The 72,089-nt window shown below is 30.9% G+C and overlaps 1 protein-coding gene and 1 long non-coding RNA gene across 2 annotated transcripts; both read right to left on the reverse strand.

Moving 5' to 3' along the window:
• Positions 1-27,135: 27,135 nt before the first annotated feature.
• On the reverse strand, positions 27,136-38,329 carry LOC143252708 (MFS-type transporter SLC18B1-like). The gene is made up of 12 exons (XM_076505268.1): positions 38,248-38,329; positions 35,842-35,915; positions 34,250-34,397; positions 32,241-32,309; positions 31,424-31,511; positions 31,001-31,140; positions 30,311-30,409; positions 29,958-30,049; positions 28,377-28,472; positions 27,880-27,954; positions 27,669-27,762; positions 27,136-27,396 (listed from the first exon to the last, which is right to left on the reverse strand). Exons 1-12 carry the CDS (start codon positions 38,248-38,250, stop codon positions 27,325-27,327), a joined length of 1,050 nt encoding a protein of 349 aa, XP_076361383.1. The 5' UTR covers positions 38,251-38,329; the 3' UTR covers positions 27,136-27,324.
• A 1,167-nt stretch (positions 38,330-39,496) lies between these two features.
• On the reverse strand, positions 39,497-40,376 carry LOC143254568 (uncharacterized). Its single transcript, XR_013030258.1, has 2 exons — positions 40,291-40,376; positions 39,497-39,955 (listed from the first exon to the last, which is right to left on the reverse strand). It is a non-coding gene; the product is annotated as an uncharacterized LOC143254568 (long non-coding RNA).
• Between the last annotated feature and the right edge of the window lie 31,713 nt (positions 40,377-72,089).

Raw genomic sequence — 72,089 nt, forward strand, 5'->3', positions numbered from 1 at the left:
AGTAATAAGAAAACTTTCATGTAAATGCCCTGCATCGGTTTCTCCAATTTTTCCGGTTTAGCCCCTTTAAAAAAAGGTTTCGTTCTAAAATACTGAAAATCTGTTGTAGCGGATGAAGATATAGTTATTGCTAAACAGCAGACAGATGTACATTATTTAAATCAAATTGTTTCAACATTTATTGAAATTTTATTTTTTGAACATTATTTAAATCAAATTGTTTCAACATTTATTGAAATTTTATTTTTTGAACATTATTTAAATCAAATTGTTTCAACATTTATTGAAATTTTATTTTTTGTACATTTAATTAATTATTGGTAACTGACTTAAACAAAGTCATGACACCGATAAACCCTCTCACCCAGTGAGTCATGATTCTTGCGTTTTTTTAACAACTCTGACAAGTTTTTTCACATTACATGTAGGACAGTTATCGTCATCTCAACAACAATAGATAATGACTGAGACTATTATAAACTTCTTACTTGTCATATATGCAAAATAAACAGTTATTTAATTCTGAAGAATTATTCTATCAATCGGTGTATTCAGAAACTCAAGAATGAAAATAGAATTCTATGAATTAAGTTTTTATATTATTCTTTGTGAAAGTATATAAATCATGTAGCGATTTGCTATATACGTCTTTAACAGTAACGGAAACAGGTAACCTTACTGCTGCCAATTCAAATACCAGCATAACCATTATTTCACTTTCATAACCCATTTGTTCAACAAGCGCTCCTCCTGGAGATGGTCCAATAAAACAGCCACGTGAAAGAAGTACGTATTACATTAAACATTAATAGATTGAATTCGAATAAAAATAGCTGCTGTGAATTAGAAAGTCTTCCATATATTTATTATTTATAAAAATTCTAACCTAAGAGAAACTGAAGTTTTAAAGAGACCATAAACAATCGGACAGGTAGAGACGTCTTCTGGGGACCCACGACGTCTGGAAAGAGGAGTAAAATAAGTATTTGTGATTAATATTTTTTCATCTTACTATCTGATTTGTTAAATACAATAGTATTAACATATTGAAGTTTATAAATTAGTTCTTTCCTCTCTCTCTCTTTTTTCATCAAAGTATAGTCTTAATAGAAATTATTTGACAATAGATGGCACTCATTCAGACTAGTACTCCCGTGAAGTGAATTGTATCATCAAATCAGCATGTTAGTTTGCTTGTCGTGCAAAGAATATAAAGAGTTTATATTTGAAGAATAGAAAAAGTTAAACATTTAGAGAGATCCAAAAATGTTATGTACTCGTAAATGAGCATTGCAGCCAGAATATTAGATCAGTGAATGTAATACACCTGAGACTTTGTTTTCTTATAATCTTATAAATTATAGAAACTCACATCATCTGTATCATTATTTTAATCCTACACCTAATGTTGTTTTTATTTAATTAGAAAAGGTAAATTAAATGTGAGTTTCTTGACTTAATTAAGTATTATTAGTTATATATTTACTTTACTTTGTTAGCCTAAGTACTAAGGTTTTATGTCATATACATTGCCAAATATTATTAGGGTACTTCTTACTTGTGCCAGTTACTAGTGACATTTACTTTCAAATGGAAGTTAATTTTTCGAGTTACCAAATTTCGTATCATTATAATACCTGATACACATGGTTTGATTGTTTCAATAGCAAATTCTCTTGTTAATACTTCAGACACAACTGCATTTCTTTCAACAATATCGATGTAAACTATAGACACTTATATTAAGCTAACATCTAAAGGATGTATGTAAAAATCATTTCTGGAGCTTATTGACACTGTTTAAATACTTTTATTGAACTTATCTTCCATACGTAGAAGAAATCCATTTTCTTTCAATATTTTCTTTCGTATCATAGTATATTTTACGTTAAGACTTAAATAACTATTTTCATCGGTTCAAAGCTTAACAACTTAAATGTACTTAGTTTTTAAAATTATTGTACTAAACTTTTATTGTCAAGAAAGTAACTCCATGTGATATTATAACGTCACTGTTATCGATAATAATAAAAGAGCGTCTCGGTGTATTTGACCACCATAGGTTTAAAAGGAAAAAGCCTACTGACCTGAATTTTTGCACTCATGGTAAAATAGAACAGACACATTCCGTTTATAATAAGATCACTTATTTATTTATAGATTCACGTACCAATCGTAAAAAATTTACCACAAATGTTCTATTGTAAAATGGACCTAAAACAGTCAGTTGATTTTAACTTACACAGCTGTTTTTAAATACATGTGTTTTCATATAAGATGTGGTTCCATTATCTTTGTTAACTTCCAGTTAGTTAGGGCGGACTAACAAGAATAATACCAGATAGTAACTTTTGTTAAATGATGCAAGAGGTAGAAAAAACCGAATGTAGCAATTTACAAGAAATAAATTACACATTCTTTCTACTGTAGCTCTCAAACGATATTTTAGAAAATATAAGTAACGAATCAATATGGTTTATTCAGTGATTTAGGCTAGAGGTACACGCTATGACTTTGTAGCATAATGTGTAATATCTCTGTAATCTTGGCGGCAGATGTTAAATATAGTCAAAATATCCTGTGTTAAGACGCAGTGTACACATCAACTTGTCATAAAAATAAAAGACAATTAGTACTTCAAAGCTGTATTAAATAGCTTACATTTATAAAGTAAATTTTGAAAGATTGGAAAGTATTCAATATCATCTTGACTTGAATTGTGCGTTTTTTGGAAACATTTTATTTACATTAGGTTTTAAGTTATATTAACGATGAATACAACAGCGGCGCCATCTCTTAACTACTGTGCTAGTTTAGAGCAAATCAAAAGTTTAGATTTGGTGCTGTTAAATATTTATAAATTGAGTGTAGTTAGGCAGAAGGACTAGCCTATCCGGTATTCATTATTTGTTATTAACGTATCATGTATAAATGTTTTCTTACATAAATAAACCTTGCAAAGTACGTTATTATAAAGACAGACGAATTACAAGTAATAATACAAGTAGAGATGGAGACGTGCTCGTTGAAGATGAAAAAAAGCTCAAATTGTACACAAACAACAGTTTAGATGACAGTGAAACACAAGTTGGAGATTAATAAATTTTCAAAGATATTCTCACCCAATGGTACCAGTGATACATGCAGATATCTGTGTCAGTTGTGGTGAAATGATACCTTTGCACGAAATATTCCTATGGAACAATCAGAACAATGGATAATATTCTGTTACGAATATCACTGATATTATATGAGTTGATAAAATAAACTGTAAGATTTCTTGATTAATTAAACAAGTAATGTGTAATAATATTTCTTAGTTGTTTCGTGATAAACTGTGTGGTTGCTAATTAATACCTATAAATACCGAAGAAGTCTTTGAAATTGATGACACCTTTTGTCTAGTTTTCTGATTGTTGCCAATCACAGACAGAGTTTGCTGTATTTAATATCAAATAAAGTTAGAATAAAAAATATGATTTAACATTTCTAGATGTTAGTTACCAGTTGATGAATAACTACACATTGCAAAGAAAGGTTGATTAAGAATAGTGTATTATAAATGATCTTACCTCCCGGTTCTACCAAAACGTCTGCGAAATTACAATGAAAGAAACCAGTTTTAGATACTCGTGGCTGGGAGAGAGCTCGTAGTGTAGCTTTGTGCTTAACTACAAACAAATTTCTATATTATTACTTTCTATTTTTTCATTTATGTGCTTTTTTAGCTGATTTCTTAATGATAAGTTCAGATGACGTTATATTAAATCTTTACATATATTTTCCGCTTTGAAACTGATGAATGTTTTACATAAATTGTAAAGAACATGTTTGAAGATCAGAAAATAAGTTAAGAGGACTTAGAACTAGAGAACTTATACTTTTCTTTTAATAGTTTGTAACAAATTTAATATTCAAATCTTACTCAGAAGTTGCAACTAGATTTAGGGTTAAAATTAAACAGAATTGTGCCCATTTTGTTTTTCATTCATATTTAAATAAGAAATAGTAACGAAACTTTCCAGGCTTATAACTCTTCGGTAAACATATCGCAACTAGTTCAATATGTAACTTTTCGCAAGAAATGAAAACAAGCAATTAGTATACTGTTATTTTCGACTTACAAAGCGAGTCGTTTGAAGAGTTAGTTCACTTGCTTTATCCATGGAAAATTAAGAATTACGAGAGTGAGAATAAAATCTAATTGATGGTAATGTAAACCTATTTTGTGTCACAACTTGACTGTTTAATATCATTAGTTGTGTCTCCACTTTGATTTTAAGCAGTTCATGGAACACTAATAAGCACTATAATTTATCGCACCTGTCTTCAAAGTAGCCTCATTAAAGCCCACGATAATGAAACCTATTGAGATATTTATCATAGCAACAATGAAAGAATTGTTCAGAATAATTTTCAAATCTTCACCTTTATATGTTGAATAGCAAACTCTGATTAAACATATGAAGCAAAAAGAAATCTAGTGTAACTGAGTGTGTTACAAATAAAATATAGTTAAAAACATATCGATAACTGATAATTTTAAATCTTATAAGTCATAATAAAGTGGTTCTAAGCTACCTATAAATATGATGAGATTTGTTTTGATAACCAATTTATGTATTAACTCAGTCAAACAACCACATATTAGAATCACATAACCCTGAAGTTTAACATAAATGAGTTAATTAGAATAAAATTTAAATGAATAGCGGAACATAACTTGTATCACCTCTTTATTTTAGCAAGAAGAACATAATTACAAATAAACACAAGATAATCCCTTCAATGGGGAAAAACGGCAGCATATACCTGAAAACCAGAAATTTTAATATTGTGAACATGTTAAGTAGTTGGTTTTTATGCATAAATTCAATGCTTTTCTTAGTTCTATAATAATGTTATCATAAGTTTTCAAGATTGTGAATGTGCTCATAAATATTTATGGCATGAAAGGAACTAGTAGGAAAAATTCCATTATTAATTCTTTAATTTTTAGAATAGAATACTGTAATTTTTTTTCTCAAAGAAATCTCTTTAGACATTTTTTACGCTTTATCATTTATATTATTGATAAATTTGTTAATTAACAGTAAATAATGATTTTCTATTACTGTTTGAAACTTGTATACATACAAGTATCTGTTGACAATGTGCACTTGAATGGCATAAAGTTTATTTAATGGAATGGACTAAGCCTCCTCGCTAGTACAGCGGTAAGTATATGGATTTACAACGCTAAAATAAGGGGTTCGATTTTCATCGATTGGCTCAGCAGATAGCCAAATGTCGCTTTGCTACTGGAAAACACTGTAATGGAATGGATTAAGTGTTTTATTTCAGTTCTTGGCTTGTGATAATTTAGACGAATGAGGGAAAAGGTCTGTGTTTAAGCGTAAAATCACATTTTATAACTCAAACAAAGACCTCGTGCGCGAAAATTATCTTACAAGTAGTAATATCCAAATTTACAATTTAAAAGAGTAACAAATGCTTGGTAATTTAACTTCTTTTACACATAATATTAGGTACTTATTTACCTCATAGAGGGCGATTCGAACATGTTGTCCAATACAGCTACCCAAACCGAAGAACATTTCACTGAACATTTAATACATAAAGAACATTATTGTAGTTGAAATTTTAGGACTTAGACATTATAATAAACTTTTTTTAACACTGTATTTCTTAATACACGTAAATATAATATATAATTTGGTTTCACTTGGCTACGAAATATCGCTTATCGGCAAATGTTATGTTTTCAAAATATTTGAAAATTCTATTAAGAAAAAATCTTACTTATGAATTTCATATTCCAAAGATGATTGCATTATCTCTAGCTACGTATTTCTTTTTAATTTCGGTGAAGGATTGTTGTACTATTACTCGTGTTCACTTGTAGGGATTCGAATATCTAATACCTTGAGTTTTCATGTGGGAGGAAGAAGTGAATATCCGTAGTAAACACAAATTTCATAATTCTGAATATTATATTCATGTTGTATCTAAACTTATGAGTTTCAAACGAGAAAGATGAAACAAATAGTTAATGTACGCTTTGTGACGTTTGTGATAAGAGATATAATAGGAGCCAGCTGCATGCGCCACGTAGCAAGTGTTTCTCTTAACGTTGGAAGGATGCTGCATCAGTGTGTTTCTTCAACTGGCTATAATATTTATTTGGTTTGTGAATTTTTCTTTTTTTTTGTTTCAAAAAGAGCAATAGAATTTCATGGCTTGAGTTGTGATTTGATTTAATGCGACACGTCACTCTTTACCCGAAGTCTAAACTTTGTTTGTAGCAAATAATGGATCTGGAGACGTGCTCTAAAGAAGCGATTCATCAGCTAATTGTAAAAGATGAGTGAATGCGAGTTGTTTTGAAATAAAGTCGTCCGATATCTGCTTGTAAACTGTCTCTATAACGTTTTGTTAATATTTTATATTATAGATTACAAAACTGAGTTAAATATGATATATATTTGTATGGAATATTTGCATTTATTAAGTTTGTTATTGAGTCTTTACTCGATGTTTTTGTTTATCATAATGAGATACGCATTGATATCTATGTCATGTCCGTGCCAGGCAAACGTATCATTCAATATATGTGTGGAGTTAAGCCATTGGTCTGATGATCAGGGCGTTGGGCTCGTAATCTACGTGTCGTGGGTTGAATTTTATTAACATGCTCTCTTTTTCAGCTTTTTCTCAATTTTTGATTGTAAATGAATATCTTTAGATTCGTGGGAACGGTTTTCATTAGTTTCCTTTCCTCTAATTTATCACTTAATGGAAGCTAGAGCAAATTATAAAAGAAACGAATTATAATTGTTTCAGAGACAATTACGGAATTCTTTTATGTTGTGTCACATTTGTAGGTTGTTGTCTTGTTGTAGCAGAAGAAATTAGGAAAATATTCTTTATTAAAAGAACTTCCAGAATCTTATGCAGCTCGGAAACGCATTTCAATAGAAGACATATAGCTGTTTTAACGTTACCACAACAGTAAAAGTTTTATTAGAACTTGTTGGTAATTTCATATGTGTAAAATACTTTAAAGAATAAATTCATATGATTGTTTTCAATTTTATTAATTTTTAAGATTTTTATTTTTCGTATTTTCTCTCATTCGTTTTGCGTATTTGTATAGTATATAACAAATATATGCTATAACAACAAGGGAAAACTTTTTGATATCCCTGTTTCGAAGATTTGTGTATGTCAATGCTGTTGTTTTTAAAGTTGAACACAAAACTACACAATAAATTATGTGTATATAAATATAAATGTCCATATAAATTTATATGGAAAAAACGGCCATATAAGTACACATAGTTACCGAAGTACCTCTAGGGGTCACGTCAAAGTTAATAGAAACATTAGTTTTACTAACCTTAAATGAGGTCTAAAATGTATTAAAATTACAAATTAACTCACTTTAGTTTGTGAACAGAAGTGTAATTTCAAAGCTATCACTTATCTTCAACCAACATTATGTTTATACTTTTCATAATAGTTTTCTCAAAAATGAATTTAATTTAAATTTAAATTTAAATTAATAAGAACTGAAATCACGAGATTTCATGATACTGTTGAGGCTATATTGTTGAAAATAAGTGTTAATCATAAATTATATAGTATTTAGAACAATATTTTAGTGTTTAGATTCGAAAAAGAAATTATTCTCACCAGAGCTATTGAGCGATATTCAGTAAATTCGTTAGTAATGAAGACATAACCCAGAGTTAACAGAGATGCTGATCCAATAGTCTGAACAATCCTTCCCACAAAGGATAATGAAATAAATGTGATTCCCGGTGAAGACTTTATCAGCGGGCTAAAATGTAGGACTACATTACAGATTAAGAAATACCTTTTACATGTAACCTTCACAAAAAACAGTACGAACTATCATCGCAGTACTAAAAACAAAACATCCAACTATCAGGAGTTATATAACCATCATATTGGTAATTACCTATGTGAATTATTTTAAAATTGTCCCAATTTACAAATTTCGAAAACCTTCTTGATATTTATTACTATATTAATATGAAATTTGTTTGGGTCTTAGTATCATCTGGTGGTCAGGGTCTTACCTCGCAGTCCACAGACAAGGATGGAACCACGTAACCAAATATGTTTGTTGTAACGCAATTCAACCATAACTTGGAGTATATTAAAGGATTGACAGTGAGTATTTTGACGAGTTACATTGTCTTTAATTTGTCACCTATAAACCTCGAGTAGTTTTGCGCAAAATTCAACGAATGATAAACTGTTTTTTTAATAAACGTCGTTCCTCTTTTTTCTATTTATGTTCATTATTCTGAGAAAAGTAAAAGTGAAAGATAAACTTCCCTGAGTAAGATCGTGGAATAACCGTCAAAACATACCCTAGATATAAATAATAATTTTGTTGAGATTTTTGGTACCTATAAATTAATAAAAAATACGTTTAGTTAAAAGACAATTAAATAGATGTCGCTAAACCATTTGTAGCCATTTATACACCTGTTATATGATAGAAAATTCCCAATGAAAAAAATATGTTTTAGATGAGACGTCAATAAGCCATTCAACTCATCAAATAATAAAGGTTATAAAGTAGTGATATAAAAAAATAATGTTAGAAAGGTACCGAATCGGCTAGATTAGATAATATAGAATAACAAATGTGAATCTTCTCAGCGAAAAAATTCATCTGGGTAAGCGCAATTGGCATGTGAGTGTAGAAAGTTTCGTAATTTGAAACACAAAGTGTTTTTTAGAAAATATCAGAAATAACTCAGAAAGGTAAACATTTATCATCAGAAAGTCTTTTGAAAAAGATTGATAAACACCACTTTACATACGTTTATCCTCGATAAACTGCTGGTTTGAGAGATACTAATTCTATTGGTACTGTTTCAAATTCGAGACACACAACTTCTTAGTATTTGTTTACTGAATGAAAACATATAGTTTAAATAACTAGATAATTTAAAATTCATAAATATAGAAGCAATTAATAGGAAGTATTTAATTTATTACAGAAGGTTAAATGCGTTGAACTGTAGAAAGAAGAATTTTGAGTTCCACCGTGTCTTTGTAATGCGAGTAAATGTATATTATTTTATAACAAAGTCACATCTAGTTATATGCTTAGTTTACCGAAGGGAATCGAACTCCTGATTTTAGCGTTACAAAACCGTAGACTCACCTTTAAAGTCCATGATGAAACGTACACCCATGCCGCTTTTATTGTAGTTACAGGTTAGAAAAACGAGATATTTATTTCAAAATTATGAAGCCATTTTAGGTGAATTCATTACATTAGTGATTAAAATTAAGTTATAATTTAAACGACACAAATTACAATGGTTTAATCGAAATAAAAAAAAATGCCTACTGTTATGCACGAATAAGAAAAAGACGATAAAAAATAACAGTAACAAATTAATTACATGACTTAAAAGTACGCAAAAATACTTCAATAAATGAAAAGAGCTATAATATAGTTTCCTTGTTTACACTTAAAAACCTAATTCTTAGTAAAAGAGGGAAATGAATCTAGATAACGTAGGGGTAGGTGCCAAGTTTTTGTCACAATAAGCACCTGTAAAAAAGTAAGAGAAGGATATAAACAAATATTTCTCGTTTAACTGCGGAGGGGAGACATTTTTTTTGCATTAGACTTCTGTGTTGTTTTCTCGTGAGAACAGACCTTAAGAAAACTAGTTATGGATTCATCGTCATACGTTTGTTTTAAGGCTTACGCTTGTTTCAGTTAATCTTACATTTTTGAAGGTGACGTTTCTTCCTGACTGTGAAATGAGCGAGTCCCAAATGTTCTTAAACTTGTAGAAGATTCTTGAGAGTAAGAATGAACAATATTTATTTTTCGACAACGCGCCAGAACATTGTTGAAATTTCTACAAAGTCGCATGATATATATAAAAGAACTCAGCCTGGGGTTAATGAAGATATTAGTAGTATTGGACAGCTACTGTCAGTACGCTATAGGCCTTGGAAGTTACCATTGTAATTAACGCGTGTTTATCGGTAAGCTACAGAAATTGCTAACAGACTCTCAGCTGAGTAGCTTTAGAGATGTGTGACAGTATGAACTCAGAATTAATTTGGTCAACGTGAACCAAGATCATCAATAAAATGTTCAGTTCTATCCTGGATATAAGAATTAATATTGTCTGTAAGTTTGTATAATTCTTGTATGTAAACAATCATTTGTAATAACTATTAGTAATAACCGTTGTTATAAATCATATTTTTATTTTGTTCGTGTAATAAAATATTTATACGGATTAAGAGTTCTAAATTTAAATTCATATTTTCGGGTTTTTTGAAATAATAACGTTCTGACAAAGGTTATATAATAAATTGGATACTTATCCGAAATAAATTATAATACGGAACACATCATAATGGTCTTAGCTATATTGTGATTTGCAATTTACGTGTTTGAAATCATTTTGTTAAGATCTACTAAACTTTGTAGAATTATAACTAATTGAATTTTTACTTTAATAATATTTGTTTTTCGTGTAAAAAAATGTTTGATACGTTGTTACTGAGAAATTTATATTTATTTATTGCATCTTCTATTACTAACCATCTGGAATTGGTATTTGTTAGAAATATAGAAATTAGTCTGCGATTAAACTCCTTGAAGTTTACACTAAAGAACAAATAATAATTGTAAACAATTAATCTACTTTTTAGAGCTTAATTGGTACTCACCATTTTTAAAATAATTGGAGAAAGGAAAAACGTGATGAAGGAAGACACTCTATAAAGAAATCCATGCTGTGTTGGTGTTATTTGATTTCTCACTGACTGTAAAATAAACGTTTTTTGGTTAACGTGAAAATTCTCGTTTTGGAAACTACTGCACTGATTATCAAAAATTACTACTGAGTAATACACTTATATACAGGAAATATTCTTATAGTTGAACAAAAGTAAAGCATTTAACATTTTCCAAAAATTATGTTTCAGATTTAACCAATAAAACTTACCAAAAATACCACACCAATCGCAACACTAGGTAGTATTTTTATTACTGGATTGTAGTTTTATAGCTTTACAATAAAAATTACAAAAAAGACAGAATAAGTTTAAAATATAAACAATCGTTTAAAAATATTATTTATATTACAGTATTAATTAATGAAAATGACGTTTTAGATTTTAATATTCTCTTTATACAATCACGTGACTGTTATAGTATTTAATGACATCGTACTATTCTATACATCGTAGCTGTAGTTATCTCGTTCTCTTGTATTGTTAAGTTACTTTTCTTTCATTTTGTTTCAGTTTCCTGATTAGACAAATTGATTAGTCATATCCATTTTTCGTTGGTAAAAGGGTAGCCCCAAAGTTGGTAGTGGGTTGTGATAATTAGACGCCTACCCTCTCTCATACATTGTTAAATTAGAGACGAATAGCTTAGACAATTCTCTTGCAGTTTTCGCGAAATTAAAAAAGAGCAACAAGCGGACTTATAACGCTAAAATGCAAGGTTTGTTATTTAAAACTATTCTCATTTGAATAAATCTTTTTATAATTTTACTCCACCCTTGAGGTGTACTGTTAGAGGATGAATATAATTGATAGCTGCTGTGTAGAATATATTTCTGTACATTTTTCCCTTTCTCTGTTACATTTCACCCTCTTTTTAGTTTGTATCCGAGCTTATGTTTTAAACATATGTGATTTTTTTTGGGTTTAATTATCCGAGACATTTACTTTACCTTTATCAGTTGAATTAGATATGAAAAAAGCACAAGTACTTCTGTAGAGAATGAGGATAAAATGAGGTGAAAGAGAAACTGATTTGAAATAAAATTACACCTTAACGTAAATCAGGGATCGTTTTTGTTTTAAAGATCATGACTTATTAAAGGATAAAATTGTGATTGATGAGGTAAAAATTTTTCAATTGAATTTTCATAATTGGTATAAGAGTATAGTTTCAATATGTCAGTTGTTTGAAGATTTTTTGTTCTGAAGTATTGAATTCCAACAGGTTAAGCTTGTTCTTAGGTGTTCCTTAAGGAATAGTTTCGTTTTTTCTTAATTGTTTTTGTTTTTTTGTCAAAAAGTGACTTGTATTGAAATTGATTGTGATCAATATCATATATATTTAAATATTAGTAACATAAAAATGAGAACAAAATGTGAATCACATTATATGGCTGAGAAGTGTTAAAGATAATGAAGAATATTTCAGAGAGACATGTTATACCAGTAACAAAAGATATCCACTTATATAACAGATAAACTAAAACATTACGATTCACTACCAGCGCAAATCTAAAACTGGCACTAAGAATAAATGTTGCATCTATAAAAAAATAAAATTTATGTGCAAATAATATTATTTTCAAATTAATACAGAAATGAAAAAAGCTCTTGCAAGAAACTTTAAATTTTATATTGTATCTAAAAATAAAACTTTCACAAACTTCACATGTTGTATTAAATACAAACTTTGTTTCCCGTATTTTGTCGGGATTATGATTTTCCAAAAATTTAAAGGTGGATGCTATGTTAAATAACACAAAAACTTAACTTTTACATATTTTATTTACAATAACCTACTACTTCAGTAATCATTATTGCTTCACCAAAAGGTTTATATTAGCTTTAAGTACTTATTATGCATATACTTAAGATATGGCATACACCGTGCGATGGCCAGGGTGACTGTATAGGAAAAAAGATAGTGGTTACAGGTGTGCTTTCTCTCACCCGTTTTCAACAGTCAGTGATCAATTAATTAATCGCATGAACCACTATGAACGAACATAGTTAAAGTTATGAAAGTTAAAGTTAAAACGTCAAGGACCAAAGCCAGAAGTTGGTATAACTAAATAAATGACACTTTATTTCAGCATTTTTCTTTACGTCAATTGAAATGCAAATGTCAGCTGAGTTTGTTTTTCCTGTTGTTATGTAAGAACATGGTGCCATTAGTGAATCTAGTTTAGACTAATGTAAAAAATAATAGCATGCTCTTTGTTTCAAACTTCCAACTAAAAAATTTAATAGAGACAGACCTTGCGATCTACGATTAGTTAGATAAGGGATAATAAGACAGACAAACTGATATTTGCGAGTTACATATCTGTGTGCACAGAAAAATAGATAGCTTAACACCGAAACTAACAATAAATGGGTCATACATGTTATTATTTATTGATATCTAGTCGGAGTTCTCCTTTTTCGGACATGAAAAGTTACTTAATTTTCATGTATCTATAAGAAAAGAAAAATTCCCATAAGAACAGCAAAACATAAAATGTGAAACCACAATTTACATGTATCTTGTTAAGGACCCAATTAATCTCCAAGCACACAAAATTTGAAGATCGATCAACATGTAGTAGTAAAAAATGCTATGAAAACATCCATAACATATTGAAAACACAAAAGTAAAAATTTGTCGAGTGTAGTAAATTTGGTGAAAGTTCTCCTGCACCTGCACGTGGCGCAGTTGTGGTAAAAAAAGTAGTGGAAGTCTCACGCACATGCTGAGAATTATTTACGTGAATATACAAAAAAGTTACATAGATAAACAGTATTCAGTCTAGAATCTGTATTTAGGTATTTGAACTTTTACCAGCTACACATGCAACGCTATAGATTTTGTGAAAACGTTTTGTGTTTTCGAAGTAATTTCATAACATGTAATATTAGTTTTCAAAGTTGATAATCGAAAGAGGTTAATACATTTCTAACTGTTGATATTACCTTTATATATTAAACTATTAAAATCATGTAGATATTTTAGAACGTTACAGTGGTTTAGTTTTTAATTGATTGGAATTAAGTACAAAGCTACAGAAAGACATGTTGTTGTTGTTTGGTGTGTTTGTTAATAAAAACTTATGTGAATCAGTTTTTCTGAATATAATTGAGTTTTTGAAATATTTTGTTTTAAATGTATTCCCGTTTTAATTATAACCGATTTAGTATTGTTCAGATTATATTTTATTTTTTTATTTAAATTTTCAGGTTTGGCTTTACATTTTTAGGTAACTGAAACTGTGTATCTTTTACTGTATCCCTCTAGTTCAGCGGTAAGTCTACGGTATTACAACGCTAAATTCAAGGATTCGATTCCCCTCGGTGGGCTCAGCAGATAGCTTGATGTGGATTTGCTGAAAGAAAAACACGCACAAACACTATATATATGTAAAAACGGCTCGTGAACCTGACGATGACCTAAGAAGTTCGAAATGTTATTCACTCCTCTACGTAAAAAATTTTTCTCAACCCAAACGAGCCGTTTTTACATATATAGTTCTCTACAAGTGGGTTTTCTCGACATCACACACAAACACTGTCTTTTACTGAAGAATTATTCGTACGTGTTCAAATGTAGAGGTCGTGTGAAAGTCAAAGTGAAAGGAGAAATGTCAGTTTATTTTCCAGTTGATAGAAAATCAAATGAGGATGAGACTTCCTCTCATAAATCAGAAGAACCTCCAGAACAATCAGATTCATCTGAAGGTGGAGAACAACAGAATGAAGACTCATCATCAGTAGATAGGTTTTCTCAGAAAAATAAACAAATTAGCAGCAGGGAAGGCATGTATAATGACAGTGAAAACACTACTCCCGAGACAATAAAACAAAAACAAATCATTAACTGAAACAACTGTACAAAAAAACATTCCCCATGTTCTTCAGATATTTTCACGTAACAACATTGGGATTTTTTCTTCAGCCTGAACTTAGTAAATATTCATTTGAAATCTGCAATTTATTTCATAATTGCATCTGTTAAGAATTCAGTATATATCATCTTTTCCGGAGGCAATAACTCAACCATTGTAGATCATGATTTAATAATACTAAGAAAATTATTGGGCTACAAAATTCCTTCACTTACTAGTGATTGTTTGTTTGTTTGTTTGGAAATTTCGCACAAAGCTACTCTAGGGCTATCTGTGCTAGCCGTCCCTAATTTAGCAGTGTAAGACTAGAGGGAAGGCAGCTAGTCATCACCACCCACCGCCAACTCTTGGGCTACTCTTTAACAACGAATAATGGGATTGACCGTCACATTATACACCCCCACGGCTGGGAGGGCGAGCATGTTTAGCGCGACGCGGGCGCGAACCCGCGACCCTCGGATTACGACACTTACTAGTGAAGTGCAGTGTTTTCAACTTATCGAAATGAAATATTTTCCCGTTATCTTCTCTGCTCATGTACAAAAATTATGTCTGTTTTTTAAGTGAAGATAAAAAAGGCTTAGCTTATACGTCACCAGATCAACAAGAACAAGATAAAGCAAACATCACAAGCTGCATGAAATATAAAATTATCTCGTCGAAACTCTTCTGCTAAATCAGATTTTAATCTTTTTATACAGGTTCAACGTTACTGATTCAGCAACAAGAAATTTTCAACAAAGGAATATTTAGTCTTTAAAAAGTGACGTAAACTTTGATGAAATTAACAAAATAGGTTTAACATGCAAGAATAACGTAGGTTCACACGAAAGAATTATAAAAATCTTTCCATAAACTTTAGAAAACTACTTTCAACATCACAGATAGAACGAATAAAGGACTGATTTTAAAGCAGTGAAACAAATGAACGAAGATATTACAATAAACCGAAGTAACAAATGTATTTTGTGTTTTCATTCACCAAAATATTTTTGAAATATCCAGACACAAAACTAATTTTACGATGCCTAACAAAGTAAACACTGTTTGAAGTAGAAAAAGAGGTCAGTTCTCTATGTCTGTCAAAAACAAACGATGCATTCAACAAAAATGAGACGCAGTTTAATTTACGGCTTAAAGTTATAAAACTAGCATTTTGAAGAACGTCACAGAGAAGAAGGTAAGTTGTTGATCAAGCAGACAGAATACTCCAGAATTTGATTAGCAGATTTAAACACATGACCAATTCACTGACAATCTGTTATGGCTCACGAAATTAATATATGGATAGATAAAATGCCGAGATTGTAAGTAACTGATATGGCTGTAAACTATATGTATACAAATGTTGTCTTTTACAAAAAAAAACACAACAAAAACATCATCCATATATCAATTTCCATCAGAATCAATCTTAACCAACTCATCATCCTTACATATGCTATTCTTGCTGTATTCACTGTTAAACACAGCAGCAAAAGAAGTATTGTAAACTGTTGTTTCTGAACACTGTTCATTAACTTGATATATTTCACTATGGCTTTACAAAAACATAAAACTTACATTACGTAACAATTATGGTTTACTTATGCTAAGAAGTGAATGACTGTTGGCAGTATTTGGATTTCGGAAACTATGTTTGCCTCTGATATTCTCCTTTCGGTAATTTTGTGGTCTTTGGAAAATTTAACTGAATTCTAAATTAAATTCATAGTGGGTTAAGAATACAATCTTACTGATATGTGGAAGGCAATGTGTATGATAAGACAACCTGTGTGTTGAATTTAGAACGAGGTCAATATATTGAATATAAGTAAAGATATGAACTGGACATATTTTCATCACACTGAAGGACGTAAAGTATACTGTACGTTTTGCAATAGTAAATAAAATAATAATGATAATAGTCAAGGTGGTGATCGCATAAGCGTAAGCACTGTCCACCTCCCAATATTCAACTATATGAAACTTCGATACGTAGGATTGAATATGTTCATATCTCTGTTAAACAAGTTTTTTCCAAGAGGTGATATTAATTTTATTCGTCAATGTAATTTCCTTATTTGTGATCGATAAGTCAAAGTGTAAACCTTAGAGATACCTTTACCGTGATCGTGTTAAGTCGTAATGTCAAAGAAGCACGAGGTTCCTTAGTTTTTATATTTAATGTTGCTAGTCCAGTATGTTAATATTGAAAATACTGATAATCAGAAAATTGGTAGAATGATACAATGGTGTGTAGTATTGTAGACTTTGTGTATTCGTTTCAAACACTATATGCTTTGGAGTATAAGTTTACGTTTTCCTTGTTACCCGTTGCAGTTGATAGGAAATAATTTACATTATTATTATAACAACTGGCATTACAATGCTGATTATATCTTCAGTGCTGCAAGAAAACTGTCATTATCTATATTTGTCCAAAGTTTCACATTAGTTATTTGTATTTTTGTTGCTAGCAAAACTTTAGTTATCTATGAATCTAAGAACGCTATTCATATAACGCTAAGATGATTCTTTTAAACAGGAAAATAATAATGTAATAATGTAACATACCTTAGAACGCCTATAATATTTAACTAATTTGACAGATTGTGGTTTACGTTTCTCAAACACGAATCTATACACAGAATAGAAGACGCACCTGAAATCTACTGGGCTACAATGTGTGATCATTAAGGAATCCAACTAGTACAAGATACGAGTTTGAACCTTGGTCTCCTTCACGGAACGTTGCGAAACCGAAAGGAAAAAGAATTATGAGGAATAACTCATATATAACCATATTTAAAAGTGTAAAATTGATGGAAACAGAATATAAATAACAGTGTTTTAAATTGCAGTATTGAAATGGTAGAAAAGAGCGAAACTTGTTAAAACATTACGCAGATTAATATAATTCAAACATATACACAGTTTATCTCTAAACGTTGTACCAAGACGAGTTTTATGAACCGAGCCATACTCGTGTAAACTTTCTGGACATGCTCAACATAGGGTAACTCTTCTGTCACAGGTCACTGACTTTCTAATAGACAGTTTTTTTATATTCTGCCTGATTTCATGGTTAAACAAGAACGTTCAATGGTAAATAATTTAGTTTTCCTCAGCAAAGGAATTTCCATTTGGGAAAACAGGATTTTCATTATTTATGTTTGGCATTACTATAAAATATGTAAAAACGATTTATAAATTTATTAAACACCGCCACCATATTTGACTCCAAAGATATTTTTCAACCCAGGTAACAGCGATGTGTATCAATATAAGATTTGGTGAAGTTTTACATCCTGTCAGAGATGAAGACATCGGCTTTAGGAAAAGATAGGAATCTGAAATTTTACAGTACTCGTTCTTTATGCACATCGCTGATATGGTTTACTGCATCAGGTTATACGATATTAAAAGACACTTCTCAATTGAAGTGTAAGCACTTGGCAACCAATACCACGTCCTTTTTTTTGACAAAAGTATAAAACCTCCAAAAGTTAATTAATACAGCAGAAAAAGTTTTTATTTTTTGAATCTGCAAATTAATAAATGTGTACTTATGTAGCATCTTCATAAGTAATTAATGATATTCACTTATCACAGCTTTAACCAATTTAAGTCTGTTAACTATCACTAAAGCCAAATATAAAAATTATTTTTTCATTTGTTCAAAAAAAAACATACACACACACAGTAAATATTGTAAAAACATCCAAAAGTTTCTGACAATAGTATGTACCAAACACCAACGATTCACTTGACACAACAGTTCGTAAACGGAAATGTTGTGTGTGTTGGAAAGACAAAAAACATTGAAGTAATTCCATTGTACAGGTTCGAATTCCCATCACACCAAACCTGCTCGCTAGGGGGGGTCATAATGTAACTGTAAATTTCAGTTTTCGTGGGTAGAAGAGTAGTCCGAAAGTTGGCCGTGGGTGATGATAACTAGCTGTCCTCCTGTAGTCTTACTTTGTTAAATTAAAGACGGTTAGCGCATATAATTCTCGTGTAGCTTTGTGCGAAAATTGAAAACAACCATTTCGATATTGCTGAAAACTACACTTTTCTTTCATCACAATTCTGAACTCGTATTTCAACCTCTGAGTTTAAAATTATCTTTTTATACTTCAGCAGGGGAATAAATTCGTGGTCTGAACAAAATTATAACATTTAACGTTGACAATCAAAAATATCAGTCAATTTTGATACAGGTAAAAGGTGTTTACTAAAAGAAGAATTGATCTGCTAATTGTTCTTCGAAGTTACAAACAAATACAATGAGAATTCTACTGATTCAATAATAAATATATCGATAGTTATATAAAATCTCCAAAGATCCTTTAAACGTTCCAAAAAACTAAAATATTATCCTCTGACTGTTTTTAGTGACCAGTCATCTGACATTTCAACAAAACTATTTACTTATACCCTAAAATTGCCCTGAGTTACAGTTAATCCTGACAGTTTTACTGAGCTAGGAGTTTATCATCTAAGAGTTCTATTTGTTTACGAACTCATCATGTCGCATTTTAGACCTAATGAACTAAAATTTAACCGCGTATCAGTGTAACTGAAAAACAAATTGATCTTTTAGTGACTATGTTAGTCTACGAACTTAAAACCTAACAATGAGGCCACAGTATAGAGAACTGGTTCTCTAAAAGGCTACTAACTACAAACTTCTCCTCAGTTCTAGACCGGATATAAGACACTGTATTTTTATTAAAACTGTTGAAGATAAATCATCATGGTTAATAAGTATTAGTAATAACCGTTATTATAAATTGAATTGTTTGCGGTGTTTATATTAGAATATAATTCAGGAAAAATATTGTGTATCAATCTTGTTGGCAAATACCATACATTTCATACATATTAATATTTAATTAATTTCTGGATTCAAATTATCTGTAATTGGAAACAGTAATAATCTCACTATTTGTTGGTCAAAGAGTAACCCAAGAGTTGGTGGTGGTGACTAGCTACCATTCCCGTTGTTTTACACTGCTAAATTAGAAAATGCTAGCGCAGATAGACCACGTGTAGCTTTGCGCAAAATACAAAAACATAAAAAACAAAAAATGATTTAATAATAAAAGGCACACTGTCGCATGCTTACTCGATCTGAAGAAAGATTTCGGTGAGGTCGTGGATGTTTCAGATGGAACTACTACGAGGGATTATTGCTGATTGTCCAACTGTTTAGACAATAAGAAAACGTTAAGTGAAGAGGTTACCTCCTCATTGTATTTACCACCTTAAGAAGGGATAGATAATCATATATTTCTTATCGTGTATGCAAGTGATACGCCACTAACTGTTAATATAGAGATGATGTAGCAAATAGAAAAAAAGTTCCCAAGTTTTTTTATAGCATCCACAGGTTTCTAGCCCATGATTAAAGATATAGCTAAATAATACGAAAAGAGATAATAAAATGTAATGTAATAAAAACACGAATATTCATAATCTCAAAATTAAAAAACAATCGAGATTTACCTACAAAGAACCCCAGACTGCTACGTATACAATATTTTCAGGCCTTCTTTCAAACGCGAAACTAACATGGAAAACGCATGTGAGGGAACTAAAAAAAAAAACAAGATCTGGAAGCGCGATAAGTACGTTAAGAATTTAATTGAAAATAACACAGGCCCGCACTTCACTGAAAAACGTATTGAAACTATACAAACAGTACGGATGGCCAAGGTTAATATTACCATACACATTATTAAATATAAATAACAAACTGTATAAAACTCATTCTACTGTACAACATATAACGTTTCATGCACAAGAAGTACAGTTTTCTTGCACAATTATACTAATATGTAGCGACACTAAGAGACAAACTTCTGAATACATTGGTCACTTACTTTAAAAAGGAAACAAACTAGTATGTTTCACATACTTGCTCACATACACTTGAAATAAACCTCAGTTCCTCTCCATTTTGATCTATCACTGCTAAATTAGGGACGGTTAACACAGATATCCTTCGTGTTGCTTTGTGCGAAATTACATACAAACAAATAAATAAACAGTCTATCTTTAATTTAGAATAGTTTATGTTAAAATGAGTGAAAAACTCCTAGATTCATTGTTGTTAGTAGCAACATTGGAAATTGTAAATCAAACAAAATATTGTTAGTGATGTCGAGAAACCCACTTGTTGAGAAATTTATATGCAAAACGGCTCGTTTGGGTTGAGAAAATATTTTACAGGTTCACATGACTATGACCGAAGAAGGTTGAAACGTTGTTCGCTCTTCTATGTAAAATATTTTCTCAACCCAAACGAGCCGTTTTTGCATATGAAAATATTGTTAGGAAAAAAGAAGGATTAAATGTGTTTGTTTGCTCCCTATTTTTTCTCAGAATATTGTGCCAATTTGAACTAAAATTTACAAGTAAACACTATGAACAAGGAAGAATGTCCTAAGGATGGAAAATTGAACTTAATCCTAATTGTATTTTGTAAAGTGTCTTGGTTAATTACTCCCAGTCTATGAAATAACCCTCAAACAATGTTGAAAGGTTTACACTTTAGACAATATTGAATATTCCTGAGGGATTAAAGGTTAAAGTTGTTTGTTTCTTTCTTAAAGAACCATGTTTTCCGTGTAGTGTATTTAAGCTTTGGACCGAACTCAAAATCTTTATTTGTTGGTAGATGGAAAGCAAACTGCAAAGGTGGTTTATAAACAAACATGGCAATTTTTTAATTTTTTTAGATTAAGTTTATGAACAAGTTATTTCTTTAATATATGTGATTGATGTTAAACTTGTGTTGTTTTAGTTAACTTTAAACATTCTCTCACAATTAACTGGTATTTGAGCTTGTTATAATTGTGTCTGCAGCATCATATTTCTTCAAGAATACCACATTATTAGCAGATACGATAAACTTGCGATATTTTATAATGTATTATTACAGGTTGTTAACTAGATGGTCTACAGTTTAATTTTATTTTTAAAATCAAGACAGAATTAGTTTACCTAAAGTTTAAACTATAAAGTCAAATAGAAATGCTATATCTATATAATCTCACTGTTCACGGTAACAGTACCTTCAACACTACAGGTTTTACTAGTGACACTGTTTTCACCAACACTAAAATTCTTTAAATCCTAATGACAGTTTATCTTTTATCTTGTTATATATTTTTGTTACTTTTGAAATTAAAAACGATATCATAAGACATTGTATTAAAATAATAAAATAAACAAAAGTAAATCCATGTCATCCGTTTATCTGTGACATTTAGGAATTTTTAGTATATTGTGTGTGTGTGTGTTTCTGACAGTAAAGTCACATCGCACTATTTGGTGAGCCCACCGAATGGAATCAAAATCTTATTTTATCGTTGTAAATCCGTAGACTTATCGCTGTACAAGCGTGGGACTTTGGTACATTATAATTAGTAAAAATTGTGCTTTTTGAGTTGGTTTGTTAAACTTGATGTTAAAACGTAAAATCAGTATTAATAAGTGATGAAGTGAACAGGATTTTGATAGAGCTCCAATTGACAACATAAATATACGTAAAACTTCGTTTCCAGCGTTAATTAACTTTAACAACGAATTGTTATATAAATCTCCAAAGAGAATAAAATATCTGATTTTGGGCTACAAACCAAAAATACATCGCCTTTGTTCATTTAGTTATTTCTATGTGTTTTGGCATAACTCATCGTTTTTTACACGTGAGGAAACTGACCTAGCAAGAACTCCATATGAAAACAACAACTTCACAATAAATGAAAACTTAAACGAGGAAGTGAACTAGTCTGAAAGAACCAAACAATATATACTTACTCGGACAGGCTCAGATATCTTAGAGTAAACTTGTAACTCTCGTCATCCATCCAGCGCATTTGCAAGTATGGGAGAGAAATTTTCTGAGGTATTTCACAATTTCTACTTGGCATATGCGTCGATAGAACCAATTAAAAGAAATCTAAAGAATTCTCCATCGACACCTCTTGTGAGAAAGTTCAGATATATAAAGGAGAGTAAGCCGATATAATACAGAATAGCATAACATAAGGTCAACGTAGACCAAATCAGATTGTTTGCATGCGACACTTTCAACGCGTGTAAGTGTGAAAACGATTGCAGATTTTGTGAACGACAAGGAGAGCTGTCTTCAGTGACACTGAATATGACATGTCTTCTGTCCATTAGTACCTAATGGGAACTTTGATAATTTCAGTTGTATTGAGTAAGCTTGTTTCATTTTAAACATATTTAATTTATATATTTTTATGATTAACAATTTTAATTAAATAAGTACAATGGAAATAAATCATCATTTTAATAATATTTACTTATAATAAAACATTTGGATACGAAATTTTTATTTTAGAAATACACATGTTTCATATATATTATGCGCAATAATGAGGTTAATATATTTAATGTGTTTTGAATAAACTCTTGATACACAGCTCAACACCATAACAGACATCAGAAGGAAAGAATTTAATTCTATAAACAGCTTAAGAAAAGACAACAACATCAAAATTTTAAAAGGAGAACAAGGTAATGTTTAAGTTATAAAGAACACAAATGAATACATTAAAAAATTGAACAACATCTTATCAGCTATAAATAAATTTAAACTTATAAACACAAATCCAACAAAAACACATGAAACCTAATGAAACAAACTACTACTTCAAATGAAAAACCAGTAGAACTTAGAAAACTTTTATTTTTACCTACGAAAGACAGACTCACGCACATCATAATTATACAAACTTGACAAACTCGATTGTCCATTACTACATTTAATGTCGACCAATGAATCATTTCACTAAAACCTCTTTAAATGTATAGCGTAGGCATTTTCTAAGTATATAGAATCAGATAGGTCATTTTTCAAAGACTCTTTGAATTTTAACTCTATTTTTAATCAAATAAACCATAAAGCTTTATTGGCAAGTTTTTGATATAATCTCACTCTTCTCAGATGTTCCAACCTCTGAAGACTGCTAGATAGCTTTAGAAATTTATATCAAAGATCTCAAGCTATTGATAGTCTTCCCCAGCAATCAATTAGCAACGTCGATCGAATTCACTTCCACCAAAACTAACTTTATGTTCAATAACCAAAACTACCTCCAAATAAATGGCCTAAATATAGGAAATCCCGTGTCACCAGTTCTTGCCAACATTTATATGACGCAGATTAAATCAGATTAAAGAGATCAATTTAGCCTTACACTCGCTACTATATCCGTAGAGAAATGCTGATGACACAATTGCTGAATTCATATCTACAGAACACAGACTTAGTTTTTCAACCACGTTAACTCTATACACACCAACATTAAGTTTACCCATGAATATGAAAAACTAATAACCAACCAGCCTTTTTTAATCTCAAGGTAACTAGAACATATACATTATTATAAACAGAAATGCTAGAAACATCACCCATACTGGATTATACATTCCGGTCAGAGAAACAAAAACTCAACATATTAAAAAAATCCAAACAAACACGGCAACAAAACCATGCTCACTCGATTCTTGTTTGAAACTGAATCTTCATTAGATGAACGAGAAGTTTACATATTCTTTAATTCTGTAGTAGTTTGAATCTGAATTAGTAGTAGGTGAACTAACGGCTCAATCCAACAGTTTTAATTTTTACATGCAATAAAACTGCACATATTACTTTCTAGCTGTTATGCAAGTTTTAGACGATTGTTTAATATAATGGTATCATTCTGAAGTACGTGGAGGAGGACTAGGGTTATAAAGATACTCACTCATTTCTCGTATAAGGAATCGAATGCCTGTTTTTGTAGTAAAAATAGAACACATAGAATACATTGTACGAATAGATTGTCTGGAGAATCTTATGAAAAGATTGTAGAAGCCTACACAACATAAATTGAAGCAGTTTAAAAAGGCATTTTCAAATGTAAGGAATGTACGTCTAACAATAAAATGGTGGTTTTATTGACTTTTGCAATTAAGAAAAGTGAATTTATTTAAAGAAGTGCAATTAGATTTAGAACAACAAGAAAAAACCTTCTTTCTAAATATAAGTAAATTAAATTGCATACAAGGAAACGAAAAGAGATACTGTAAGCAAAAGCGAAATTTTTCAAAACAATCAAACATCATTTGGATATACACATATTTAACGTGATTATATCCAACAGTTCAAAGACCAATAATACGGTGTCTGATTGACGTCACGTGTCGCCACAGTGATACTTTGCCAATGCGCAATCCAATTTAGTGTAAAATTAAATTATCCTGAAAACATAAGAATCCTGGTTTTTTTATTGCATTAAATATCACAAACTAAAATGATAATTTTTTTGATTAGTGCAGGAAATACTTTTAAAGTTATCAGAAAAAAGTATAAAAAAAGGAAAGGCAGTAAAGGACACTTTACATATTTTTATAGAAAAGAATTTCACCTGCAATCACTAAGAAAACAGAGAACATAGAGAAGAAATATCTCAACAAGTATGTGAAATAAAGAAAGTTATTGATGGTTTAACTGGTAAAATGAAGTGAAGTTCCCTGTTTTACTTTTTTAACACAATGTTTAAGGATAAAGTAAAACATCAGAAAAAACGATTAAGACATTTATGCCTTGTAACAAAATTGATATTATTTTTACACATTGTAGTTCCAGTGCTTTATAAACTAAATTCACTAAAAATATATACGTCATATATGCACCAAAGAGAAGCCAGAACATAAATAATGTTATATAATTCAACTAACTATGTTTTCCGATATATTATGTTATAAATTTAAAAGATTTTGAAGAGTTACATATTTTATTAATTTGCATTAGTTTTAAAAATTTTTGCAATCAAATTTTTAATATCTCAATTTAAGAAAATTTCCAAATTATTTTATGTGTTTTAAATTGTTCGTCTAAACTACAGTTATTAGATAAAATGTAATATACAGAAAGCCATGTCTGTAATATTTTACAGAAAATTAACAAGGTTGAAACTTATAAACATTAAAAACAAGAATTGTAAATTATCCAATATATTTTTGAAAATATTAGAGTATTATAAAATTATTAATGAATAAACAATAAAATTTTAGCCTCAGTTTGGTTTATTGGAATGTTGAGGTGATTTTTTAAGATAGTATTAGAACAATAAATAAACGAATATTCAAATATTATCAAATAATAACTAGCGCCTTTTTATTATCTCATATATATATATATATATATTATTCGTAATTTTAAAAAATATTCAAACCTTTCCTGATTAAAGCTTCGAACATACTAATTTTAGTTGAAGATTTGTACTAATTTCATTCTGTAGTTTTCTTTTCACACTAATATCACATAGGAACTTTTCTTTTATTGCATGGCTTTTTTTCTATAGAAGTAAAATTTGGTCTCAATGGGAAAATACTTGTAATCATTACTAAGTTGAATAATTCGCAATCTGACGGATTCTCAAGGTTAGTATTATGGTTTTTTTTTTAACATAGCACAATCTATTAAAGCCCTTTCCAGTAGTAGATCAACTTCTTTTTTTTCTTTTCTCCTCCTTCACATTTCATTCTAATACTATAATTTCTGCTACTTACACGATTATCTAATCTGTAATTGTTTGGGATTCGCGTAAATGTGTTATTCTCATGGTACAAAAGACTGTATGAAACGTTAATTGGTTTATATACTGTATGAACAAGTTAAAGTTGTTTTTACTACTCACCGATGTCGAGAACATAGCAAATTATATATAAATAGTATAAGATGAGCGCAAACCAGGACGCAGAAAAAGACATTAGCAGAGATAGTAAAATCAGGCCAAAGAAACGTTCGGTGTGAAGTAAACTACGATATAAGTGATGGATATAACGATTATTATAAGGTTAACGTTTAATATGTTAGAGTAATAGAAAGATTAGGAAAGAAAGAAACGTTTTTCCGTCAAAGTGTGGTTTCAATATGTTCGAATTATCGTAAGTACACTTTAGAAAAGAAAAAAAATGCTATTTTGAATAAAGGAAACGAAAAGGTTGTTAAATACCAGAGTATTACAATGGTAATTCTCATTGCAATTGTAACTGAGTTATAAAGTGAATACTAGTACAGCAGAAATGTAGAAAGGTTGTGAGGCTTATCAATTTTAAAGAAATTGAATAAACTTAAAAGGACTTGTGAAAAGAAGAGAATCATATACTGGTTGTAATATCTTTGTTATCTTCATAGTGTAATGAATTTGTTGTACATTCGTTAAGCTTGTTCCAAATATATGTATATTAATTAGTTAGCAGGTGGGGTGCATGTTTTTCATTTATCATTAAATTTATCGCAAAAGAGTCAGAGGCACCAGCGACAGAAGAATTTTAAACCCAACTAGAACACTGTGTATATTTATACTATGGAGAAGTGTAAGTAAAATGCATTTAATTAAAATGTCGTTACGACAGTGTACCTACATTAAAGCGTGAATGACTTTATTACAGAATATGAAAGAATTACCATCTCAATTCATCGTATACATAAAACTGAACGTTGGAGAAGACCTAATGTTACATTTTAGCAACAAACAGCATGGTAATACAAGCTAAACATTGGGATCTTATATACCGAGAGTCGTACCGCTGAAGAACCGTTTCAGGTAGAGAGTTACAATTCTTGCGTTTCTTTGACAACTTTGGCAAGGTTTTTCCACATCACATGTAGAACAGTTATCACCATCTAAACAATAATAGATAGTGATGGAAACTATTATAAACTTCTTATTTGTTACATATACAAAAGAAACAGTTATTTACTTCCTAACGAATTATTTTATGAATCAGAGTATTCAGAAATTCAGTAATGAATATATAATTCGAGGATCTAAGTCCTTTCACTATTCTTTGTGAAATTATATAAAGCATACAGTGATTTCTAAGTTTGCTATATTCGTCTTGACTGGTAACCTATAAATTGACTTATTTCTTGCTGAAAGAAACAGGTAATCTTACTGTAGCCAGTTCAACTCCGAGTAGAACCATTGTTCCATTTTCATAACCCAATCGCTCCACAAGCGCTCCCCCAAGAGATGGTCCAATAAAACAGCTAGATAAAGAAAAGTACAAAATACGTAAAACTTTCATACACTGAATTCGAATAGAAGAAACAGATGATTTAAATTGGAAAGACTTAGTTACATTTATTATTTGTAACAAAACTTACCCAAGACAAATTGCACTGTTAAAGAGACCAGAAACAATAGTTAAGGTCGAGATATCATCTGGGAATCCACGAGATCTGGAAAAACGAGAAATATAAATTATATATTTTCCATAAATTAATGGACAATACGTAGTAATCATTCAAGCCAAAATCCAATCTATAACTTTAGAGATTACAATAAAAGAGTAACTTTATTTTAACTAAAGAAATTTCACAAACATTTATAGGTTATATAAAATAAAAGGTTTCGCAATAAGAAAAGGAACACTCACTTTTGTAGTGAATGCTGTAAAATTATAAGTACAATCTACATGCACTATATTTTTCAATTGATCTGACAGACAGTAACCTGAGTACATACTGATGACTGTTCCAAAAATAAACAAGGAAGATCCTCACTCTCCTGTTACATATTTCACTTATATTATTCGTACTTATTCTTTAAGAGCATTAATTTTATTAATTGGTTTTTTACGTGTATTTAACATTTTGCGTACACAGTTGATCTCAAGGCATAGTTGAATCCTATGATTGTTTTTCCTCCAGCTCCGATTCCAATAAGAACTTGGGCAAATATTACCAACCAGAGGGTACTGCAAATATTAAATTATCATTGTTAGGATAAATATATTTGAAAAAAAAGTACTGTAAAGCAGGATACCAAATAATTTTTTTACTTTGTATTTGACCTTATTTTCGATGTACAACAGATTTACTATTAAAAACTGTCAATTCTCTAAATATGTAGAAGATTCTTCAGAGTAAAGATGAACATTATATGTTTTATGAAAACACCAGCGTATCTTCGAATATTGTTGAATATTAGTAATGTGAAACAAGCTGTATAGCATGTTAAGCGAACTTAAATTGCCACATACTTAAAGTGAATTTGCAAATGAAAAACAAACTGATAATTCTACTGATAGGTACCAAACATTTTTCTGATGTGTTTCAGAAGTTTTAGCGTTGCAGAATAATATCGATCATAGTTTTTAAATACGATTTCTTCAAGATCCCAAGGATGAATTACGGGCATTGAGAAATATAATCGGTGTACTGGTCACTTGTTCAAGTTCATTGTGATATTTTTGTTTGAACCGATATCGGCCCAGAATGGCCAAGTGGTTAAGGCACTTGCCTCGTAATTCGATAGTAGCGGGTCCGAATACCCGTCACACCAATTATGCTTGCCCTTTCAGCTGTGGGGACCTTGTTATGTGACGGACAATCAAACTATTCGTTGGTAAAAGATTAGCCCAAGAGTTGACGGTGTGTGGTGATAACTAGCTTCCTTCCCTTTAATGTTACACTATTAAATTACGGACGGCTAGCGCATATAACCCTCCAGTAAGAAAGAAACTAAACGGAAATTATTTTTTTCGAATTATCAAATTGGTTATCACTATGAAACTTGCTTCGCATGTTTTGATTGTTTGAAGAGCAAATTCCTTGGTTAATATCCCTCAGATTATGTAAGTCAATATAACAAACTAAAAGGTCAAAACAGTGCCAGAGAACTTGATGTTTTTTGGTGAGCAATTAAACATGATATTTATAACAATATTTCTCAGTTGGTTAATAATAAACTGTGTGACAGCATATCCATATCTAAAAATACCTGATAAATCTTTTAAATTAATGAAAACTTTTATCAAGTTTTGTGATTGTTCTCAATCACAGCCAACGTTTGTTCTATTTAATCTGTCAACCACAGTGAGAACAAGACACATGATTTAATATTTTTAAATGTTAGTTATTAGGTTTTGCATAATCAGTTTCTGAAAAGGAAGTTATCAAAAAGTGTATTTATGTTTTCAGATTTTAAAAGAGTTGATTAAGAAAAGTGTATTATTAGTGTTCCCCTCCCCCCACATACCCAGAAGAAGAATATAAATAATGAAGAAAGTGACTGAACGACAGAAAATGAGTTAGTGTAACTTAGAACTAGAGTTATATCTAAATCTCTAAATGCATTTCTTGGTCTACTTAGAGAAAGAATAAGTTTGAAATTACAAATAAACAATATGAGACATAAAAACACATTACCGAAATAATGTATAACATGAGATAAATCTTACATTTTCAGAGGAAGAAAAGGTGCAGGTCCAATTAGTAATAAACTTGTTATGCAAATATTGTTGTTTGTATAGAATGGAAAGCAAGAATGAAGCTGAAAAACAATAAAATAATCTCAGGGCATGTCTGTTTAATTCACCGGAGGTTTATTGTAAATTGCACTTTTATTTTGATCGAAGTGTCAGTTTGTAAATTTGTTTCATAAAAACTGAGTATAATCATTTATCGAAATTTAAATGTTCTTGACTTTTTATTTAAACATAGCGGTTACTTTACAATTTTAGTAAATAATCCATCTTTATAAAAGAGATTTATGAGTATAACTGTATTAATAAATTGAATCTGATATACTCACAGTTTTATCATAAATATATCCCCAGACGAGAGTTCCAACTGAATACATTCCACCAGAAACAATAAATATTAGTCCAACAACCGATGGTGCTAGACCAAACTGCACCAAGTAAACACACAATACTTCAGAAAATGATAAAACTCGTATTCAATAATATACTGTTTGATTTGAGTTTGATATTGCAATGGTGCGCGTTAATGGTATAAAGTCTTTTATAGATGTTTAAAATGTAATATATAAATATACATAACAATATAAATCTTTTAAAACATTTAGCATCAAAATATATTGTGAATAGTTAGATCCCCTTTTTTCTCAATTAATGTTCAAAACAAGCTTACAAATTGCAACTAGATAGAGAGTTGAAATTGAACTGTGCTTATTTCGTTTTTAACTTTATATTTAAATACAAAATAGTAAAGAAACTTTCCAGGCTCAAATATTTTCCGTAGACGTATTGGATGTAGCTTTTAGTAAGAGAAACAAACAAAGGAGCAGTCAGTATACAGTTAACTTACTTTCTACGTCATTGGAAAATTAAAAATTACGACGGAAAAAATAAAATCTAATTGACGTTAATGTAAACCGATTTTATAATACCACTTGACTGTTTGATGTTTTCAGTATGATGTCTCCACTACGATACTGAGGATTTTATGGAACACAAAGAAACAACTGAATTTAACGTACCTGTCTGATGTGAGGCTCCAATGTAGCGTCATTAAAACTCAGGATAACGAAGGCTGTTGAGACATTTATCATTGCCACAATAAAAGAAGGGTTCAGAAAAATCTTTAAAACTTCACCTTTGTTGTCTTGAGTAGAATATTCTGTTTCAACATAAGAAGAACATAAAATGTAGTGTAACTGACTACGTTGATAATAAAATACTGTGAAATAAAATATTGATAACAGAGAATTTTTTAAATCTTATCAATAAAATGAAAGTGGTTCTAAGCAACTTATAAATATGATTAAGTTTGTTTTACAAACCTGTTTATGTATTAACTCAGTCAAACTACCAGAATTTAGAATCTCATAAAGGAGAAGTGTGGCATAAATGAGTCAATTATAACAAAATTTAAGTTGACAGCGAAGCTTAATTTATATCACCTGTGTCTGGTAACAAGAAGAACATGATTGCAGATAAACACAAAAGAATCCCTCCAATGAGGAAAAACGGTAACATATAACCTCCAACCTGAAAACCAGAATAACTAATATTGAAAATAAATTAACTAGTTTATTTCTACACATACATACAATATTTTTTTTCTAATTTCTATTATTTTATCTAATATTGAAAATAAATTAACTAGTTTATTTGTACATATACGTACAATATTTTTTTCTAATTTCTATTATTTTATCTTTTATGCTATTATTAACCTTATTAATAACTTTTCTGCTACTCAAGAACATGATATTTCGTAAGTATATATTCGATTTCTTCTGTACTTGAGTTGTCAACAGTATATATTCTCAAAGCACGAACTGATATGAGATATCTGTAATGACTAAAAAAGATTGATATGAAAGTGTTGGAAGACTTGGACACTTTTCTCTACCATGTTTTGCCGGTTTATTATTTACAGTATTAATAACTTTATTAAGTACCATAAAGTATAATTTTATGTTTTTGTTTTAAACTTGTTAAATACAAGTATCGGTTGAATAAATGCATTTATAATGGTATAATGTTCAATTAATGGAATGACCTGAGCTTCGTTTCAATTCTTGACTAATAATAACTTAGATAGAAGGGAAAATGATCTGCGTTCAATTTTAAAACCACATTTCATAAATCGAAAAAAGACGTGATGTTCGAAAATTATCTTACAACTAGTGATATCCAAATTTACTGCTTACAAAAGTCGAAAATGCTAAGAAACTTAAATTCTTTTACAAGTATTATTAGGAACATATTTACCTCATAGAGAGCGCCTCCAATAGCAGGTCCAAGAGTGACACCCAAACCGAATAACATTTCACCGGTGGCCTTTAATAGTGATCCAATATTATTGCAGTTGTATTTTTATGTTATGACATTAAAATGGGCATGCCTTTTAACACTGTATATCTTAAGAAATACAAATATGACACATAATTTGGTTACGTTTCTTTGATTCTCGAGTGCCAGTAACAGTTTTTTTTTAATTTCGCACAAAGCTACTCGAAAGTTATCTGTGCTAGCCGTCCCTAATTTTGCAGTGTAAGACTGGAGGGAAGGTAGATAGTCATCGCTAACCACCGCCAACTCTTGGGCTACTCTTTTACCAACGAATATTGGGATTGACTGTCACATTATAACGACCCGCGGCGTTAGCATGTTTAGCCCGAGGGAGATGGGAACCTGCGACCATCAGATTTTATTGCATTAGTTCTAGCTACGTATTTATTTTAAACTTAAATTAAGATTTCTTTCACTCTTACATATGTGTTCATAGGTAGGGTTCTGTATACCCCATACAAAGAAATTTAATGTGGGAGAAAGACATAAATATCCCAAGTAAACCCCAATTTCATTAGTTAAACCCTGAATACTCTATTCAGGTAGTGTCTAAAGCTGTGAGTCTGAAACGAGAAAGAAGAAACATAGATGGTTAAAATACTAAATATTGATGATTACAAATGTAAAAAACTGAGCTAGGTGGGTGCGACATGAATCATGTGTTTTTGCTAACGTTGGAAGTTGCTGCATTAGTGTGTTTCTTCTACTGGGATAACATTTTTTCTTTACTGTTTCTTTTTTCAAACAATGATAGAATTTAATGACTTCAGTTTTTACTTGATTTATAAGAAAGATCTTACTTAGTCAATAGAAGTTTAAACTTTTTTTCGTATGCAACCAATGTGATGTGTTCCAAATAACCGTACATGAGTGTACGTGAGTTGCTTGAAAAGTAGGTCGCCAGATATCTGCGTTTAAATTGTCTTGATGACGTTTTGGAATTTTGTTTCGTTTACTTTTAGTGATGAGGCCCGGCATGGCTTAGCGCGTTAAGGCGTGCGCTTCGTTATCTGAGGATCGCGGGTTCGCGCCCGAGTCGCGTCAAACATGCTCGTCCTCCCAGCCGTGGGGGCGTTATAATGTTACGGTCAATCCCACTATTTGTTGGTAAAAGAGTAGCCCAAAAATTGGCGGTGGGTGGTGATGACTAGCTGCCTTCCCTCTAGTCTTACACTGCAAAATTAGGGACGGCTAGCACAGATAGCCCTCAAGTAGCTTTGTGCGAAATTCCAAAAAAAAAAAAAAAACATTTTTTTTTTTTCACAAAACACAACCACAAAAATACCTTTTAGTGATCAGCGCTCTGTTTTTGTGGTTGGGTACGTTTTGTACGTCGGTTATATATTGATATGTTTTGAAATAGAATATAAATGTGCTATTTTTTCCATTAGTTATCCGTGCAGTTTAATAGGCATATTGATCTAGAATGTGAACGGGGTTTAATTTTGTTATATCTGTGACGACAGTGGTTTTCCAGTACGTGGTAAAGCATCCTGTTTTAAGTGATAGATTACGTGACTCAGTTAAATATGATATATATTTGTCTTGCATGGTTTGTTTTGAGTTTCGAGCAAAGTTAAACGAGGGCTTTCTGTGCTAGCCTTCACTAATTTAAGAATATAGATAGATGGTAGTAATCAACACCACCCACCGCCAACTTTCGGGCTACTCTATTACCAATGAATAGTGAAATTGACCATCATTTTATAACGCCTCCACGGCTGAAAGGGCGAGCATGTTTGGTGTGACTAATATTTTTATATCATTTTTCTCAACAATCAATTTAATTAGAATTTAAACAAATAAGATCTCAAATCATAAGTTTTCATACTACTATTAACGCTATATTTTTCAAACTTGCAGCTGAGCATAGATTACATGGTATTTAGAAAAATATATTTGAGATTCTAAAAAGAAATTATTCTTACCAAAGCTGTTGAACGATATTTAGTAAATTCGTTGGCAATGAAGACATAGCCCAGAGTAAACAGAGACACTGATCCAATAGCCTGAACAATCCTTCCCATAAATGATAATCCAAGAAATGTAAGTCCAGGTGGAGTCTTTGTTAGAGTGCTGAAATGTTGTAGTAAATTATGGATTATAAAATATATTTCGCATGTAACCCTAACACGAAACCGTACGAACGTTACTCGAAGAACTAATGACAAAACATCTCGCTTGTTGCAGTGTTAGACGGTTTGGTGAGTGCATGATGCTCATATATTGTTGAGTTATTATTGTATATTTCTTTTTCATTTTTATACAATTTTATATGGTTTAAAACAATTTTTCTTCCACTATTTTCTTACTTAGACATTTGATCGAAAAATAACATTTTTATTGCTCAATTACTAACATTTTTCAAATGGCTGAAATTTATAGAGTGAAGTAAATAACATGAGAATGTGTACTCGAAATTTATATGTTTTATTTTATTTCTTTCTTTCTTTTTAAAGCTATTTAATCTGATACTTTTGAATGTTTCCCATAAAATATTAAAGATTATTTACCACATTAGCCAGATGCAAAAATTCATACCCTAAAAAGCATTTCTAATTAATTACGAAACCTTTTGCATTCAAGTGGATTGAGGCGAAATGATAGAAATAAACACCGTGTTAGACATGTTGTTTTACGTACAGCAGTTGGGAAGGTGAATATTAAAAGAACATTAAATTACGTTGGCATAAAACTTTGCTGTTTTAAAGAAGAAATGTATCTTTTGAAGAAGCAGAATTTGCAGCACCAAACGTATGACGTAGGCGATTCCTTGTTGTTTTGTAGAATTTTTGGGTAAAACTACGTGGTTGGCTACCTCTGTCATTAAGTTAGAATTAAACGAGTAGACTGAAAGCAGTTAACTAAAACAGCCACTTCTAACATTTGAGCTACGATCCTGTAATTGGTAAAACTGATCACAATAGCTAGATGTAATTGTCACGAGGACTGTAACTACAAGTTCATGTTATAGTAGTCTCCTTTTGAACTAGCATGTGTGTAGAACCAATTTCTTATTTATCAGCTCAGTTTAAAGGTATGTTGCATATACTTTTATTTTCTTTATGAAAACAACAAATGTTTGTGTTATCACTCTAAGTACTAAACGCTGAATGAAGTCAAAGTACAATTGTGATACATTCCATCCACAGAGTTTTATAATGATCTTGGATGGTACGTGAACTGTTCATTTGCATTAGATAAGTATCATGTTGGTAATTATTTATATGGATTTTCTAAAAACTGATGAAACCACATAACAAATTATGTTTGTCTTATCTGGTGGTAGAGGAAGCGCTGTAACGTGATCGTCAATCCAAATATCATTGGGAGTATACAAAGAACTAGCGGAGGGAATTATTGGCTGGTTTTTTTTCTTTAATATATCACCTATAACTCTGGAGTGGTTTTGCGCGAAATTCAACGAATGAAAAAATTGTTTTGTTAATAAAAGTCATTCTTCTTTCTATATTTATCTTCATTTTTTTTTGATAAAATAAAAAGTGAAAAATAAACTTACCCAAGAAAAATCGTAGCACAACCGCTTAAACATAACCCCGAGATTAATAAAAATTTTAGTGAGATCTTTGATACCTACAAATAAAAAAAAAAACTTTTAGTTAAAAGAAACATTTACATAGATGGCGATTAACCATTTGTAACCTTTTATACATCTATTAGGTGATAGAAGTAACTCTGTGATAAACTAATGTTCTTAGATAAGGCGTGAATAAACCATTCAACGAATCGATTAATCGATTACCTTTATCAAAGGTAACAAGGTAGTGATATAAAAAACAATCACTCAAAGGCACCGAATTGGCTAAGTCAGATAATTTAGAATAACAGCTGTGCATCTTCTCAGCGTCATTGTGCATTTGGGTATGTGTAATTAGAGTGCAATTTTAGAACATTAAGTAATTTGAAGCAAAGAGTGTTGTAAGAAAATATCACAAATAACTCATGAAGGTAAACTTTTATCATCAAATAGTCTTCTGAAAAAGTTTGAGAACCGCCAGTTCTTCCCTATAAATAGTTGGGTTAAAATCCATTTATGAGAAAATAATCATCCGGTACGGATTATTTTCTATTTTACTGGTTGTGTTTGAAATTCACTATTAACAACTCATTATTATTTGTTTACTTCATGAAAATATACAGCTTATTAACCAGACAGTTAGAAATCCGTGATTCTATAACCAATCGATAGAAATTATTTAAAATACTAGATTAATGCGTTCAACTGTATAATATCGAAATTTTAGCTCCACGGTGTCTTTGTAGTCCACCTGTGATGTATTTGACCATAATTACTTATAAAAATAAATACAATACTAGACATTTACTTCAAATTATGAAACCATTTTAGGTGAATATTCTACATTAGTGTTAAATCGTGTTACAAATTAAACGACAAAAATTATAATTGCTTTATCGGAATAAAGAAATGAATGTATTGTAACGAAAGCGAAAAGAAAGAAACGATAAAGATAAATTACATCTAACAAATGAATTATGTGATTCAAAAGAACTGGCAAGAAATATAATATAGTTTTATTTTTACACTTGATAAACAAACTTTTACTAAAAGAAAAAATGAATCGAAAGAATGTAGAGGATGATTGCAAAATGTTAGTCAAAATAATCGACTGTTAAATAATAATATAAGGATATAAAGAAATATTTCTCGCTGAATTGCGGTAGGGAGACGGTTTTTCTGCATAAAAATAATTTGTTGTTTTTTCATGAGAATGTTCAACAAGAAGAGACCCTCAGAAAACTAGTTATACGTTTATTTTAATATTTACGCTTGTTTCAATGTAGTTTACTTTCTTGGAGATGAGGTATATTTCTGACTACGTATTGAGCAAGTCCCTCATGTTTTCAAACTTTGTAGAAGATTCTTGAGAGTAAGAATCAATAATATTTGTTTTAAGATAACGCGCTAGAATATTCTTGAAATTTATAAAAAATCGTGTGATTCATATAAACAAAGTTAGCTGAGAAACAGTAGACACGGTTGTAGTATTGGACAGAAACAGTCAGTTACCTTTTGGCCTCGTAACTAACAGGAACGTTCACAGATATAGAGCCTTGTAAACTGGTCAACTGCTGTGAATTACTTAGAATGTTATTACTACAACGAGGACATTAAATATCTCGTAAGTAAAAGTCAGCTGATGAGCGGCGTAAGGAAAAACGTGCTGGATAGCTTTTGAGAGATCCGACAGTATCAACTCAAAATTAATATTGACATTTTGAACCAGGATTAATTATTGAAAAATCTTCAGTTCTATACTGGAGATAATAATCGATATTGACTGTAAGTTTGTAAAATTATTCTTTGAAAAGAATAATTTGTAATAACTATTAGTATTAACCGTTATTGTAAATTATATTGTCCATTATGTGTTTCTATAATAAAATATATTTCTGTTTAAAAAAGACTTGTTACGAGTACCATAAAGTTCATACATATTAACAGTTAATTAAACTCTAAATTGAATATTCAAATTTTCGTTAATTTTAAGTAATAGCATTTTAACAAACTTAACGTAATCAATCGGACACTTATCTGAAATAAATTATATTACGAAACACATCATAGCGCCTTCGGCGATCATGTGATTTGTTGATTACACATTTGAAATTGTTTTGTTAAGATCCACTGAATTTTACAGAAGTAAATTAATTGAGTTTTTACTTTAATTCTTTTCTCGTTTTTGTAAAAAAAATGTTTTATATCTTTCTATGCACTGTTATTGAAAAATTATCTTTATGTCGTCTACTTTTACTGATAGTCTGCAATTGGTATCTATTGCAGCTATAAAACTCAGTTTACCAGCTGACTCGATGAGCTCTACAGTAACAAAAATAATAATTTTAAACAACTAACTGACCTTCTATTTTTTTAAATGGTACTCACCATTTTGGAAATAAATGGAGAAAGTAAGATTTGAATCAGAGAAGACACTCCGCAAAGAAGTCCGTACTGTGTTGACGTTACATTTTTTTCTTTCTGTCTGAAAATGAAACGTTTTTGGTTATTATCAAATCTCAGATCTCAGGAACAACCTCACCAATCATTAGTTTAATAACTGAGTAGTAGTTTTGTAGCTGAGCAATAAAGGAAACAATTGAAATTTCCACAAAAATGAAATGTTTCAGATTTTACTAAGAAAAATTACAAAGAAGAAGGAATATGTTTAAAATATAAAACAATCGTGTATGTATTTACACAATAATATTGTTAGGTTGTTAAAAGAACGAGAACATTACACAGCAGCATCGTCTTATTTGGGATTAAGTTTACATTTTTATTCAGACAAAAGAGCAAAACCAAGAATCGTAGACAAGATGTGGCAGCATACAATGTTGATTTTCTGTCATGCTTCTAGTTTATTATTTTGAAGTTAATGACGGCTATTTGATATAATTTGTCCTAAAGTATTAATTGATGACAAAGACGTTTTACGTTTCAATATTATCTTTATACAAGTACGTGACAGTTATTGTATTTAATGACATTGTATTATTTTAACACCCGACCTGTGGTCATCTCTTTCCTTATATGTTTCAGTTATCTTTCCTCCCTTTAGTCTCAATGACCTGCTATGACTAAATGATGAGTCAATCCCACTATGAATTGGGAAAAAAGACGCCCAAAAGTTGGTTGTGGGTGGTGATGATTTTCTGCCTTCCCTCTTGTCTTATATTATTGAATTAGGGACAGCTAGCTTCGATAGATATCGTGTATATTTGCGCGAAAATAATAAACAATGACAACAATCTAACAAACCATTTTGTTTTATGGTGTGATAGTAGCAAGTTTACGGACTTATAACGCTTAAATACTAGGTTTATCAAGCAACAGAACGAGGTTTTGAATACTCTTATTTGCATGAACTATTCTAATTGCTATTTAACTTTAGTTATGCTTTTATTGCATTCTTGAGAATTACTGATAGAGGTTAAATATAACTGGTTGCTTGTCATTACCGCTGTGTAGAATATATTTCTGCACATTTTTCCCTTTTTCTGTTACATGGAACCTTATTTCTAGTTTTATCCTATTTTGTGTTTTAATCATGTGCGACATTTTTGTTTTTGATTTAGTTGTCTGAATTGTTTACTTTACCTCTATCAGTTTAATTAAAAATGAAGAAAAACAGTACCTCTTTAGGGAAGAAGGAGAAAACAAGAGTGTTACAAATGGCTTGACAGGTGAAAGCTAAACTGATTTGGGAGAAAATTAGAGCCTGACGTTTCGTAATCCAGCGCTTCCGTTCGTTTCTTAGATCATGGCTTATAAAAGGAGATGATTGTGATTGATCAGACAAATAACTTTCATCTTGGTCATACAAACTTTCCGAATTTTCATAATTAGTATAAGAGTTAAGTTTCAATATATCAGTTTTTTTAACATTTCTTTCGGAAGTATTCGATTCCAATGGGTTAAGCTTGTTCTCATAAGTTGCTGAAGGAATAGTTTCTTCCTTTTCTGGCCCCGAAGGTAAATAGCCGATTTCAGAATATTCCGATACAGTTTCATATGTTGCTGACACGGAAGATGACGTCATCATTTGGAAAAACGAAGAAGCCAAATATTCATCCCAGTCAAAATGACAACGTAACTGAAAAATTAATCTCAATAGGTGATTAATTTGTTAACGTTTGTAGGTAATAATTATTTCTGTTTAAATTTCATCTTATAACATATAATAGTTTGTGATACACGCAATCAATGTTTTTAGTAAATAATGTCATGCTATGAATTACTGCATCGTTAATAAAATGAGGTAGTCACTTAAGCTATAGTAAGGAACATAAATATACGTCATATACACAGTTAGATTAGATGCGGAGAATTCATAGAATAACGAGACAAGCACACATCTTTTCACAAGTTGTAAAGAATAAAAACTAAAAATTCAAAACACAATAACTAATGATTTGTGACTGTATATACTTGCAACGTAAGCTTCCCAACGTAGCATTGATTCTGTAACGAATAGGATAATATGAGTTCTGTGTTTATTCTTACTTCATATTAATGTGGTTCTTGATATCATGTGGAACGAAGTAGATGATAATCATGTACATGTTATGCAAGCGACGATAGAAATAACAGCTGTGTTCAAAGTGACGCTTTGAGTGATCAAATGCTCTCAGAAACAAGTACATATTTGGCTTCGAAATAATAACTATGACGTAACGTCATAAACAGTTGACAGACAGTAAAATTTTTCAAAATATGAGCGCAATATTCTAAGGGATTTCATTGTTTTTTCTAAAATGTGTGCATTAGAGATAAAAGTGAAGTTTACGTTTACATTTCTCGCAGTAGCGGTCCTTGACCTACGTTAATAGTACAGTGAGACAAGAGAATAAGACTGAACGTCCCTTTTCTATAAATAAAAACTGATTTCATGTAAGTTGTCGGCTAGTTAGCCAGCCTGTAGTTAATTGAGAAAGGAACGTCTACTGATCACTAATCGATAATAAAGATCAATTCATCGAAATTCAGTTTCATTCAGTCTGCTAATTGGTATGGTTACAGACCATGAAATGATTCTAGGAATGTGTATTTTGGATATTCCCAAGTACAATTTTTAAACAGACAAGTAAATCAAGAATCACAACTGATATATTTTTAGAAGACGTATGCGAAGTTAAGAAAAATATTATACCAGAATGAAACAGATTAAAAATCAAAACAGTGAATGAAGTATATTGGTATTCTGTATGTTTAAAACAACGAATGAGAATTCACCAGTTCTACTCTTTTCCACGCCAAAATCACTGATTCTCTTTGAAGATTGGTCAGAATGATTCATAAGGCCAATTTAGAAGACCAGTCCTAGAATTAAAAAAAAATGTTGCTTTCTGTACATGTTAAATACAGAGAGTGGTTACGTAATAATACAATAGATTTAATTCAATTAGTCATTTGTAGGAGCAGTCACAATACCTATCGCAGCTGAGAATAATCTATAATAAAATAGAAATAAAGAAAAAACTTCAATAAAAGTATCTTCATTTTATTGAAACTCTACCACACATTCTTTTAAAACAGTATTTAATTTGACTTTGCTTTTAACTTCAAAATGTGAACGGTCCCCTGGTGTCACAAGTTTGATTTAACAAAAGAATACCTTTATTTTTACAGAGTAAACGTAAACTTATCGTAGCTTTAGATACTCTTCAAGAAATTGATCGAACCATTATATAAAAATGTAATATTATATTTTAAATATACAAATAAAACCACCAACAAATTGGATGCAACATATGGTCTACATGCTCTGATATCATTTTCTATTAGCTTTTATTCATAAAGTCAAGAATAGATATAAAGTTTTGTTTATTTTTTTAGCTTGGTTATTTGAAATATACATTTGTGCAGTGGTGTATAATCTCCAATATAAAGATATATGCCTAATTTATATTTCTGTTTGTGGCAGTACCGTATAAAATCTATTTGAGGAAGGTATCAACTTTGCGGTTATTATAAACAACTTTAACTTCACTGAACTGTTGGATCCAAGCTCTAATATAGCTACCTAAACTTTCATAATTGGCTTTATACTTTGACAATGTATTCTAATAATAAAAAGTCTTGATAGGCTTTTCACGACAATAAATGGATTAATCGTATCGTAAAAATTAATCATAAAATATAATATCAAAGAATCTTAAACAACGTTGCTTCAGTTTTGTCTAAAAATCCACGAAATAAACGGTCAAGGACTTCGTAAAGAATAAATAAATGTCGCTTTTGCCGTATACGTACCAAACACAATGAAAGCTTAAAACCATTGAAATATGAAACATTCACGTAGTTTATGAAAAACTTAACAAATATTTTATTTTACGTAAATTATATGCAGTTTTAAAATCTACATATCCTGAGTCTGAGTTCAGGGATAGCAAATCTCTTTGAAGTTGGCTTAGCTCTTTTTGTTACAGAGTTGTTACCAATATATGGGTCTGAGTAGTTACCCATGGAAGGCTCGCCATGGCCAAACTTTTTAAGGCGTGCGACTCGTAATCCGAGGGTCGCGGGTTCGCGTCTCCGTAGCGCCAAACATGCTTGCCCTATCAGCCGTGCGGGTATTAATATGTGACGTTCAATCCCACTATTCGTTGGTAAAAGATTAGCCCAAGTGTTGACTTTGGGTGGTGATGAATAGCTGCCTTCCCTCTCGTCTTACACTGCTAAATTAGGGACGGCTAGTACAAATAGCCCTCGAGTAGCTTTGTGCGAAATTCAAAAACAAACAAAGAAACAAAACAACTACCTTTACATTTCAGTTTCCGTATTGCGTGGCTGTCTCAGGGAATGAGTAGAGATGTTGAGGTTATTATTTTATTGTGGCACTAGAAGATGCATATGTATTATCAGAGTGTCGAGAGTAGCCACACAAAGACGTGGTAAATCAGTATGTCATCATTTTAATCGCAAAAATATTTTAAAATTAATATTTCACAAAATTTCCAACATTGTAATAAACATTTGTTTTTCTAATATAATAACATTACTTATCGAACCTATTCTAATTAATTTTTCTTCTGATCAAATAGAAGGTAAGGAGAAGGATCTGTAAAATATCTACAGCAAGGTAAGAAAAATAATAGTTAAGCATAACTATTTACACATATCTCTTAAACTTACCAAAAACAAATCAATTACAAAAGTTGAAAATGAAATATTTGTATATTATCTAGATATTTAAATAAACATTCTTTTCAGGGCAATTAGATACCACATATTTTATTAATTAGAGAAATGAATTACTAATAAGGTTTTCAGATATAAATTGTAAGAAAATACAAGACGTGTGTGATATAAATTAAATATATAAATGAAAAACTATAATCAGTATGTTAAATGAGTACTTAATTCACACTTCAAAATACATATAACTGTACTATCTCCTTCTATATATATAAGCTATAATGTTTGCCTCGTTGAAGTAATAAATAAATTAATTCAGTATTTAGGAGAAAAACTGACATACGTTATACACTATACTCTAATAGTTGTTTCATTAAAATAATGGTTGTAACTGCAACTTTTTAAGAAATATAATTAATCCATGACTATAGTGATGATGACCAAATTATATCTTGAGACACCTTACGAGAGCGCATCATCATACTGAACTATCTGTTTTTAAAAACGCCATATACCCTAGCAGCATTAACCTTAGTAAAATGATTTACCATTCGTTATTGAATGTTAGTTACGCAATCTATATTTGTAAAACACATGTAATACAATAAGAGACAACTTAGAGTTTCAATTTTTACCGATTGAGAATTGTACAGATTTTACTTTTATTTATTTATTTAAAATACTGAGGTTCTCATTTACATTTTTAGATTACAGAATATATGCAACTTTTACTGAAGAATTATCCATATGTGTCCAAATGCAGAGGTCGGGTGAACGTCAAAGGAACAGGAGAAATCACTACTTATTTTCTCTCCACAGAAAGTCGAATGATAAAACGTCCTCTCATAATTCACAAGGATCTCCAGAACAATCAGAACCACCTGATGATGGAGAAAAGCAGAATGAAGATTCTTCATCAGTACTTGGGTTTTCTTAGAATAACAAACAAATTAGTTGCTGGGAAGACATGTGTCTTGATAGTGCCAACATCCCTCCTAAAACAAGAAAATTAAAAGCAAATCATGAGCATAAACATCTGTATCAAGAGTATTTATAGTGTATATCAGATTCTTTCTCGCAACAGGACTGGGAATTGTTTTCTGCAGCCTGAACTTAGAAGATATTTATTTCAAATCCGTAACTTGATACAGTATTACAACTGTTCAGAACATCACTATATATCGTATTCTTCGTGTCCAATAACTCTAGTCATTGTAGATCATTATTTAACCAATGCCAAGGAAATTAATGGGCTACAAAATTTTTCATTTACTGTGCTAGTTGTACTAGAAGTTTAATATTGTCCCGTAAATTTTTACGTTTCTTTTTTCTTTTTTCAAGACAAAGGATTAGCCTTGGAGTCACCAGATCATCAAGTACAAGATAAAGTAAGCACGAAAGGACTACAACAAGAATAAATTTATCTCCTCATGACTGTACTGATCAGTCAGGTTTTATTCTTTGAGTGTTTGTGTGTTTTTCTTTTAGCAAAGTCACAAAGGCTATCTGCTCAGACCACCTAGGGGCATCGAACCCCAGATTTTAGCGTTGTAAATCCGGAGACATACCGCTGTACTAGCGGGTGGCTTATTCTTTGGCAAATAGCTTCTAAATTAATCGTTCAGTGATGTGTAATTTTCAACAAAGAATAATTAGTTTGTAAAACCTGACGTAAAGCTTGATGGAATTAGCAAAATCGATTTAACATGCAATAATCATGTAATTGATTCACTCGAATCAACTGTAAAAATCTTTCCAGAAACATTGGAAAACCTTTCAAAAGAACAAAAATGTCGAATAAAGCACTGCTTAAAAACAGTGAATCAAACAGACGAAGATATTACAAAAAAACGGAGGTAAAAATGAGTTTTGTATTATCATTTACCTGAATATTTTTTAAGTATCCAGGAACAAAACAGTTTTACGATGATTGGCCAACCAAACACGAGTGAAATCAAAAACAGATCACATTTCTATGTTTGTCAGAAACAACCAATGCATACAACACAAATGAGACAGTTTCATTAATTCCTTAAAGTTATAAAACTAACATATTGTAAAAAGTCGTAAAGAATGAAGAAGTTTGATCACGAAGAAGACAGAAGAGTCCAGAATTTGCTTGGCAGGTTTAAACACATTATCATTTCACTGACAATCTGTATTGGTAAACAGGACGAAAATATGGATATATGCAATGACGTGATTACAAGAGAGTTGTTGCTTGATATAAACTATATAAATATTGTTTTTTGCAAGAAAACCAATACTTCGAGAGCTTTTAGATTTAACACTGAATACAACGAGGACGGCAGATGTGAGGATGATGAGTTGGTGGAGATTGATTCTGATGGAAATTGATAAATGGATGATGGTCTTTATAAAAATAACGTAGCTTCATGCATACGTATTGGGTAAACTGGATGATTTTTCGCGGCAGTTGCATTTCAGAATGCATAATTATCACTAATATTCTCTTTTCGGTAATTTTGTGCTCTCTGAATGATTTAAATCAATTCTAGACTAAATTCGGAGTGGGTTAACAGTCACAATCTTACTTATATTTGAAAAGCACTATATGATAGAAAAACGTGTGTCTACGACTTCAAAATATTTAATATAGATGAAAATAGAAACTGGAGATCTCTTCTTTACACTGAAAGACGAAAGATATACCGTACGTATTACAATAGTAAATAAAATAATAATGATAATAGTCAAGGTTGTGATCACATAAACGTTATCACTGTGCACTGTATCAATATTCAACAATGATGACACTTTGATACGTAGGTTTGAATATGTTCATATCTTTGTCAAACAAATCAGTTTTTAAGAGGAGATATTAATTTTATTCATTTTAAGTAGATGTAAAAATGAATACTTGAAAATAAGTTAAGTATAATAAAGAAAACATCAAGTAACTGAAATGTTAGTATAACAGAAGTACTGTATACAAGAGAAAGAGGGAAGTTTAGTGCTAGAAAACTGCCAAAGAAAGTTCCTGCTTTGTGATCGAAAAGTAAAAGAAATCTGACCGTAATCGTCCGACGTTGTAATGTCAAAAAAGCATAAACTTCACGGGTTTTTATATTTAAGGTTGCTGGTCCAGTATGTAAATGCAGAATAGATTAACATCCAGTAGTTTGGTAGAATCATCTAATAGTGTGCAGTGTCGCAGAGTTTGATGTATACGCTTCAAACGCGATATTTTGCACTTATTGCCTCGAAGCATAAGTTTCTTTCTCTGGTTAGTCGTTGCAGTTGATCAGACATAATTTACGTTATTATTATGACAACTGGAATTATAATAATGATTATATTCTTAGTGCTGAGAGAAAACTTTTCCTTAACTCTTTCTGTCTATAGTTTTGCATCAGTTTTCTATGTCAACAAATTTGGTGTGTTTGTGCACTTTATACTTTACGTCTAACATATGATGTCAAGGAGATTCTTTTAAACAAGAAAATAATAATGTAACATCAATAGTTTAGAGATTAAACAATATTTTACAACTCTTATAATGCTTAAGTAACCTGACAGGTTGTGGTTTACATTTCCATAGCATGAATCTATACACAGTATACAAAAAGCACCTAAAATCTGCTGGACTACGAATGTGTTGTCTCCTTAACGAAACGCTGGGAAACCGCAAAGGAAAACGAATTCTGAAGAATAACTCGTATATAACCATATTTAAAAGTGTAATAATATTCATAAAAGCAACAGTGCTTCAGATTGCAGCACGGAAATGATAGAAAACAGTGAAATACGGTAAAACATTACACAGACTAACATAATTCAAATTTATACAGTGCATCTCTGGACGATGTACCAAGGCGAGTTTTATGAATCGGGCCGTACTCGAGTAAACTTCCTGGACATGCTCAGCTTAGAGTAACTCTTCTGTCATAGGTTTCTATGTTTCTAGTAGACAGTTAATTAAGTTAATTAGCAAAATTTAATTAATAAGAAACCGAAGTCTGTTACAGTAGACCACTTTTCAATGTTTTAATAGACAAATTAATAAATGTGTACCTAGGTAGTGTCTTAATAAGTATTTAGTGATATTTGACCTACCTCAGCTTAAACCCATTTAAATCTATCTTAACTAGTATGAAGCAAATACAAAATTTATTTTTCTTTAAAAACAAACCCAAACAAAATACTGTAAAATAGAAACACCCAAAAGCTTCACACAATAGTATGTACAAAACTCTAAATAGATAAATGACATAACAGCTCGTAAATAAAAAGGTTGTGTGTGTTTGAACACCCAAAGATTGCAAGGTTTTAATATACTTAATTCTTACAAGTAATTTCATTGTCTCGGTAAGGATCTCAGTCATACCAAACATGCTCACTATGGAGTCGTTATAATATGGTGGTAAATTCCGCTATTCCTTGATGAAAGAGTAGCCCAAGAGTTCGCGATGGATGGCGATCGCAAACTGTCTTCCCTCTAGTGTTACATTGGTAATAGGGACGACTAGCGCAGATAGTCCTCGTGTAGCTTTGCGCGAAAATCCAAAACAAACATTTCAAACTTGTCGAAAACTACACTTCACTTTCACCACAATTCTCAACTCGAAATTTAATTTCTGAGATTAAAATTTTCTATTTTTTACTCCAGTAAAGGAATATAGAAGTTGTCTGAGAAAAAAGCATTATAACATTTCATATTGACAGTCAAAAGTAGTAGTTCATTCTGATATATGTAAAATATGTGTTTATTGAATGAAGAATTGATCCGCTAATCGTTCTAATAATTTACAAACAAATGCAATGATAATTCAGTAATAAACCTATTGATAATTTTATAAAATCTCGAAACGATCCGGGTAACCGTTCTACTAAACTGAAAACTTATTCTGTGACGGTTCCACTTTCAGACTTTCCATTTAATATTTCACCAAAACTACTTACTTATACCCTAAAAGTTACACTGAACTATAGTTAATCTTTTAACAGTTTTACAGAATTATGAATTTATCCCCTGACAGTTTTACTGAGCTTCGAGTTTACAATCAAAGGGTTCTATTGGTTTAAGAACTAAAAAATCGTTTATTCAGACCTATTGAACTATAATTTAATCGTATATTAGTCTTACTGAAGACCAAGTTGATATTTGTTATTATATTCGCTTAAAAATTAGGACCTAACAATGAGACCACACAATAGCAAACTGGTTCTCTAAAAGTCAACTAACTATAAACTTATCCTCCAACAATATTACTGGATTAAGAACTGATTCTTCTTTTTCTGTTACTTTAGTACCTACTATTGCTTCATTATAGTTTGTTTGTTCTTTCATGTGATGTATATTTCTGGTTGTGTATTGCGCAACTCGTGCCAGTTATTGAAATCTATAGAAAATTTTTGAGCGTAAGAATCAACAATGTTAAATGTGTGTATAAAATGCTGGTGATTGACAGTATTGTTCTCAAGCGATCTTTGGTGAGCGTTCTAAAGGCTCGGGTGATTCGTATAAAAGCAACATGCGAAGAGAGAAGAGAAACATTTTTAAACAGCTACAGTCAATGTGCTATAAGCCATGGAAGATATAATTACAGAATTGCAGCAGGAATGTTTACAGATATCAAACATTACAAACCGTTCAGTTTCAGTGAATTACTTCGAACGTTATAATTCCTACGAGGACAATAAATATCTTCCCCAGTAAGATTTGATCTTTAACCAGTGTGAGATCAATCGAACTAGCTAGCATAAGCGAGGTGGCACAATATTAACTAACCTTTAGTTTGTTCGTCGGGGACCTCGATCATCGATAAAATATTTAGGAAAAATTGAACTTAACCTTATTTGTATTTTCTAAATCCCCTTGGTTAATTACTCCCAGCCTATTAAATAAACCTCAAAAAATCTTGATAGGTTTACACTTTAGACAATGATGAATATTCAAAAGGGATTCAAGGTCAATGTTGCTGGTTTATTTCTCAAAGAATCATGTTTTTCTTATGGTCAGAGAGATGTAGGGAGTTCAAGGATTAGACCACTTTGTAATTTTAATTTTTTGGTAGATGGAAAGCAAATTGGAAATATCGTTTATAGATAAAAGTTACTTTGATTTTAATTTTTTTAGGTTAAGCTTATGACCAAGCATTTATGTTAAAATATGTGATTACTCTGAAATTTGCGTTCTTTTAATAATCTATGTGTTGACTCTATTTTAACTTGTTATAAATGTATATACAACATAATATTCTTTAAGATAAGTACATTATTAGCAGGTCGGATAAACTTGCAACATTTTATATTGTAATATTATAAGCTGTTAAACTAGATATTCGTAAGTTAAATTTCTCTGTTTGAAACATTACAGGATTAATTTACATAAAGTTTAAGGAATTAAGTGAATTAGAAATGCTATATTTATATAATCTCACAGTTAACTATAACAATACCTTCAACAATACAGGTTTGAGTTGTGACACTGTTTTCACCAATATTAAAATTCTTTACACACAAATCACAGATTATCTTTTATCTTGATATATATTTTTGTTACTTTTGAAATTAAAAAACGATATCATAAGACATTGTATTAAAATAATAAAATAAACAAAAATAAATATATGCCATCCGTTTATCTGTGACATTTAGGAATTTTTAGTATATTGTGTGTGTGTGTGTGTGTGTGTTTCTGACAGTAAAGTCACATCGCACTATTTGTTGAGCCCACCGAGTGGAATCAAAATCTTATTTTATCGTTGTAAATCCGTAGACTTATCGCTGTACAAGCCTGGTACTTTAGTACCTTATAATTAGTAAAAATTGTGCGTTTTGAGTTGGTTTGTTAAACTTGATGTAAAGAACGTGAAATCAGTATTAATAAGTAATGAAATGAACAGGATTTTGATAGAACTCCAGTTGACAACATAAATATACGTAAAACTTCGTTGCCAGCGTTACTTAATTTAACAACGTATTGTCACACACATCTTCAAACAGACTAAGATATCTGATTTTGGGCTACAACCCAGAAGTATTTCGCCTTTGTTCATTTAGTTATTTCTATGTGTTTTAGCATAACTCATCGTTTTTTACACGTGAGGAAACTGACCTAGCAAGAATTCCATATGAAAACAACAACTTCACAATAAATGAAAACTTAAACGAGGGAGTTAACCAGTCTGAGAGAAGCAAACAAGATATATTTACTCGAACAGGATCAGATATCCAGAGTAAATTTGTAACTCTCGTCATTCATCTATCGCATTCGCAAGTATAAAAGAGAAGGCTTTCTGAGGTATTTGTAAATTTCTACTTGATAATTGCGTCAAGAGAACCAGTTAAAACAAATTTAAAGAATTCTCCAGTGATACGTCGAGTGAGAAATTTCTGACATCCAAGCCTTTACATTACTGAACAGCCTAACATAAGGTCAGCATAGTCCATATGAGGTTGTTTGCATGCAGCAATTTGAACATGTATATCGACGAATGTAAGTTTTAAAAAATGTTTGCAGATTCTGAGAACAACGAAGATAGCTGTCTTCAGTGACATGTTTTCTATCCATTACTACCTAATGGGCACTTAAATAATTTCAGAGGTATTGAGTTATTTTGTTTCAGTATAAAACATAAGGAATATTTGGTATACTATATTTATATCATTAATATTTTTAATTAATTAAATACAAAAGCAATAACTCATCATTTCAATTCTATTCACTTATAATAAAATAATTCATGAGCAAATGTTATTTTTAAAATTCACATTTTTCAAATATATTATACGTAATAATTAGTTAAATTTATTTATTGTGTTTTGAATAAACGTCTAAAAGATGGCTCGATCCTCTTACAGACCTCATAAGAAAGGAAAGTAATTCTATAAACAACATAACATAAGACAATAACGTAAAAACTATAAAAGCAGGTGAAGGCAATGCTATAGTTATAATGAACAGAAATGAATGCATTCAGAAAATAAACAACATCTGATCAGATACGAAGAAACATAAACTAATAAACACAAATCCACAGAAACACATGAAAACCAACAAAACAAAATACTACTACAAATGAGAAAAATAACACGATCTCAGAAAACCTTTATTTTCACTTCTGAAAGACCGACTTACGTAACCACATTATACGACACCTACGAGCCTGAGAAACCCGATTGTCCACTACGAGTTATAATGTCGACCAATGAATTATTTAACTACAACCTCGGTAAATATATAACGTGAATATTTTCTAAGTACGTAGCATCAGCTGGCTTATTTTGTAAAGAATCTTCTCATCAACTGAACCTTGAAGCTTTAATTGCTAGTTTTAATGTAAACTCACTCTTCATAAAAGTGACAATTTCTGAAGCCTGCTAGATAGTTTTAGAAATGTATATCTAAGACTTCAATTCATCGATATACATTCGCAGTAACCAATTAGCAACCTTGATAGAATTCACTACCACCAAAAATAACTTTATGTTCAATATCTAAAACTACCTGTAACTAAATGGTCTAAGAATGGGGATAACCGTTTCACCATTTCTAGCCGAAATTTTTATGACACAGCTTGAATCTTAAGCGATCAATTTAGCTTTACACCCACCTCTATACTCGTACAGATATGTTGATAATACAATTGCTGGAACACATCTACAGAATGCACACTTAGTTTCTTCAAGCAGGTTAACTCGATACACCCCAACATTAAGTTCATCTGCAAACAGGAAAACCTAACAAAGCAGAATTTTTAACCTTAAGATAACTAGAACCGAAACACTCTGCAAAACAGAAATGAACACAAACATCACCCACAGTGGATTATACGTACTGTATGACTCAGGGAAACAAAAAAACTCAATATATTAAGAATCCAAATAAACACAGCAACAAAAGTATGATCACCCGATAGTGATTTGAAACTGAATCATAAGCAGATGAACAAGCGGCGTATATATTTTCTTTATTCTGTAGTCGTTTGGAACTGAATCATTAGCAGATGAACATCAGTGAAATCCAACAGTTTTAAATTTTGCATATAATAAAACTGCCTCTATCACTTCTTAGCTATCATTTATGTCTTAGATGAGTGTTTCATATATTGGTATAATTCTGAAGTACGTGCAAAGTGATCAGGATTATGAAGAAACTCACTCATTTCTCCTTGATTTCTAACATATGTTTGGTTTTGTATCAGAATGGCAGTTAAAAAATACATTATACAGATAGATTGTCTGAAGAACTTGATAGAAACATTTTATAGAAGCCAGAAAATTTTACAATAAAGATAAATTGAAGTGGTTTCAAAAATGCATTTTCAAAACAAAGGAATGTGCGTCTAACAACAGAGAGATGGTTTTATTGACTTTTGCCATTTGAAAAAGGATGAATTTATTAAAAGTGCAGTTGGCCTCACAACACAGATAAATATTTTAAGAGTGATTTATTTGTTTGTTTAGTAATAGGTAATCATAATCATCACAATGGGGTTCAGTTACTTTGCTCAACACTGGCATCTAAGCCCGATTTCTAGTTGTGAACGCTTCCAAACATTGTAGGTAATAATTGAAAATGAAGCTTTCTTTTGCTTAGAGGGACAGTATTTAAGTATATATCACGAAAAACCTTGTTTACAGCCTGATATGGTGTTCATGTTGGTGTTAGTTAAAAATAAACCATAATGCTAATTGACTACAATGGAAACCTTTTTGTTTTACAATTTCTTTATTAATTTTATTTCTACTGTTAGTACAAGAAAAATATCTCTAAAATATCCAATTAGTATAAAAGTAAATTATCCTGAAAACATAACAATCCTGATTTATATTATATAGTATTAAAATATCACAAACTGAAATGATAAGTACTTGTTATTAGTGCAGGAAATAGTTATAAAATTACCAGAATAAGTATAAAAAAAGGAAAGGGTGTAAAGAATATTTTACATATTTTTATAGAAAAGAATTTCATCTATAATCATCTAGAAAACAGCTGACATATTGAAGAAATATATCTTAACAAGTACGTCAAAAAAAGAAAATTAATTATGGCTCAACTGTAGAAATGAAGTGAAGTTCCTTGTTTTACTTTAATAAAATGTTTAAAGATAATGCAAGTATCAGAAGAAAAGATAGAGGCCCTCACGCCTTATAAAAAATTATTTGTACACATTTTAGTTCCAACGCTTTATAAATTAAATTCACTTAAAATGTTTTCGTAAGATATGCACTAAAAAAAGGTCATAAAATGAATAACATTCAAATCACTACGTTTTCAGATATTTCATGTTATTAGTTAAATAGATTTATAAGAGTTATATATTTTATTAATTTACATTAGTTTCAGAGATTTTTACTGCTTAAACGCTTGATATGTCAACCTAAGAAAATTTCCAAATTATTTTATGTATTTAAATTGGTCGTCAAAACATACAGTTAGTATAGAAGATTTAATTTACAATAACCCTTATAAGAAATATTTTATAGTAAATTGATATGGTGGGAACTTATAAACATTAAAAAGAAGCGTTGTAATGTTTCTAAAATATTTTTTTAAGTATTAGATTATTATAAAATATTCATGAATAAACGATAAAATGTGACGCTCACTTTGGTTCATTGGAATATTGGGGTAATATTTAAAGGTATTATTAGATACTTCAGTTTTCATTATCCTATATTTTTTTATACTTTGCAATTTTAAAAGTTTCAAATCTTTGCTGATTCTAGCTTCGAACACACTAATTTTAGAGTAGGATATTTACTAATTTCATTCAGTTGTGTCCTTTTTTGTAGTAATGCCACACAGGGAATTTGTGTTTTATTATATTTATTATTTGGTATGGAAGTAAAATTTGCTATCGATGGGAAAAGAAACACTTGTGATGCATTACTTAATTAAATAGTTCCCAAACTGACGGATTTGTAAGGTCAGTATTTAACTTTTTCTTTCATACCCAGCACAATCTAATAGAAACCTTTTGAGTAGAAGATCAATCATTTGTTTTTTTCTGTCACAAAAAAGATTATCTAATCTCTAATTGCTTGGCATTCGGGTAAATGTACTATTATCATGATATAAGAGACTGTTCTGTGGGGAAATTATTGATTAGTTTATATATAGTATGGATTAGTGAGAGTCGTTTTTGTAACTTACCGATGCCGAGATTATACCGAAGAGACGATTAAGTAATAAATATGTAAATAGTATAAGATGAGCGCAAAACACCAGATAAAGAAAGACAACGGCAGAGATAATAAATTCAAAACAAAGAAACCGATCGGCGTGAAGTAAACTGCGTCAGAAGTGATGGACCTAACGATTATCATAAGTTTAACGTTTAATACGTTAGTGTAATACTAAGAGTAGGAAAGTGAGACTTTTTTTCATGAAAGTGTAGTTTTGATGTATTGAAACAGCATACGTTCACTTTAGCAAAACAAACGCCATTTTGAAGAAAGGAAAATAAAGATTGCTGAAAGACCATTGTACTACTTTGATAATTCGCACTGCAATTGCAACTCAATTATGAAGAGAATACTAGTGCCACAGCAATGAGGAAAGGTAGTGAGGCTTATCAACAGAAATTTTAAAGAATTGAATAAGTTTAAAAACGCCTGTGAGAAGAAGAGAATCATGTCTTGTTTATGATATCCATTATCTCTATAGTGTAATGAATTTGCTGTACATTCATTAAACTTGTTCCAAATATATATATTTGTTAGCAATGAGTGCATACTGTTCATTTATCGTTGAATTTATTGCAAAAGAGTCAAAAGCACCTACTGTAGAAGAATTTTAGGCCCAAAGAGAAAATTGTATATATTTATACTGTTGAGAAGAGTGAGTTAGTAAAAAGCCTTTAATTGGAATATCGTTACAAAAGTGTACCTACATAAAATACTTTAAAAGTTTATAATAGAATATGAAGAATCGCTATCGCCATACGTAGTACACAGACGTGGATTTGAACGTTCAAGGAGGTTCAATGTTGCACTTTAGCAACATTAAGCATTATAATTCAAGTTAAACATTGAAAACTTAAATATAGATAGTCAGGCTACGAGAAGAACCGTTTCACGTAATAAATTACTATTCTTGTGTTTCTTTAACAACTCTAGACAAGTGTTCTCTGCAGTACATGTAGGACAGTTATCAGTGTCTAATCAATATTAGATAATGATTCAAACGATTATAAACTTCTTACTTCTTACATATACAAAAAAACAACAGTTATTTACTTCGTAACGAATTATTTTATGAATCACATTATTCAGAAGTCCAATAATGAAAATATTATTCGAGGACATAAGTCATTTTATTAGTGTTTCTTAAATTATATAAAACATACAGCGATTTCTAAGTTTGCTATGTACGTATTTAACGGTAAACTACAAAAAATGAGTTATTTCTTCATGAGATAAACAAGTAATCTTATTGCAGCCAAGTGAAATCACAGCGGATTCATTGTTCTATTTACATAAACCATTTGCTCCATAAGCTCTCCCCTTAGAGATGGCCCAATAAAATACCTAAACGAAGACAAGTACATATATTAAACTTTAATTTACTGTATTCGAATAAAAATTGCTGCTTGAACTAAGAAATTTTGTTTATTATTTCTGACCAAACTGTTAAGGAAACCTAAAACAATAGCTAAGGTAGTGACGTCACCTGGGAACCCACGAGATCTGGAAAGAGGAGTAAAATAAGCATTTATTTTTTCATTTATTATCTGTGTTTGGCAGATAAATATAATAATATGAACATATTCGAGTTTATAAATGAATTCTTTCCTCACTCTTCTTTAGTCTTAACATAAATTAATGGAGAATAGGTGGAAATCATTCAGGCCAAAACACAATCGATAACTTTAAAAATTCCAATAAAATAAGTAACTTTATTTTAGCTAAAGAAATTTCATTAACATTAATAGTTTAAATAAGATAAAAAGGATCACAATAAGGTAAAGAATACTCATTTTCGTGGTGAAGGCTGTAAAATTATAAGAATTTTTTACTGACATTTTATTTTTCAATTTGTCTGAAAGACAGTAGTATGAATATATAGTGATAACTGTTCCAAGCCCAAACAAGCAAGATTCTTACTCTCCTGTTACGACTGATATTATTCGTACTTGTTTTTTAAGAGCATCACTTTCACATATTTGGTACTTCTTATACCTCATTGCATTGTTGAATCCAATGATTACTTTTCCTCGAACTCTAATTCCATAAGGAACGTGGGCAAATACTACCAACTAGAGTGTACTGTAAGTATTAAATGATCATAGTTAGAATGAATATATTTGAAATAAAAAAAAAACTAGTGTTAAGCAGTGATACAAAAAAGATGTTAGTATTTTGTACTAGACCTTATTTTTAACATGTTGAGTTACTGTGAAGTATTCATTTTAATAATGACGTTTGTTACAGTTTAATGCATTTAACGTGTATTGTTAAATGTGTACTGAACAAATCCTGCCTATTCTATAAATATGTAGATAATCTTCGAATATTCTTGAATATAATTGTGTGAAAAGCGTATTAATCAAAAAACTCCAGATGTTTGACAAGGAACGTTTATAGATTTCGAACAATTGTTCTTTTCCAGATACGAGAACTAAAGATGTTTGATTGTTTCTAAAAATGTTTTTGTTAATAATTATGTGTAATAACTTTTTGTAATAACCGTTATTATAAACTGTATTGCTGTTATGTATATTTAAATATATTTTTGTTAATAAAGAATAGTTTATGTTTCAGTTTTGTTGGAAAGTAAAAAAACATTGATGTTTATTAACTTCTAAAAGAAATATAAATTTTCGATTACTTAAAATTTAAAAGGCCCGGCATGGCCAAGCGCGTTAAGGCATGCGCTTCGTAATCTGAGGGTTGCGGATTCGCGCCCGAGTCGCACCAAACATTCTTGCCCTCCCAACCGTAGGGGCGTTATAAAGTGACGGTCAATCCCACTATTCGTTGGTAAAAGAGTAGCCCAAGAGTTGGCGGTGGGTGGTGATGACTAGCTGTCTTCCCTCTAGTCTTACACTACAAAATTAGGGACGGCTCGGTGCAGTGGGCTAAGAACACTTAAATACCTGTTCAAGAAACCGTAGTGATTGCGCCCCAATGTTCCTTGAAGGAATCGAGTGGCAGATGATGATGATGAAATCTAAAAAAGTAGTAGATGTATCATGATAATATACAGACTTGTCCTCGATAAATTATAATAAGTAACACATCTTATATTTAGAGTAATAAATATATACACTTTCTGCAGATAAAAAGGATAATGTAGAGATATTTGAATGAAGAGAAAGTTATTGAGGACCATTGAAAAATATTAGAGAATATAACAACATCTACATATTTAGAGGAAACCCTAAGATGTTAAGTATTTGAAATTTCGCACTGTATCAGTGAATATAATATATCAAATCTCTCATTTTTTTATAATTTCATAAAATTTAAAAACTCACATTTTCTGTGTCAGTTTTTTATTAAGCCATCACCTCATGTTGTTTTCATTTAATTAGAAAAGGTAATATAAATGTGTTTCTTTTGACTTAAATGGTCAATATTATTATATATTTACTTTACTTTGTTAGCTTAAATACTTGGGTTTAATATGATATATACATTTTAAACCCGAAAGGAAAACATAAAAGATTCTGGGATATAGATCCCACTGATTCCCTAAAACATGTAGGTATTTTAACATTTTACAAAATACAAAATAAAATAATCTAGAAATCATGTAATGGACTATGCTAATAAGGTGAAACAAGCTATACAGTATGTTAAGCGAACCTTAACATAGTACCACACTTAAAATGAATTTACAAACGAAAAACAAACTGATAATTCTACTAATAATACCAAACGTTCTTCTGCTGTGTTCCAGAACTTTCGGCGTTATTAAAGTTTCGGGAAAATATCGATTATAGTTTTAAATTCTGATTTTTTCAAGACACCAGATATGATCAGGACACCGGTCATTTGTACTAATTCCTAGTGATATTTTAGTTTCAACCGAATTGATGCTTTTCGAATTCACAAGTTTATTACTATAATACGTGCCACGCGTGGTGTGATTTTTTTCAAGAAGAGATTCATTGGTTAACACTTCAGATATAATTTTATTTCTTTAAACGATATCGATGTAAACTATGGACAGTTACATTCAGCTATCATGAAAAAAAGCATTTCTGGAGTTTATTGACACTGTTTAAATACTTTAGTAGGACTTATGTTCTACAAGTGTGTCTGCTCTATATGGAAGTCGTAAAGTATTTTGATATACAAAAAACAACAAATGACAAAATACAAGTTTCCAGTTAAACAACAGACAGTTCTTTTCATCGAAAGTAATATCAAAGAATGAAGTTAACACACGTCATCGACTTAAATCAGTGTATTCGATTCTGAAACAAGGAATGTGATATTGAAGAATTAGATACTAAAGTAATGGTGAATTGATGTTTGATACTATTTGGATGGTAGTTTCTTTAACGTTCTAGTGGTAACTAATAAAACATACCAACTTTCCACTCAACGAAATGGAACATACGTTATTTATAATTCAAACATTTTAATAATACTGTAATACTAACAAATTTATTTAAATACGCTAGAAAACTTGTTTTAAGGATATATTAATTTAAAGCATATTGATATCGGCATCTCAGAAATTCTGAAAAAGAATTTTTCAGCTCAGTTTGAATGTATATTGCACATACTTTAATCTATTTATTAAAGCAACACATGGTTGGTGTCATCACTCTACGTATTAAACGTTAAATATAATTGTGATACATTCCATCCACGGAGTTTCATAATGATCATGGATGGTACGTGAACTAATCATCTGCATATTCATTATCGGATGTAATACAATTTAGATAACCATTATATTGGTAATTGCCGATATCAACTATGTTAAAATTGTGCCATTTTAAAAAGCTCGCAGATTTTCATGTTCTTGACATTTATTAATTTGTTAATATGAGGTTTCTTTGAGTGTTGCTCTGAACTGGTAGTCGGGATCTTACTTCGCGATCCACAGATAAAGATCGAACCGCGTAACCAAAAATTCTCGTCGTTTCGTTGTCGCGGAAGGCGCTGTAGTTCGAATACTGAATTGGCAGAGAGTATTACTGACTAATAGCCATTTCTATAGTTTGCCCCCTATAACCTTCGAGCAGTTTTGTGCAAAATTCGACGAACGAAACAATATGTTTTGTTAATAAACGTCGTTCCTCTTTTTATATTTATTTTCTTTGTTATTCTGATAAAAAAAAAGTGAAAGATAAACTTACCTAAGAAATATCGTAGCACCACCGCCCCCGATGTTTAAAAACATTTTGTTCATATATTTGGAACCTGCAAATGAATAAATGTTTCTTTTTGTTAAAAGAAACATTTAAATACATGGCTATAAAACATTTGATATAAAATGTGACGTCAATAAGCCATTCACACAATCAAATAATGAAAGCAATAAATTCGTGATATCAAAAAATCTCTCAAAGGTATCGAATCCTCTAGAATATATAATTCAGAATAAAAGCTATGCATTTGCTCAGCGCCAGAGTGCACCTGGGTAAGAGCAATCAACATGTAAATTTAAAATGTTTCGTATTGCGAAACAAAAGGTGTTGTTAAAAAATATCAGAAATAATTCATGAGGGTAAACTTTTATCATCGGAAAATCTACTGGAAAAGTTTGAAAACCACCAGTTTATACACATTTTTCCACAATAAATAGCTGGGCTAAGAGGGAAGGTAGCTAGTCATCATCAGTCACCGCCATTTCTTGGGTTACTCTTTTACCAACGAATAGTGGGATTGATCGTATATTAAAACGACTCCACGTCTGAAAGGGCGAGCATGTGTGGCGCGACGGGGATGCGAACGCACGACTCTCAGATTACGAGTCGGACGCCTTAACACGCTTGTCCATGCCGGAATACCTAAAAATAAAAATTTCACAAACTTTACTGTTATATTAAATACAAACTGTGTTCCTCGTATTTTGTCAGGATTATGAATTTTCGAAAATTTAAAGGTGAATGCTAAGTTAAATAACGCAAAACACTTTCACACATTTTATTTTCAATAATGCAGTAATCATTATTGCTTCACCAAAAGTTTTGTGTCAGCTATAGGAACTTATTATTCTTATACTTAAGATGTGGTATACACCGTGTGAAGAAAATGGAGACTCTGTAGGAAAAGGCAGTGGATCGTCCATAGTGGTTCATGCGATTAATTAATTGACAATCTTGGAATGGAGAAATGTCTTAAGGCCAAATTTAAAACGTCAAGAACCAAAGTCAGAAGTGGTTATAACTAAAGAAACGGAAACGGCACTTCCTTTCAGCATTTTTCTTTGTTCCTGTTGAAATAGAAACTTCAGCTGAGTATGTTTTTTCTCTTTTTGTTGTGTAAGAACGCGGTTCCACCTGTGAATCTAGTTTAGACTAACGTCAAAAATAAAAGCATGTTTTTGTTCCAAACTACCAACTGAAAATGTTTAATAGAGACAGACCTGAAGATCTATGAATAGTTAGATTAGGATAAATAGACAGACACACTAATATTTGCGACTTATATATCTATCTGTGTGTATACAAAAATCGATTGCTTAACACTAAAACTAACTGAGCTATTTCTTGGCCATACAAACTATTATTATATTGATATCTACTTGGAGTACTCCTCCTTCGGATATGGAAAGTTTCTTGATTTACATTTATCTATAATAAAAAAAACTTCCAAAAGAACAGCAAAACATAAAATCACACACAAAATTTGATGAAGGTTGATCAATATCTAGTGATAAAAAATGTAAAAACATCCATAAGATATTCAAAACGCAAAAATAAAAATTTGCATATATCTGCTCATAGGTCGAGTGACCCTCTGTATTAAATTTGATGAAAGTTCTGCTGCACCTGCAGGGGGTGAAGTAGTGGTAAAAACGCCCATAAAAACTGTAAACTGGAAAACTGAAAATACGTACCTTCCCCAACATGGACCATTGAACCTCAAACATGCAGACACACCCACATCATGAGAATTATTTACATGGACATACAATAAAGTTACATAGATAAATATTATCCAGTGTAGAATCTGTATTTAGGTATTTGATATTTACCCAACATTTGTCGGTGGGTAGTGATGACTAGCTGCCTTCCCTCTAGTCTACACTGCTAAATTAAAAACTGCTAGCGCAGATAGCCCTCGAGTAGCTTTGCGCGAAATTGAAAAAAAAATGTTAATAAAAACTATTTGTGTTTTCTTACAGCAAAGCCACATTGGGCTATCTGCTGAGCATACCGAGGGGAATCTAATCGCTGATTTTAGCGTACTAAATCCGTAGACATACCGCTGCACTAACGGGGGACTAATAGAAACTAATGTTAATCAGTATGTCCGAATATTATTGAGTTTTTGAAATGTTTTGTGTAAAATGTATTCCTGTTTTACTTGTAAGCGATATAGCATTCTTCAGATTTTACTTTAATTTATTTATTTAAAATATTCAGGTTTGGATTTACATTTTAAAGTTACTGAATATGTCTATCCTTCGCTGAAAAATTATTCATACGTGTTCAAATGTAGAGATCGTGTGAACGTCAAGGGAAAGGAGAAATGACTGCTTATTTTCTAGGTGACAGATTTTTGGAAGAGGAAAAGACGTCTCATAATTCACAAGGATCTCCAGAACAATTAGACCCACTTGATAGTGAAAAACAGCAGAATGAAGACTCTTCATCAGTAGATGGGTTTTCTCAGAACAATAAACAAATTAGCAGCAGGGAAGGCATGTATAATGACAGTGAGAACACTACTCCTCAGACAAGAAAAATAAAACCAAATCATGAGCTTAAATAAGTGTACAAAAGAACATTCCCAATGTTGATCAGGTTCTTCCTTGCAACAGCATCGGGATTATTTCTACAGCCTGAACTTAGTAAATATTAATTTCAAATCCACGACTTGCTACATAATTGCAGATGTTAAGAATTCGCTATATATAATCTTTTTCGGAAGCAATAATTTAACCATTGTAGATCATAATTTAATAATACTAAGAAAATTATTGGGCTACAAAATCCTTCATTTACTACACTGGTTGCACAAGAAGTGCAGTGTTTTCAACTTACAGAAATGAAATATTTTTTTATTATCTTCTCCGCTTATCTATGAAAATTATGTCTGTTTTTCAAGTGAAGATAAAAAAGGCTTAGCTTTGAAGTCACCAGATCAGCAAGAACAAGATAAATGAAACATCACAAGCTAGGAGAAAAATAAATTTATCTCATCGAAACTCTACTTCTAAGTTAGGTTTTATTCTTTTCGTATAGGTTCAACGTTAATGTTTCAGCGACACGAAATTTTCAACAAATGACGTAAACTTCGATGAAATTAGCGAAATTGATTTAACATTCAATAATAACGAAAGTTCACACGAAACAATTGTAAACATCTTTCTAGAGACATTAGGAAACTACTTTCAAAAGAACAGAAAGAACGAATAAAGGACTGTTTCAAAAACAGTATTTTATGTTATCGTTTACCAAAATATTTTTGAAATATCCTGGCACAAAACTAATTTTACAATGCGTGGCCAACTAAACACTGACGGAAGTAGAAAAAGAGGTCAGTTCTCTATGTCTGTCAAAAACAAACGATGCATGCAACATAAATGAGACGCAGTTTAATTTACGGCTTAAAGTTATAAAACTAGCATCTTGCAGAACGTCACGGAGAAGAAAGTAGTTTGTTCATCAAGTAGATAGAACACTCCAGAAATTGATTAGCAGAGTTAAACATACAACAATGTCACTGACAAACTGTCATGGTTCACGAATTGAATATATGGATAGATAAAATGCTGAGATTGCAAGTTACTGATATGCCTGCAAACTATATGTATACAGATGTTGTCTTTTGCAAAAAGAATTAACAAAAACATCATCCATATATAAATTTCCATCAGAATCAATCTCAACCAACTAATCATCCTCACATTTGCCATTTTCGCTGTATTCACTGTTAAACCCAAAAGCTCTGGAAGTATTGGAAACTGTTGTTGCTGAGCGCTATTCATTTACTGGATATATTTCATTAATGTAGTATGGGTTATGGCTTTACAAAAAACATAAACTTATTGAAATCTTTCTTACCTAAAACTGACATTACGTAACAGTTATGGTTTTCTTATGCTAAGAAGTGAATGACTGTAGGTAGCATTGTTTGTTCGTTTGTTTGTTTTTTTGAATTTTCACAAAGCTACTTGAGGGCTATTTGTGCTAGCCGTCCCAAATTTAGCAGTGTAAGACGAGAGGAAAGGCAGCTAGTCATCACCACCCAACGCCAACTCTTGGGTTACTCTTTTACCAACGAATAGTGGGATTCACCGTCACATAATAACGCCCCCACGGATGAAAGGGCGAGCATGTTTGGCGTGACGGGGATGCGAATCCGCGACCCTCAGATTATTAGTCGCACGCTTTAACGCGCTTTGCCATGCCGGGCCCTGTAGGTAGTATTTGGACTTCGGAAACCATGTTTGCTTCTAACATTCTCCTTTCGGTAATTTTATGCTCTTTGTAATATTTAATTGAATTCTAAATTAAATCCGTAGGGGGGTTAAAAGTCGCAATCTTTCTTATATTTGGAAGGCAGTGTATGACAGCACTTTGAAGATCTTTTCATTACAATGAAGGACAAGAGGTATACTGTACGTTTTGCAATAGTAAATAAAATAATAATGATAATAGTTAAGATGGTGATCACATAAACGTAAACACTGTTCCCTCTATCAATATTCAACTGTGATGAAGCTTTGATACCAAAGTATGAATACGTTAGTATCTTTCTCAAACGAAATTTATTTTTGAAGAGGAGATGTTAATTTTATTCGTTTTTCAGTAGATATAAAAATTAATACTTTAAACTAATTTAAGAATTATTAAGAAAACTCCAAGTAACTGAAATAATAGTTTAACTGAGAAGTACTGGATTCAAGTGAAAGTGTGGATTTTACTGCTAGTCAACGTAATTTCCTCATTTGTGATCGATAAATCAAAGTGTAAGCCTTAGAGATACCTAACCGTGATCGTCTTAAGTTTTAATATCAAAGAAGCAGAAGGTTCACGGGTTTTTATATTTAACGTTGCTGGTCCAGTATATTAATATGGAAAATAATGTTATCCAGTAATTTGGAAGAAAAATGCAATGGTGTGTTGTATCATAGACCTCAGTGTATACGCTTCAAACACGATATTTTTTTTTATTGCCTCGAAAGATAAGTTTACGTTTTTCTTGTTACCCGTTGCAATCGATTAGAAATAATCTACATTATTATTATAACAACTGGTATTACAGTGCTGATTATATCTTCAGTGCTGCAAGAAAATTATCACAAGCTTTATCTGTCCAAAGTTTCACATTAGTTATTTGTATTTTTGGTGCTAACAGAACTTTATTTATCTATGTGTCTAAGGACACAATTCATATAATGTTAAGATGATTTTTTGAAGAGGAAAATAATAATGTAAAATATCTTAGAACGCTTATAGTATTTAACTAATTTGACAGGTTCTGGTTTACGTTTCTCAAACACGAATCTATACACATTATAGAAGACGCACCTGAAATCTGCTTGACCACAATATGTGAAATGCAAGGGATCCAGCAAATACAAGATACCAGTTTAAACCTTGAGCTTCTTGACGGAACGTTGGGAAACCGCAAAGGAAAAAAAGAATTATGAGGAATAACTCACATATATAACAATATTTAAAAAGAAGAGTGTTTTAGATTGCAGCATTGAAATGACACGAAACAGTGAAATAAGAAAAAAAAGATTAACATAATTCAAAACAATTTACCTGTAAACGTTGTACCAAAACGAGTTTTATGAACCGAGCCATACTCGAGTAAACCTTTTGGACATGCTCAGCATGGGGTAACTCTTCTGTCACAGATCGCTTACTTTCTAACATACAGTTTTTTGTTGTTTTTTTCTGTTTAATGGTTAACCAGAAACTTTTAATGGTAAATAATTTATTTGTTCTCGTGTTATATTGTTTATAACTAGTTAAGCTAGAAGTCTAATGTTTTTTTTTTTTTCACCGTCTTCCTGTTCCCAGCAAAGTAATTTCCATTGGGAAAACTTTTTTCTCAGTATTTATGTTTAGCGTTACTATAAAATATGATTAATCATTTAATAAATTTGTTAAATACCGCCACCATATTTGACTCCAAACATTGTTTTCAACCCAGTCAACAGCGATGTGTATCGATACAATTTTTGGTGAAGTTTTACATCCTGTCAGTGATGAAAACATCGGCTTTCGGAAAAGATATGAATCTGAAACTCTACCATACTGGTTCTTTATGCGCATCGCTAAGATGGTTTACAGTATCAAGTTACTCTGTATTAAAATACCCTTCTCTTTTTAAATGTAAGTGGTTGACGTCCAGTGAACCACGTAAACTTTTGACATAAGTATAAAACCTCCAAAAGTTAATTAATACAGTAAACAAACTTTCTAATTTTTTTTTAAATCTGCAAATGAATAAATGTGTACTTATATAGCATCTTTATATACAGACAAGAGTTCTATTGAATTACGAACTTATGATGTCGTCTATTCAGACCTAATTAACTATAAGTTAATTGCATAGTAGTCTAACTGAAGAACAAATTGATCTTTTAGTGATTACATTAGCCTACAAACTTAGCACCAAATAATGAAGCCACAGAATATGAAACTGGTTATCTAAAAGTCTACATAAATACAAACTTCTCCTATAGGAGCTTTACCGAATTACGAACTTGTTCCTGTGAGGGATTTATCGTTATTGGTTGTTGACAGTTCTGTTGCCAAGCGAACTTTGTTCTAAATTGTCGCGTGATTCGTAAAACACGAATATGCCAAGAGAGAAGAGTAACACTGTTAAACAACTGCAGCCATTGTGCTGTAAGTCATTGAAGATATAATTACAGAATTGGACTAGGAGCGTTTATAGATATCAAAAATTACAAACCGTTCAGTTTAAGTGAATTACTTCGGATGTTATCATTTCTACGAGGACATTAAATATCCGGTGAGAAGTGAACTTTAACCAATGTAAGGCGAATCTAAACAGCGACCTTAAGCATGGTGTAACAGTATCAATTAATTTATTCTTCGAGAACTTGGATCATCGATAAAATATTCAGTTCTAGACCGGATATCAGACTCTGTATTATTTGTAAAACTGTTGTAGATAAGCCATCATTTGTAATAACTATTAGTAATAACCGTTATTATAAATTTTATTGTTTTCTCTGTGTATATTAGAATATATTTATGGTAAAATATTTTGATTCAATCTTGTTGGCAAATATCATACATTAAAAACATATTAATATTTAATTAACTTCTAAATTAAAAATATAGGTTATTTGAAAGAGTAATAATCTTACTATTTGTAGGTAAACGAGTAACCCAATAGTTGGTGGTGGTGACTAGCTGCCATTCCCTTTGTCTTACACTGCTAATCTACGGAATGCTAGCGCAGACAGACCACGTGTATCTTTGTGTAAAATATAAAAACATAAAAAACGAAAAAGTCTTTAATAATAAAATGTACACGGTCGTCTGCGTACTTGACGCGTAAAAACATTTCAGTGAAGGCGTGGATGTTTTAGATGGAACTACTACGAGGAATTATTAGTAATTGTCCAAATGTTTAGACAATAAGAAAACGACGAGGGCATCAACTCATAGTATTTACCACCTCAGAGGGGGATAAATAATCATATATTTCTTATCATGTATACAAGTGATACGCCACTAACTGTCTTAGTTGTTAATTTACAGATGATGTAGCAAATAGAAAAAAAGTTTCCATTTTCTTCCATAGCAGCCATAGGTTTATTGCCCACAAGTAAAGCTGAATATTACGAAAAGACGATAATAACATGTAACGTAACAAAAAGACCGTTATTCATAATCTCAAAATTAAATAAACTCTAGAATTACCTACAAAGAACCCCAGATTGCTACGTGTACCACATTTTCAGGTCTTCTTTCAGATTTGAAACTGACATGAAAAACGCATGTAAGGAAATAAAAAAAAAACAAGATCTGGAAGCGTGATAAGTTCGTTAAGAGTTTAATTGAAAATAACCCAGGCTTGCACTTCACCGAAAAACATATTAAAACTATAAAAATAGTACAGATGTCTAAGGTCTATATTACTTTACATATAATTAAAAATAAATTACGAAATGTATAAAACTCATTCCACTATATGGCATATAACGTTTCATGTACAAGAAGTTCAATTTTCCCTCACAATTATCGAATACACAGCGATACGAACAGACAAACTCCTGAATACATTGGTCACTTATTTTAAATAAAAACTGATAGAAAACGAACTTGTATGTTCACTAAATCACATATAATGGAAATTAATCTCGGTTCCTTTACCTTATAAATATGTATTATAAGTACATCAATCTACTTCCTACATCAAGTACACGGTAAATATGGTTTTCAAACAAGACACCTAAAACTCATTTCTATAACAAGTTGTGTAAGTAATTCTTGAAACAAATAACGTAATAAGAATGCATGTGAACTATATCACCGATAAAACAAACAGTAGAATATATGATACATTGTCTGTAAAGTTGTATGTCCGTGAACTTACAAGTGTAAAAAGCTCTGATATGGGTAATGTGATTATGTTAGTGAATTTTTGTTACTACAGATTCATCACTTATATGATGGTTAGCTTTTGATAGTGCTGGATTGAAAGGACAACAACAATATAAAAGCTGGAAGAAGGAAAAGGTTTAGATAGCCCGTAACACACTCAGATCTTGATCAGGGTCGAAAGAGCTATTTCGTGGCAAACTGGCAAAGATCCTAATCGCTCATTCATTATTGGGCATGCAATTTCTATAAATCCGATGTTTTTTTATGTTCTTGGTAGAAGAATAGCGGTGTATAAGAGTATTATATTCAAGTTTTATAATAAGATCTCAAGAAAAGCCATTTATTTTAAAAATTAGGTAAGCTCGTCTATTTATTAAAACCGCATAAGAATAAACAGGATATTACGCGAATATTTCTAAACGATTGAAAAGGTTTCTAACTTATAGGTTTCATATCCTTGTCTCAGAAACAAATATTTCCTGACTACGCCCGTGATGCTTACTGGTAATAATACAAAACTGTCTGTTCCGACATGGACAAATGGTAAGAGTGATCAATTCCCGGTCTAAAGGTAACGGGTACGGAAACCTTTTTCATCAAACTTGCTCACTATTTAAGCCCTGCAAGTGTTCTGTGTGATGGCCAGTTTCACTATTCGTTGGTGAAAGAGTAGCCTATGAATTGGCGGTGGGTGGTGATGACTAGCTGCTTACTTTCTCATCTATCATTGTTCAAATAGGGACGGTTAGCGTAGATAGCCTTCGTGTAGTTTTTCACGGAATTACATACAAACAAATAATTAAAAAAGTCTATGTTTTAGTTGAGAATAGTTAATGCTAAAGTGTTTCACTCACATATTTATTGTTTTTGTACCAATATTAGAAATCGTAAATCTAACAAAATATTCTTAAGAATATAGAAAGATGAAATGTGTTTGTTTGCTCCCTTTTTCTTCTGAGACAATTGTGCTGATGTGAAATAAAATTTACATGTCAACATTATGAGATATGGAGAATGTCGAAAGAAGGGAAAATTGAACTTAAATCAATTTGTATTTTCTGAAGTATATTGGTTATTTACTCCCAGCTTATGAAATAAACCTCAAACAATCTTGAGAGGTTGACACATTTGACAATGTTGAATATTTTTAAGGGATTCAGAGTTAAAGTTGTCTGTTTCTTTTTCAAAGAACCATGTTTTCCATATGGTCAGTGAGATGTTGTGTGTTCACGATTTGAACTGCCTCAAAATCTTTATTTCTTGGTAGATGGAAAGCAAACTGCGAAGGTCGTTTATGAACCAGTTCACCAGTTCTACTCTTTTGCACGGCAAAATCACTGATTCTGATTCAAGATAGGTCAGAATGCTTGATAATATCACTTCAGGAGGCCAGTCATACAACTGGGGAAATAAAAAAAGGAACATGTTCAATACATAGTAGGTTACATAATAATACAATAAACTCAATTCAATTACCCACTTGTTGGAGTGGTCGCAATACCAGTCATGTGCCGCGTTTATCGCAGCTGAGAATAATCTTTTTTGACATAGAAATAAAGAAATTACTTCAATAAAAATATTTGCATTTTATTGAAACTCCACCATACCTTATTTTAGAACGGTATTTAGTTTTATTTTACTTTTTAACTTCAAAATGTGAACGCTCTCCTGGTGTCACAAATTTAATTCAACAATAGAGATAAGTTTATTTTTACAGAGTAAACGCAAACTTAACATAGTTACAGATACTCTCCAAAAGAGCAAGCCAACCATTATATAAAAATGTAATATTAGATTTTTAGATATACAAATAAAACCATTAACAAATTGGATTCAACATATGCTCTGATATTATTTTCTATGGGCTTTTATTCATAAAGGAAAGAAAAAATATAAAGTTTTGTTTATTTTATTAGCTTGGTTATTTGAAATATAAATTTGTGAATTTGTGCAGTGGTGTATAATTTCCAATATAAAATTATGTGCCTAATTAATATTTCTTTTTTTGGCAGTACCGCATAAAATCTATTTGAGGAAGGTATCAACTTTGCAGTTATTATAAACTACTTTAACTTCTCTGAACTGTTGGATACAAGATCTAAAAAAACTACCTAAACTTTATCTATGGCTTTACACTTTGACAGTGTATTATAATATTAAAAAGTACTCACAGGCTTCTCACGACACTTAATGGCTTAATCGTATCATAAAAATTAATGATAAAATAAAATATGAAAATTATTAAACGATGTTGCATCAAACTTGTGTGAAACTCCACGAAATAAATAGTCAAGAACTTCGTAAAGAATAAATAAATGTAGCTTTTGCCGTATATTTACCAAAGACAATGAAAGCTTAAAACCATTGATATATCAAACATTTATGTAGCTTTTGAATAACTTAACAAATTTGTTATTTTACTTAGATCATATGCAGTTCGGAAAACTACATTTCCTGAGTCTGAGTTCAGAGATAGCATATATTTAATAAATCTCTTTGAAGCTAGCTGAGATTTATATTTTTGTTACAGAGCTTTTTCCCCCAATATAAAAAGTTACCCTTATATATTTCAATTACCATATTGCGTGGCTGTCTTAGGGAAGGAGTAAAGACGATGACCTTATAGTTTTAGAGTGGCACCAGAAGGAATTTATATGTATATAAATTTAAATATATATATATATATCAACTTAGAAATATTTCTAAAGCTTTTTCTGTATTTTAAGTATTTATCTAAACATACGGTAAGTATGTAATATTTAATATTGCATATTAATAATATTTAATAAGCAGTACCCCATATGTGTTACACTTTGTGGAAAATTACTATGATTAGAATTTATATACATTTAAAACAAGCTTTGTAGCGTATCTGAAATAATTTTTAATTTTCAGATTTTTGTAAAATGTTTAGTAAATAAGCAATAAAATAACAGGTTGAGTTTCATTTATTGGAATGTTGGGGTAATTTTTAGCTACTGTTAGAACGTAAAAGAAATTATCATCCAAATAGTATCAAACAATAATTTATCCTCATTTTGGTATCTCATGATCTTATATTATACATATTTCGTATATTTAAAAATATTAAAACTTTTCCTGATTTAACTTTGAACATTGTAATTTTAGTGGAGGACATGTACTAATTTCATCTTATAGCGTTACTTTTCGTATTAACGTCCCATCACGAAAACTATTCGTTGTTTCGCAGGATGTTTGTACTTTATTGTACGTTTTTTTTTTCTATGGAAGAAAAAATTGTTGTCAAAGAGAACAGACATACTTGTAATCTATATCTTATGAGACATAGTTTCCAATCCAAGGAATTTGAACGTATAGTTGAAGTGTGGTCATATTTAGCCTTTGTTTGTTTTTAAACATAGCACAATGTTATAAAGATCTTTCTAAAAATGTATCTCAAGAGAGCTTGTATGGGTATTGAATATTTTATTAAAATAAAGTAAAGAACAACGTTTTGACCTTCTTAGGTCATCTTCAGGTTAACAAATCTTTTTTTTCTTATCTTTCATCTTTCATTTCATCACTATAACATCTGCCAAATTACAAAGATCATGAATCTCTAATTTTTGATGGCTTGGGTAAATGTATTATTGTCATGATATAAAAGACTGTTGAGTGTGGATATTATTAATTAGTTTATTTGGTGTATGAATATTTAATGATTGTTTAGTTTTTGTTGTCTTAATTAAAAATAATTAAGAGCAGACGATTAGTGAAAATCGTGCTTGTAACATTGATGTAGAGAATATAGCGAAAGGACATTTAAGTAATCAATGTGTAAATAGTATGAGATGAGTGAAAAAAAACAATAGAAAAAGACATTATTAAATTCTTAGCCAAGAAAAATTTCGGCGTGAAATTAACTATGGTAGAAGTGACAGACCTAATAATTAACATAGGCTTAACGTTTAATTTGTTAGAGTAAGATTAACAGTAGGAAAGGAAGAAAGTTTTATTCCGTAAAAGCGTGGTTTCAATGTATTTGAATAAGCCTCAATTTCATTTAGTAGAAAGAACAAAGAATATTTTGAAATGTGAAAATCAAGTGGTAACTGCAAGACCAGTGTGCGGTTGTGGTAACTCGCGCTGTAATTTTAAATCAATTATGAACTGAATAAGATTAGATAGACTTTTGGCAAGAAGAAGAGAACCATCTATTGTTTATGACATCCATATAATGTCTACAGTGTAACGAATTTGTTGTGTATATGTTTAACTTGTTCCAAATATATATATTATTTTGGTAGCAAGTGGAGTGCATGCTGTTCATTCACTTGAATTTATCGTAAACAAGTTACAGGCACGTAATATAGAAGAATCTTGAGCCCATCTAAAACAGAGTATGTTTATATTATTGAGAAG

The sequence above is a fragment of the Tachypleus tridentatus genome, chromosome 6 (genome assembly GCF_004210375.1).
Source record: "Tachypleus tridentatus isolate NWPU-2018 chromosome 6, ASM421037v1, whole genome shotgun sequence".
NCBI lineage: Eukaryota > Metazoa > Arthropoda > Merostomata > Xiphosura > Limulidae > Tachypleus > Tachypleus tridentatus.

What these genes read in the sequence shown, in the direction of transcription:
- LOC143252708 (XM_076505268.1), bottom strand. An exon ending in CTTCTTGTTACCAGACACAG is followed by an intron (nt 31,141 to 31,423) that starts GTGATATAAATT and finishes ATGTTGAAACAG; the next exon opens with AATATTCTACTCAAGACAAC. An exon ending in CCTTTTCTTCCTCTGAAAAT is followed by an intron (nt 28,473 to 29,957) that starts GTAAGATTTATC and finishes TAATATTTGCAG; the next exon opens with TACCCTCTGGTTGGTAATAT.